The following is a 72,089-nucleotide window of genomic DNA, read 5'->3' as shown; positions in this document are numbered from 1 at the left end:
ACTGCAAAAATCCTTCTTCCTTCACCTTGTAGGCAAATGTCTCTGGTTTGCACTAGGTTGTGCATCCTTCGCCAGACTGGAAATGGCCTACTTGAATTTGTCACCAGGTGCTCTAGTATGTGCATAGTTTTTCCTTTATATCCTGTGTGACCATATACTACCATTTCCTTAAAAGTTCCTATAAAAATATAAAATCAATGGACAGCAAAAAGAGACAGTAGACTACTTCCTTTTCTGTTGTTGGCTATCTAGCACTTGGTATCCTAAGACAGTGTAAGAACTGCCCCATGCTCATTGAAAATGAACTACTGGATAACTTAATAAATGTAAACACATAGCTTCAAAGCAACTCTCTCAAAAACTCATGCATGCAGTGGGCATCTTGCTGTTTTACTCCAAACAACATGAAAGCAACATCCCTATACTGAAACCAATAAACTGCCATATACCAATGCTGTAATGTAAACTTTTCTAACAAAGCTTCCAAGAACTTTTAATAATAGGCAGCAATGAAACTGCCCATTACATCTTCAACATGTAGCCTTCATCAAAATGTCATTAATAAAATAACATCACTAAGTATCTCGTAAGAATAAATGAGCTTCTAAAAACACTCGAGTAACTGATGACTCAGTTGTTAGATACATTGACTCAATATGACTCAATGTTCACCATGAAGAACAAGGTCAGGGTTGCAGTTAGCCATCTCTTGGGAGTCAGGATTGTTGACATATCATGGGCCCTCAGAACTCTTCACCACTAGTAAGTATGAAAACCATGCATAAGGACTTGCTAGAGTTTGCAATGCATGCTTCAGTCAAGAAAAACAGTATGGTTTTAAGTGGTATTCTTCCCTCACCCACGATACCTAGATTCAAGGAAAATATAGTGGCATTAAACAAATATCATTCCAGGTGTTCAAGTATGCATTTATTTTATTTATTTATTTTTATTTATTATCAGTTGTTAACATACCTCTCAACCTGGAAACATCAAAGATCTGGACAAGGCCCATGAAAAACAGGTACAAATCTGTACGCTGATTAACATCTAATTTGCATACATAATTATGTAATCCCAACCACTCCAATGGAATTGTGGGATACCAACTTTCGAATTCAAACTGAAGAACAGACAACCAAAACATGGCACCAGAGTCCCCCTGCAGCCATTCAAATGTCCCGTTACCTGGCTATTTCGCCCCATTTACCATAAACACTAATGTATACATACTGCTTTACTTCTACAATGATTTGGATTTTATGTTTACATTTTACAGCACAACAATGCAGAAACACTAAAAGACATTGGGCCAGATTCAGGAAGGCTTACACGGAGTTCAAGAGTAGTGTAAGCCTCCGTGTAAGCCTCCCGATTCAGGTACAGCCCAAACCTCCATGTAAGAGACAGCTAACACGTCTCTTACACGGACTGGGCGTGGAAATGCTCAATACCTCATTTGCAGCTCCAAGATATGCAAATGAGGTATTTGAGCGATCCACGAAGCAGAAACCAGTCCGTGTAACGGACGTGTTAGCTGCAGAAATGTACTCAGCTGACAACTGAGTACATTTCTGCAAAATCAAAAACGGAGCTATGTCAGCTCCAAATAAAGGGTGCATATGTGTCATTAAGCATGCCAATGGCCAAATATGTGGCCATTGGCATGAAAAGTGTTGCAAAAATAAGTTATTTAACTTTTTTTTTTTCACGGATTTTTGTGTTTAACTGCAGCACACACGCATAACGGGTGCGCTACCTAAAACTGAAAACCGAAGCTTATAAGCCCACAATTGTGGGATTTATGTATTACATGGAATGTCAATGGAGGGACTTGCAGACTAAAAACAATATGGCCTCCGTTTAGTGGTTGTCAAGGTGGGGAAGCTCCGTGTAAGATATATAACTAAGCATTACTAGGCAATCCTATGTAAATGAGGGTTACAATACTGAATCACACTGCCACATAGGTAATGAGCACTTTCTGAGTAGTGTAAGAGTTAGAGAAGGGGAGGAACAGAGTAAGAGGTAGGTGACATCACGGAGGGGAAGGATAGAAAGAAATGTACCAGATTGGAGGGCAATGTAAGGTAACAGATGACAGACAGACATCAGGGAGGGAGGTGTGTCCCAACAGAACACTAGGAAAGTCAAGAAATTGAGGGTATACGCTATCCCTACACTCAAAGTTTCTTGATATACGTGTATGCGCGCATGTGCGCGCGTGTAAGGCAGGTTCAACATGTGGGAGCGTGTTGCAAACTGTTTACAATGGTTTGCGCGGGCGTGCACATGTGTAAGGCAGTGTGCGCGCATTTTAGCATGAATCAGCCTAGCTAACACCGTGTAAGGATGTGTGCGCGTGTAACACTGTGTAGGGATGTGTCTTGGCGTTTAAGTGACTGTGAGCGTGTTTAAGCTGGTGTGCACATTGCTCCCCCTCAGGAAACAGAGAGGAAACAGGAAACAACCAAAATACAGGGAAACTGCCAGGGAATACTGCTGGAGTTAATTGATGGAAACAATTACAAGCAGGCAATTACACAGGCAGACTAGAAGCCCAGCCCAGCACTTAAAACACAACAAAAAGCAGTGAAGGCTGTTTCTCACAAGAGATACTGCCAGAAACTAAGCTATCAGAATTGAAAACTGAAATAAAGCTGAACTCAGAGCAGAAATGCTAGGGGCTGCCATAGCTATTATAATCAGGCATAGGCGAATTGCTGAGGGTGGTGACAATGCAGATGCTGACAGACAACCCAGAGTGAGGAGAAGGAGAAGAGTATACAGGCCCAGGGTCACCTACCATGGGTTACATGAGCTGGAGATAGTAGAGCGCTATAGAGTGGACAGAGAGCTCCTGCAGCAGATTGTTGAGCTGTGCAGGCCACACCTCACACACAGAACCAACAGAGGGGAACCCATCCCAGTGGAAACCAAGGTATGTGTTGGCCTAAGAATACTAGCAACAGGTACCTTCCAGAGACCAACTGGTGATATGATGGGGATATCACAGGCATCAGCATCCAGGGTACTGCACCAGTTCCTGGATGCCATGTCACCACATGTCAGTGATCATATATATGTCCCTAATGACCGTGAGGTTGTGGCCAGCAATATGCGTCTCTTCCAGCAAATAGCGGGATACCCTGAGGTGCTGGGTGCAATAGACTGCACGCACATACGCATCAAAGCACCAGCCAGTGAGCGGGGTAGAGTCTACATTAACCGCAAGGGATACCCCTCCATCAACTGCCAGGTCGTGTGTGATGCCCAGGGCATAATAATGAATGTGTGTGCTGGCTGCCCTGGGAGCTACCACGATTCCCACATCTGGCATCTGACGCAGCTGTACCAATCATTTGCCAATGGGGACTTCCCACACGGACACCTAGTGGGGGATGCAGGTTATGCACTTGAGCTGTGGCTGATGACACCCATCAGAAATGCACACACACCTGAACAGGAACACCATAATGAGGCACACTCACAAACACGTAATATCATAGAGCGTGTGTTTGGGCTGCTCAAGTCACTGTTCCGGTGTCTGGACACATCTGGTGGAGCTTTGCAGTACACACCAACTACATGTACCCAAATGATCATGATATGTGCTATGCTACATAATATGATCCTGCGGAAACAGCTGCAGCAGGACCAGCACAGGGCTGGGCCAAACATCCCCCCACCATTGCCAAGGCCACCACAGGCAGGGGTTGACTCGGAGGAGGAACAACCTGACCTTGTCCCAGTAGGCAGAAGGAGGCATGCCCAGTATGCCCTGGCCTTGGCAAAGAGGCAACGCATAGCACATACGCTTGGTCAGTAGGAACACTGGGACTGATACCCGCTCTGACTCACTCATACAGTAACAGGGATGCCTAACATGATACATACCTGCTTCCAAATGTACAGGGAGTGTAGTATGTGTATCCGACAGAGGTGGCCCTGCAGCACCACCTGAGGCATGAATGCCATGTGTTAAGTAATGTAATATCATGTACAATATGCACACCTGAGGACCCCAACTAACATCCATATCCACGCATATGACCCTGTGGAAACAGCTGCACATCATACAGTGATGTACATGTGCAAAAACATGGAACAAGATACAAAATGAGGGTGTCTAGCAATAAATAGCATGGATAACCACACACCCATACTTGTACCACAACAAGAAGCAACATGGAATAGCCATGGTCAAAAAACAATGGCTAAAACTGACTACTACTATATAGCCTGCTGCAGACCACTGTCCTAATAGCAGGAACTGCCCCAGGCCTATGTCCATAGGTTCATACTAGGCTATCTACCCTAGGGCATTAATAAGCCTAGGCCAGAGTTTTGTGGTGTCTGCCACCCCTGCAAATTGATGGATAATATGCCCATTATTTTGCTGTGCCTCTGTCAAGCAGTGATACTGAGGTTATCCCTGGGGTATACCTGCAATCTCCCATCCATTGGTCAAGATCTCACTTGAACAAAGCCAGTGAGGTGCTCAGCCCCACATGTACCAGGAAGTTGTTCCACAGCATATGGACTCTCTGGGTGATGAATCTGTCCCTCCAGCACATCCTATTAATATCTGTGTTGAGGTTTAGGTCTCCTGCCCTTGTAGTTCTGATGGATGTAGAGGCCTTGAGGTGAAGCATGTTCATAAAGTCTGGGTTGGACATAGCCTTGTATGTCAGGCACAGATCACCTCTGAGCAGTCAGTAAGTGACTGAATACAGCTGGAATTCCTTCAGTCGGGCAGCATAAGAAATATGTTTGAGACCCTTTCACCTCCTGTCGAGGAATTTGTGGGCCCATCCAATCTGAATGGGGCAGTGTATGCAATCATTGGTGTGATGAGTACAGGGGAACGATGACCTCCCTTGATCTAGATGTGAATCACTGCATGATGAGGTGGCCAATGTAGAAGGCCTTCCAAACTACCCTGGCAATGTGAGTGTCAAGCAAAGGTCACTGTCAACCTGGGTGCCCAGGTCCCTGATAACCTACGTTGTGCTTAGAGGATTGCCACCTAGATGGGAAGTAGTGGTAACCTTGTTCTTCCTGAAGGGTATGGCTATGCATTGTTTAGTGTTTAATGTAAGGCCATGGCACCAGTTATCTGTGTCTATGAGACCCTTCTGAAGGATGTCTGTGTCAGATGGGTTTCCAGCTATGCTTCCCAGTTTGCAGTCATCTTCAAACTTTGTCAGCCATAATCCTCCTGTGTTTGCTCGTACTTCTGAAAAGTAGATACTGAACAAATGTGGGCCCAGGACTGAGCCCTGTGGGACACCACTTGTGACAGCTCTGGAGTGTGAACTGGCACCAGCAACTTTGACCCTGTGTGTTCCGTCACTTAGCCAGTTTGCAACCCATGCTGTGATGTATGGGTTCACAATTAAGCTGGTGATGTTTTCAATGATACCTGAGTGGGGTATTGTGTCGAAAGCCTTTGCCAGGTCAAGGTAAGCTGTGTGGACTGCCTTGCCCACGTCAATGGCCTGGGTGAGTGTTTTGAAAAAGTCAACCAAGTTTAAAAGGCATGATCTGCCCTTGACAAAGCCAAACTGGATTGGATCCAATGTCTGCAAGTCCCCTATGTCTTCATTTAGAATTCCCATTATGATCCTCTCCATAGCTTAGCAGAACAGGCTTGTCAAGCTGATGGGATGGTAGTTTCTGGGGTTGGTGGAGGCACCTCCTTTGTGAAGTGGGTCCACCATTGCTGTATGCCACTCCTTGGGAACATATCCTGAGGTGAGGCTAAGATTAAACAGCTGCCCAAACTGCGGGTGTAATTACTCATTGAGTTCATGGAGCACACAACTGGGGACACCATCTGGTCCCATGGATAAAGTGTTTTCTGCCTTGGATTGAGCAGTTCCCACCCTAGCAGTGGAGATGTTTGGGGGGCTACAATCCTCTGGTGTACATACCCCCCCAGTTGGGGGGGAGAAATCTGCACTGAACCTGTCAGTCAGTATGTTGCCAATGTCTGTAGGTGCAGTGATATCAACATTATTCTGAACTAAGTCTGAGCATATCTGGGAGTTTCCTCCCAGGTTTCAAACATAGGTAAAAAGGCCTCATGATTGTCCCTGGAGTCCTGAGTGGGTTTACTCTCAAAACATGCCTCGGATGATTGTATGGGGAAACCCAGTGTTTTACTCACAATGAGCAGGGGTGTCTTCCCCTATGGATTACGCTCTATCTTGTAGTAGCTCCTTCCTTGTGTTGTACAGCTTGTTTATGGCTAGGGTCCACCAGACTGGATGCTTGCCTGTGGTACAAAGAGTCATTATTATTTGGGATTGCCTGAACCATGCAGTCCTGGAGGTGCTGGTAGAAGGCATTTCTAAGTGATACAGTGGCTTGGGTAATGGTGTCTGCTGGCCTGGGGGCCTTGAAAGAGACCACACCAGTCCTCAGAAATGTGAAGTCGGCATTTGAGAAGGTCTTCACCGTTTCATTTCCCATCTGGGGTGTGGGTGGGATGTGGACTCCCACTGAGAATAGTCCATGATCTGATCTCACCAATGATGGGTATATGTCTGGTGATGAACAATGTGACCCCATGTTCGTGATGATGTGTTCTAGTATGTTGCCTCCACTTGAGGGGATTGGGATCAGTTGTTCCATGGCATTTCAGTGTCCATGCATTCCTGAATGTGTCCACAGAATGACTCTATACAGGTATCTGCAGTCTGGTCCATATTTTCAACAGGCCTTGGGCCTTTGAAGGTTTCCACATCATTTATGAGGGGTGTGCACTTGCTTGACATGAGCTGTTGACAGACGTGTCGCCCTCCAGACAGAGCAAGGGGAGGGTCACAGTCAGCTACCTGTTGGGACGTACCTCCCTGGACCACATGGAAAGAGACACAGAGGAGCTCTTACAGCACCCTCTCAAACTCAGGTCTCCCACACAGCCTTCATGCTGACACAGGAGAGTTTAGATTACTCTGCAAACACCATCATACTGGGTGATGCCAGCTACCCAAACATAGACTGTGAACATTACACAAGCCACAATACCCAAGCTCTAAGGTTCCCATTGATCGGACATTCTTTGGCTATGGAACAGGTAACCAACCTTTCCACAAGAGGGGCAGATATAGTAGAGCTGATCTTTACAAACATGAGTACAAACTGCTCACCACTGGGAGTATATCCCTCATTGTTGCAATCAAACCATATACTAATCACACTGGAGTTCTGGATCCCCCACATATGCAAACCACCAACACATCGATGTGTGTGTGTGGGAAATGTCCCTATTAGCAACCGTGACAGTATGGTACAGGATGCAGATCCCCCTTTTGAAACAGTGATGATGTCAGGACTGTATAACTATATCACCTGTAGTAAAGTCCTCAAATAATTTGCATAGCGCGCTCTGCTAATGCGTCTTTATTCAGTGTCATAACGTAGTTAGGTAGGGGTTTGAATCCTGCAAAGGGAATGTATGTGTGTTAATATGAGTGTTGTTTATGTGTGTGCACTATGCTGGGAGGGTTAACTGCCTTTTGCCAACTGGGAGAACACACTACAGGGTGCACATCCCTCCTCCTACACACAGATGATGTCAGCACCCTCTAAGTACAGCATTAGTAAGGATTTCTCCAACTACTGCAAATAGCGCACTCTGCTAATGTGTCTGTTTCTACTGTCATTGCACAGTTAGGTATGGGTTTGAATCTTGCAAATGGAAAGTATGTGTTTTACTGTTGGTGGGGTTAGTGTGTGTGCACAATGATGGGGTGGGATGTGGCTTTTGCCACATGGGGCTATGCACTGCAGGGTGGTCATTACCCTTAACAAGCAGTGATGTTGATAGCACCCTATACTAACAAAACTACAAAACAGAAGGTGGTGGTACTGATAACACATGTAAGGTAACACTTCTTCAAGTAATGTCCACAAAACGGAGTAGGATAATCAAACAATTATTTTATTCTATACAGACAACATGACAACAGACAACTAACTGCCAGTACTCAGTATAGTGTTACATGCTACTGTAACACGCACATGTACCCGAATATACCTAGATATTGTTCTGAAGCCTGAATGTGGCAAGTGTGTGGATGTGGGATGTGTCTGTGTGTGCATTTCCGTATGGGAAACATGTTTGCTGTGGCAATCAGGGTACTACAGTACCTGATGCACATTACATCTTCCAACTGATGAGGTTGCATGACCCTGTGAGTACAGGTAGAGAAGGGGATGCCAGTAGTAAACAACATAGTGCACTTCTGAAATGTGTACCTGTCATGTATCAACAGCTACTCATGTAGGGTGATAAATAATGGGAATGGCAGGTGAGTGTGTGCATGTGTGTGGGTAGCAGGGTGTGTATAAATGCATGTGTGACAGAACAGATACATGTAGCTGAATCTACATAACAGCACAAGATGCGCATTGCCATAGTCAATGTTAGCATGTGATGGTGTGCAGCTGGTACACTTTGTTAAGTAGTATGGGTGCAGATAACAATTGAGGACATTCATACAGTTACTGCAGCAGGACTGCTGGGATATACACACATTTATACTGCAACAGTCAACAGTTACCAACATGTTACTACTTATATGCATCTATGTAGTCACCCTGTGCATCAGCAACATGTTTACCTTTACCTGCACCGATGTTGTAGTATGCAGGAGGTGGCACAGTGTCATCATATGCAAAGGGTGTGGGTTAGGTATGCCCAAGCCGGCCACTGGTAACACCAATTGACATGTGTGTGTATGTGTGTTTGTGAGGGGCAGCAGTACAGGGTGGACCGTTGTTGGTGCAGTGTGTGTGTGTATGTGTTTGCCCTAGGTGTTAGGTTTCCAGGTTTCTGTATGTGTGTAAGCACGCACACAGTCCCACATAATGGCTGCCATGTACAGGGTTTTGTGGACAGCCACAGACTGCACCTGTCAGGTCATCCAGATCAGTGTCTGTGGGCACGGACACGGTACCTGTGCCTGGCAGGGGTGCTACGGGCCGTATCCGGTACTAACCCAGACTGGGTACTGTCATCGGAAGCAGGGGTGTGTTGACTGGACATAGTTCCCTGTTGGGACTGTCCAGAGCCACGTGCACGTGGTCTCCTGGGGCGTCTGGATGACAGCACAGACCCAGCATTGCTGGGGCTGGTGCTGGCACTTGAGGCGCGCGAGTGGGCCCATTGTCGTCCGCGGCCACTGCCAGCTGGTGCTCTTGCTGGCATACGGCCATGTCGACGTTGCAAACGCACACCATCGCCCTGGCCCATGGACATCTGGTTGTGGAGCAGCTGTTCTATGCCCCCACAACGTCTGTCAACGACATCTGTGAAGTTACGGATAGCATTCGCAACATCATGCATGCCGTCTGTCATGGCTATGCAACATGCTCTCAGCTCCCTCAGACCCTGTCTGGTGTACCTTTCCATACGTGCCTGTGCCTGCATGACAGTTCTAAACATAGTGGAGGTTGACATACCTCCTTGGGCACGTCGGCCAGAGGCAGTACGGCCACGGATGCCCCCACGAGAACCCATGGGCGACTGTCTGAGTGGTACCATTGGAGGCCTCTGCACATGGCTGCCTTGTGAGGATGCATGTACCACAGGTACCACATTACCCTGATCTATGCCCACTGCTGACTGTCCATCACCTAGGGACAATGGTGACAAAGGATGTAACGGCAGGATGACTGTGCGCATTGACGGGGTTGAAAGCTGTGTACTGTCAATTGGCTGACCAATGGCGGACCCAGACACACCTTCCTGCACCATTACAGACATTTCATCATCATCAGTACCTGGGGCACAAGATTCAGGTTCCCTGCTGCAGGTCACCAGAGCAGCACCAGAACCTACGGGAGGAAAACATGGAACACAGATTACAGTCTCAATACATATTTGAAAGAGATGCACTTCAATACTAATGCACACATTCAGAAATGGACACATGCACTCATGGACACTAACACACATGCACACTTGGGCACAGGCACACTTGCACACATGCACACCCACAGTAAACACACACATCAGTACCGTGTTACACTACTCAATTTACTACCTGTCAATTACAGTTATTGTGAACACAGTCACCAGCATGTCTACTACAGAGTTACACTACTCTTCCTAGTTTTATAAATTGTTTTACAGATAATTTTAAAACGACTCACTAGCATGTATGGCCTGCCTCATTGCTACATGGGAGGGACCTGGAAGTGTGAAGAGAGTAATGTCAGTGGGCACATGTGTGCCATTCATTTTGCACATGATACAGTACAGTAGTACACTAGTTCCCTTATACACATCAGCTGCACATCATGTCTGTATATATATCATGATGACAGATACATACCACATGCACACCTTATGCGTGCATGAAGTAACAGCGTACAGAACAGTCATATGTACATACCAGGAGTTAACTCTAATCTCACCCTTACCTCTCTTCAAACGTCAACTCAAACTGTACTTCCAAAACCACTGGCTTTGTTCTTCTTGGAGTCCAGGCTAACGTCCCTCTCCCTACCCTCTCTTCACCCTTAACCCCTCATTGTGCATAGAAACTAGCTTCTACCCTGTTTCTTTCACCTTGATGTCCTTCTATGCTCTGACCTACTTCTCCCATCCCTCCCACCTCCTCTTGACTGTCTTCCTTCTTTTCCTCACTTCCCTTCTTGACTCCTGCCTCTTCCATATCATTGTATCTGTCATACTCCTTCTACTTCTCTACCCTTCTGAGCCCTAACTATTATGTATATGGCTTTTGCCTTATTGCATAACCATTATGCTTTAGGTAGGATTGCTTTGAAACCAACGGTACATTGTGTATGAGTCTAAACTGTTTGACTTCCTTACATGTATGTTGATTTAATTAACAGGCTGGTGTACAATTCTATTATGTTGGCTGTCTGTAATGACAACTTGTCTGTCTGCCTTTATTACATTATGTGTGGAGCTTTTCTCCACAGGCCTCTACTGAAAATGAACTTATATCCAGCTAGACTATCTGGGTCAACAAATATAAAAGTAATAACAATAAATGAATATGGCATCTTACCTGCACGCTGTCTTGCTGCTGTGTGGATCCAACCTCCATCAGGATGCATGATGGTTGCTGTTGTTCTGGGGCTGGATCCACAACACTTAGCAGTAGCCCCTCCTGTCTGGTGAGGGGGGGATGTGTGGCCACCCCCGCACCTGTGGCAGCCTGTTGCCTGCGGATATCTGCAGCACGCTGGCGGACATTTCTTATCAAATCACTGCAGTGATGTCTCACCTGCTCATATGTCCTATCATGCATGCCAACATCATTTATCCTGCTAACAAGGTTTTGCCACAGTGCAGACCTCTCCTGCTGATTCTGGGTGGTGCGTGAGAACAGGATGGCATAGTCACGCACCAGGCTCTGGTGGATCACGTCATCCTCTGCAGCAGAGTAGGCAGGATTCCGTTTAGGTGCCATGTCTATCTGGAAAGGTACACAAACAGGTTATCAGCATAGTATCTCAACAATACATGGTACACATTCTATACAGGTAGTGTTAACTTCTACTTATTACTGATTGGTTAAAACCTGATTACAGTGTAGCTATCATTCTATGTCATTTGTACTAAGTACTTGGCCTTCAGACCAGTTGTTTTACATTAGGGAGGTTGGTGGCAAGCACTGTGGTGGCAGGACACATATCTTTCATCCATTGAAGTTGGGAACTGCTGATTGTGGGCCCAGTGTACAAGTGTATTACTTCTGGTATGGGCAGTTGGCCTTCAGGCCAGTTATTTAACATTAATGAGGTTTGTGGTCTGCACTCATGTGTGACAATAGGCTGTACTCTGCCATTCATAGCTGGGGACATCTGGTTTCAGGTTTATAGTGCCTGCATATCTGAGCTGTATCTTACTGACATTGCTACACCTTGTTTGTTGTAGCAAACACTACATCCAGGCCTCCTGCATCTACCTTTGTTTATATGCTTGTTATCTGTTAGCTTGTTATTTCACTGGTATGCTACTTCCACATAGTACACATCTTTGCAACACATGTGTGACTCACTACTGTTATCTGCATTGCTTACTGTACGTACTTCCATGTTACACACGACAGCAAGTGACTGCTTGTCATTGTTGCATTTACTTCATTGTGACACATTGCACTTAGGTTACCTGGCATTTGCTCACTGACGCTTTTATATCAGTCAGCAGTTGTAGGTAATGTCAGTACACCCTCACTCCCCACTGGACCTTGTTTTCAATCATTAGTGATTACAGAGTTCACAATAGTATTCTAGCATGTCCAGAGGTCAGTTGTCAGTTCCCTCCTCAGTCCAGCTGGTGAGTGTGGTACTCCAGAGACAATGTTAGAACAGATGCATGTACACAGACAACCCCCTCCTCCTAACAACAAATTCAAACTCATGTGAGTGATGCAACCATATACAAGACTGGAGGCTAGGCTCTGTCTACTCAATACTGCCATAACCAGTCACGTGGCAAAGGGGATAACTAATTACACTTCCAGTCTCACGTAGACCTACCACAACAGCGGACCTAACACATGATCACACATGATCATACTTGTAGGCTCAGACCACAGCTCTGCCTATGCAGCAGAGACCTCCTAAGCAGACATCCAGGCAACCACTACCACATAAACGAACATGTGCAACACATATCACACAAAGCCAATGTGCTGAACACTCACAGCCATTAACAGTTAACAACACACCTCATACACCTGTACTAGGTGCCTCTATCATCAGGCACACTCACATCACGTTCACCAGGCTTAACGAGGTGAGGGTCAAGGTGTGCAGCCTGTCAGGCACTATGAACTGCCACATAACACAAACAGTGAGGTAACCCCAAGGCAGGTACAGGTATGACTCAGTCAATGTCCATGCTGCTGTGAATGGCCTGACACATTCCTCCCTGGACTACATGACATGAGACATTACAGAGCTCTCTGAGCACGTAGCCTGAGACAGTTTGACCCTGACATTGAGTAGCATCCTACCCTCACCTAGAACAATGCCACAATATCAAGGCACGATGATCCCTTCCAACAACTGACTGACATACTGGTGTCATTCACAGGTGTGCCAATGCCTGCCATCTTGGGGTGGTATGCTTTGTTAGGGACAGCTTGCACCTGTCACCACAGTCCTATTGACATTTGGCGGAGCCTCCTGCTACACCCATAGTGCCTGTATTAGGCAAGGCTCATAAGGCAAACCCACATCCATTTGTATCACAAAGGATGAGGAAGTAAGAGTGATGCTACTCAACACTGGACGTCTAGACCCAAGGATGCACGCACCCAAAACCCTACCTAGCATTCTGGACATCGATATCTGTGCAGTAACATGAACCTGTTTCAGGTTTCACAGGAGCACACCAGTACTACCACGTTATAGCTGTTACCATTCTTGTCGGCCACAACACTTGAACAAGGGAGGGGGAGTATCAGTATTCAATGCAGATTCCCACGCCTCCACATTGGTGGCACAGTACAACATAGGTGTTAGGCCATTGAGTACAGAAGACGTAGTTGGGGACCTGGGGAAGAAACATGGTAGCGGTCTGTCATTTGTCTACCACATGGCCAACGTGGATTGACAGACATGTTATATAGCCCAGCTAATCATGACTGATTCACATGTATGGCAGGGAGGTCATTGTGCCTCTGTACTCATCCATCATCAGGCCTATAATTGCGTACAATGCACCTTTTGGGATGTACCTAACCAGACACCTACAGCAACTGGTACAGGACAACAGTACATCATCAAGGGGATGCAATGGCTCACACAGATGTCATATGCTGCCCAGGTAAAGTGAATCCAGCTGGACTCAGTGGCATACTGCCTGTTCAGAGGCAATCTGTGCATGCCATATACAGCCATGTCCTACCTAGCAGTAATGAACGTGATGCACCTCAGGCAATCAGAGTCCCATACAGCCACATGCTCAGGAGAGCTGGACCTCAGCACTGACATACATGGACATGCTGGAGGGGCATATTCCTAACCGAGAGGCTCCCTTCACTCTGTAATGAGCTCACACTACTGGTTAGGCAGAGTCCCTCATTGACTCTCTTCCATAGGAATCTGGATGAGTGGATGGAGATCATAGTTGTACCCCAGGTATCACTTCTATGTCGCTGTTAGACAGAGGCAAAGTATACTAAAGTCGGACAAGGGCATAGCAGCATAACTTGTGATTGGGTGGCAAAGACAAACACATTCTACTAGGCTTACCAATGCCCTAGGGCAAATAGCCTAGTATGAACCTATGAACTGTTCATTCTCAACTGTTCGAGCTCATTACAGAGTGAAGGGAGCCTCTCAGTTAGGAATTTGCCCTCCAGCATGTCCATGTATGTTCTATTCAGTCGCACGCTTGCTCAGAGGTGACCTTTGCCCAACATACAAGGCCATGTCAAACCCAGATTTGATGAATATGCTTCACCTAAAAACCTAGATCCATCAGAGCCACAAGGGCGGGAGACTTAAACCTCGACACGGCTATTAATAGGACATGCTGGAGGGATAGATTCATCACCCAAAGACTCCCTATGCTGTGGAACAAAATCACGGTATATGTGAGGCAGAGCACCTCGCTGGCCTTGTTCAAGAGAAATCTTGACCAATGGATGGGAGATCGCAGATATACCCCAGGGATTACCTCCGTGTCACTGCTCGACAGAGGCACACCAAAATAATGGGTATGGTTCCCCATACTAAAGGGGTGGCGTAAGCCACAAAACGATGGGCTAGGCTTGTAAATGCCCTTGGGCAGATAGCCTAGTATGAACCTATGAACATGTGTGTACTGCTATAGTACATCTGCCATATGTTGCATGTGTGTGTGTTGTGGGGGATGCACAGGTAATGGCCAGATACTTCTGCACAGGTGACACGTCTGACACATTCTGGGTGTTCATCCATACATACTGGATGTGTGCTGCCATCCAACCCTGTGATGTGGCACACATTACTCAGCCTGGATATACATATCTGAACAACACCACAAGCACAGTACACTACCTTGCTATGTATGCATGTTATTACACAGTTATTCAGTAGTTATGACAGTGATGCTATCCATGCAGCCCACTGGGCCAGTGGAAGCCACAACACACACCGCCAGCACCTTTGCATATGCTTACCACAGACATCCCACATACTGCATGTACTGTGCACACAGTTATCTAACCCAGAACAACTGCACACCACTTATTAATCCTGTCCAGTGGACTACAGATACTGGCATATTGTATAACAATAGTAGGAGGCTACTGCAGCACAGGGCAGATTCACATGACGGGAAGGCATCTGTTGTCTGCAGTGTTAAGATGCTTCACATTCACCAAATGCACAGATATTGCCAACATTGTTGCAGACAGTTTAGGTGCAGGTACCCCCATTGTCCTACACACGTGTTATTAGTTATCCCAGATGACTGTAACCTCCCTATCCTCTCACATGTCCAGGTGAGAGCCACCCTCATCATTGCAGAACACATATCATCACTGTTACGAAATGGTATCCCTGGATGTGTGCTACATTCACCCCTGGAGGACATAGCACCACATGACAGACTGATATTAATCCCTGGCCATACTACAGGATATGTACCTGAACAGTGCCATACATACACAGTGGTCCCACACCAATGAGGAGGAACCTCTACTGACCCTGGGAACTACTGCATCATATGCACAACTAGCCTTGTGTTCTAAGCTATGGAAGTGTTAGCTATGGCCCACATGTACAACAATATTACATATGTTTATATTTCATGACTATGTACACACAACCTATCTCATGGACATACCTATAGATAGTGAACTATGATACATTTGGAGGTGTCACAGTATACACAGGATTAACCTGCTACTTTGCATTACCTGTGTTTGTGGCAGCTGTTGGTGTGTCACTGGTGCTGCTTGAAGTTTGCTGCTGCTGCTGCTGCTGCTGCTGGTTTTGCTGCTGGCTGTCTTTATTTCTGTTTTGTTCTCTCTCTGTCTCTCTCTCTCTTTCTCTGTCAGTTTTGTGCAATGAATGTATTGCATGAGTGTAGTGTGGGTACTCATTGCTTTTGTAGGTATCTGCATAGGTCCATGTGATGGCCTCTGCACCAATTGTAAGGCAGCATTTGCTAATTGCATGCAGCTGGGTGTGTACTGATTGCATGTCTCACTGTGATTTCAGGACACTGCTATAAAAGGGTATGTGAGATAGGCGTTGCCCTTTCAGATTGTAGGGCGTGGACCATGCTGGTATGCTGTTGACAGTGTTTTGTGAGTGTGAAGGTTAGTACATCTACCATGCTTCATGCTGTGTTGTGGATTCAGGTTGCTGCATTTATCTTGCCTGTTCCCTATAGTGAGTGTGTATGCATACTGACACCTACAACTATATGTCATATGTATTGCTATATAAATATATATATATATCTGTGTACATATACATACTTTCATATATGTACATTAGTTGACATTATTGGGTACAAGCTAACAATTAGCAGGGCTGTTTCTGTTAACACTACACTAGTATGGGAACCCAGTAATTGGGACTATAAAAGTCTGCATGACATGCTTTGGGTAGTAGGCATACTAAATTGCCTTTATCTTCATTCCTACTATTACGTGTTCCACTTATTTAGCACTATATTCCTGTATGAGAGTCATGGCTTAGTGGTAGGTCATACAGACTAGTGTTACAATGGTCTTGTGGTAGGGCCTACTAGTATGCTCATATTCTGCTTTTGAGTTGAGTATAGGGCCTATCAATCAAAGTGCTGGAGGCACCTTTAAGCAGTTAAAGGGCTTAGTAGGTCTCACAGGAGCCAGGCTGTGTTGCAGATTCTGGTTGCTGCATATATCTTCACTGTTTCCTGTAGTGAGTGTGTATGGCTACTGAGACCTACAACTATATTTCATATGTATTAATATATATTTATATATATGTATGTGTAGATATACATACCTTCACGTATGTACATTACCTTACATTATTATGTACAAGCTAACAGGTAGCAGGGCTGTTTCTGTTCACACTGAACTAGTATGGGAATCCAGTAATTTGGCCATTAAAACTCTACCTGACATGCTTTGGATAGTACATCTCCTATATTGCCTTTATACTGATTCCTACTATTACATGTTATATTTATTTTAGCACTGTGTTCTTGCGAAGCAGGCGTGGCTTAGTGGTAGGTCATACAAACTAATGTTACCAAGGTCCTGGGTTCGAGACTGACAGTGGGAATTTTTTTTTACTTTGCAAACTTTCAAACTGAGTACAGGACTTGTCAATCAAAGTGCTGAGGCCACCTTTAAGCAGTTAGAAGGGTAAGTAGGTCACACAGGGGTCAGGCTGTGTTGCAGATTCAGGTTGCTGCAATTATGTTCACTGTTTCCTGTAGTGAGTGTGTATGGCTACTGAGACCTACGACTATATTTCATATGTATTAATATATATTTATATATATGTATGTGTAGATATACATACCTTCACATATGTACATTACCTTACATTATTATGTACAAGCTAACAGGTAGCAGGGCTGTTTCTGTTCACACTGAACTAGTATGGGAATCCAGTAATTTGGCCATTAAAACTCTACCTGACATGCTTTGGATAGTACATCTCCTATATTGCCTTTATACTGATTCCTACTATTACATGTTATATTTATTTTAGCAGGGTGTTCTTGTAAAGCAGGCATGGCTTAGTGGTAGGTCATACAGACTAATGTTACCAAGGTCCTGGGTTCGAGACTGACAGTGGGAATTTATTTTTCTTAGCAAACTTTCAAACTGAGTACAGCACCTGTCAATCAAAGTGCCATAAAGGCACTTTTAAGCACTTTAAACCAGGTCTGCGCTTGTTTGCGCGGAGCTCACGCATGCGCACTGGCAGTGAGCTCCGCTAACACAAGCGCACACCCGCGCTAATTTCTTTGAAAGAAAAGAAAAAGGGGTGACAGGAAAGTGGTGAAAAGGGGTCACAAAGAGGGTAAGACAGTAGGGAAACAAGCGTGGGATTTGCAGGAGGGATGTAGGTAAGGCCCATAGATGCCCATGTCTTTGGCAGCAACAGCTGTGCATTTCCATGTATTTTGGTGAGACATTAGAAACCTTTCACCCCTGAGAGAGGTGTCAGGACAACATTAATAGTTGTTGTAGAGCCAATTGTAATTAACTGTTTCAATGTCAAGCAGACATGTGTGCGACATGGACAGCTATGTATGGGGCGTAATTTTTTTGTGGGCACAGAGTGCCCTTTTTTTTTTTCAGGTGAGAGTGGTATGTCAGGTGAAGGAAGTCGGTATAGCTGGGGAGGTAGGTTGGGTAGGTTAACAGACAAGACAGACAAGATGCATACAGGGGCGGTGTATGACACACGTGGGGGGGGTTACACAATTGACGGGACGGAGGTTGGGATTTCCAAGATGCATGAGCCCACAGATGGCAACAGTGGAACTGATATCCCCACCCATAGGCAGTTGCCACTGTTCCTTCACAGCCCAGGACGGGCTGTGCTGGGGCTGTGTAGGCAGGGCAATGGCCGGGGCCGTTAGCTGTGCCACACGAGCCTCGAGCTGGCGAGGGGCCCAAGAACAGTGTCTTGGATCTCCTTCGCACCACAGACCGGACACCTTGGAGGGTGAGTGGGCGAACCCTTCCGGCCACACTTGCAGAGGGGGGGACGGGCCCCATCCCCTGCAGCGTTTCCACCCGAAGGTGGCACAGGGCCACCGGAGGGGGGTCCGGCCTGGGCACTAGTGCCAGATGCAGTCACCAGCTGAGGTGGGAGAGGTGGGTCCGCTGGGACCTGCCTTCCCAAGCGTTCTAGGTTTGTGAGTAGTTATGTTAGTTTGGGTTAGTGGCATTGTATTCCATTCAGATTAGTTGTAACAGCATGCATTGGTATTCCCATCAAACAAACACCCAGATATTAACACCATTGAACAAGGGGCATATCAATATCACATGCATTATTTGAACAGAAATACACAGTCAAACAACATGCAGGGTTGATTAATGGCAACAGGCCATCAGATTTGCAGGTATGAACAGGGCACATGCACGAACAGACATGCATATATTTTGAAACGGACAAATGTCCATGATTAATGAAATGTTCACATACCATTATTTAGTGGGTGTTGTTATATGGAATTATAGGGTTGGGCGGAGATAGAAAGTGATGACACATTCATATGTTACACATTGATTTACATTTATAATAGGTACACAATTAAGTTGAGGCTGATGTTTCAAAATAAATTTTATTTGACTGTCAAGCTACACCTGTTACAAATACATCACTATCCTACTTATTTTGAATTTGATCAGATACATCATCCTGCTACACTTTGATGTCAGGACAGGGGACAACTATGGCTGTTTAGTCTGTCAGATAATCATTCATTCTATCTGCAAATTGTTTACTGTGATCACCATATACAGCATTTGGCTAGACATTCCAGATTCTGACACACTGAAATCAGTTTGGTATATTAAGTTGTACTTCCCACATGCATTTAGTTCTGTAGAAACACACTGGGGCTAATATATTCCGGGGTTATTACTACTTTATTTATTCATACATGACCCTTTCTGTCAGTCTCACACTTCCTGCAAATTCACAGTTCAGGTTGCTACTTCTAGGCTTTGTTCACATGTTAGACTAGTGGTGATTCAAACACTTTCCAACAGCCTCACTTCTGTCATGATTCAGCATTTCAACAGGGATATATCTCACATGTGACTACCTCAGATTCTGAAGCTGTACTCTTGAGACTACTGCAGGTTACACTATATTTAATTAATGGTGGGACATCTGTATTACAGCACTGTTTAACTCTATCAATTATATTTCCAGTTACACTTGCATACTGATGAACTTGTTGCAGCCATACCTGCAGACTTTCAAATCTTGCTTGCACATTATATTACTTTTAATCAATACACTGCAGTGTTCTGATACATGCTACAGTATAATATTTATTTACAAGTACTGGGTGGGGTTACTAACCTGCACGGTGGCGCATCCGCACCAGCCTACAGGCATGCATCTCGTGATTCATAGAGCGGACACCTGCAGCTGTAATACAAAAGAAGTAATATTGGACTACACATCTCCATGGTATCAGCTAGTTGAAATCCTTACATACATAAGTAAAATGTAACTTACTCAGTAGTGGGGCGTTGGGCATATCCCGGGCCTCCTGGATCCATTCGGACAACTGGTCTTGCTTGCGTCGTTTCAAGTCCGCATGGTGGTGACGGACCTGCTCACCAGTGCGTGGAATGCCAGTAGCACTGGTCAGATCACGAGCCAACTGGTCCCATGCCTCTGCACTATATGCTCCCCATGAGACCTGGCCCTGCATGAGTTGGGCCTCGTGATGATGGACAAGGAGCCAGACCATGTATCTGGACTCCTCAACGCCCCAACGCTGTGCTCGAAAGCAACGTCCCTCACCTACTCCACTCATTCTGACTGCAGCTCTGATCTACAATCGTTTCTGCTGTGTATTCCCGCCTATGGGGCTTATATATGCCGATTTTCCCGCACATTTCTCTGATTGGCCGTTTTGGAATTGTATCTACTTCACTGAAAATGCTTTATCATGCTCCATTCTGGATTTTATCCCATATATATGCTATTTCTGCATTTCTAGGTATTGCTGTCATGGCTTAGTGGTTTAGTACCTTGACTCTAGTGCATGGTATCCTGGGTTCGAATCTGGCAACTGATTTTTGATTTTCCTGACAGAAATGAGTTGAGACCTGTCAATCAAACATGCCAAAAGCACTTTTAAGCACTTAAAACCAGGTCTGCGCGGAGCTAACGCATGCGCACTGGCAGTTAGCTTGTGGGAGCGCCGCGCAAATGGTGTGCGCTGGGATAAACCTTAATTGGCTAGTGACACACATGTTCAGCTAAGCACAGCTAGTTGCAAACAGTTTCACTCTGTTCAACCGATGCCTAGCAACAGGCACGCAGTTTGCAGCTTTTTAAACACTACTCAGCTACGGGCACTCCGTCTCACAGCAGCTTAGCTATCAGTACATTTCTGACTATTTTTGTTATTGTGTTACTTCAGAATATCTGCTCCGCTTCATTCCATTTTACAAAAGGGAATACATTTACATGTGTACAATACTGTCAGGGGGCTTTTTAGTGCTTATTTACAAAAAAAAAAAAAAAGGTTGTTGTGGGGGCTCGAACCCTGCCTGCCTACTCTTAGGCTGGCAACTCTACCGCTAAGCTATTACTTCTTGGCTTACTTTGCATATTTAGTTCTTATATCCTTTTCCACTGATTGCTAACTGTGATTGCGCTAGTAGCACACCCGTGCACACGGGCGCACACAGTAGCAAACATTTACGGGGTTTTAAAAAAAAAAAAAGGTTTTAATTTAATTTTATTACATCTCTTCACTTTATACAGTGATGGTCTATCGGGGCATGTGTTGTGTAGTGTGTTTATGCACATTTCCATGGCCTCTCTCGTGGCTGTTTACTTTCAGCCATTCTAGTCTTCCGGGGGCGTGTCCGCTTGCAGGGCTTAGCCTACTGACACGCCCCCTACTCTCTTACATGGACCGTGTAAGAGTTACTAGTGTGATTCAGCATGCCTCATGCACCTCATGCATATGCATGACATGCTGACATCACACAGTTTCACTGCAGCCTCCGTGTAAGAGTTATAACTCTTACACGGAGGCTTCCTGAATCTGGCCCATTATCTGGTAAACAAAGCAATACTGTCTCACAATGAAAACAGGCTTGACATTAAAACGTCTTTGCCCTTGAAACTCACATTCATTGAAACAGCTTTGAAACCCACACCACATCCAAAGAAAATGCATCTGACCAGTGGTGGATAAAAATTACCTTTGGGCTGTTTTCAAATCATTGGCCCCTTGCACACAAAACAAGAAACATACATGTGTTCTTTTCTTTATTCACCTTCCTGACTTTATTAAATTATATTTCTTGTATAATACAACACACATGTTAGAGCGCATTTTAAATTTGTTTGAACATTTTTACCAGTAATCTGTACTGTAGGCAATGAAACAAAACACATGAACCAATAATGACAAAACTGCCCAATTCAGAACTTTTCCATCATAAAAGTCTGCTTCCACACCCATAAAATAAATAGAATGACAGTAGTGTAAGCCATAGGCATCTTGCACAGCGTCTCGCACTTACTTTCAATTTTATTTTTTTTTGGGGGGGGGGCACAAAAGGTCAAAAACCAGGGACACATTTTAAACATTGCTTGTATAATTTTGTAAAGTTGCTAGAATAAAATGTTGTGTTACCATCATGCATTTCACTGGCAGGTTTTGAACCCAGGACTCTATGCACTACAGTCAGAACAACATACCACTATGCCAAATCAGCAGCTGCCTGAAAAATAGGAAGACTGAAACTTAATAGCCATCATTTAGTGAATTCATTTCTCACTTCTCAACATAGCTCTTAACCTTAACACAAAAAACATGGACAAACAACAAAGCCAATAATGGGGGAATACAAATTCAATTCTCAATTCTCATTCACCATATCTCTGAACTGTTAGCACAAAAATAATAATGGGGGAATACAAATTGTGTTCTCACTTCTTATCAAAGCTCTAAACTCTTAGCACACAAAAAAAATGTTCTTACTTTTCATCATAGCTCTCTCAACTCTTAGTACAAAAAATCTGGACAAAGCTCAGAGCATAACTTTCAACTGTTAGCAGGAAAACATGTTCTCACGTCTAATCATAGCTCTCAATTCCCTCAGAAATGGTGGTGGCTAGGGACAGTAGGCTCTTTTTACCCCGAATACCTCTAGCCACCAAGTGTATTATATGGGGCTTCCTTACCCTGAATAGTTGACATTCCTCTGTTGTTGCTGCCATTAATCCTTACTCGCAAACTCTGCACTGAGTAGTTCCCAGCTCGGCAAACTCTGCTGTTTCAGCTTCCTGACTTGCACACAAGTTCCTCTGCTGTTCTGTTCCCCATTCCTGCCGTTTCAGCTTCCTGGTCGCTCACAAGTTCCTCTGCTGTTCCCCATTCCCGCCAGCTTGGAATTCAATTCAGCCAGCCAGAAATGATGATGTGAGCTCCTTGAGCTCAATTCCAACTGGCTGGTAGCCTGATGGAGCTGACATCATTGTGCACATGATGATGTCAGCTCCGACAGCGTGAAAATTTAAAAAAAAAGCAAAAAAAAAAATCAGAAATGAAGGGGTGCCACTAGGGAATCGTGGAACTCCTTCATTTGGACCCCAAAACTCTGTAAAAACCGAGTAACTCGGAATGGTTGGGAGGTCTGGTTGTTAACTGGATTGGTCCAACTGAACCGAGGGCCAATTCTCACTCTAGACCCAGGGAGAAAAGCTCCAGATACAGTTACAGTTAATCAAAAAATAGCATTACAATAAGTACATTGACAAGAAGTATTACATACAGTTGAAATAAACAATAGAATACATTTGTGCTGAAAATAAGAACTCAGCAAAACAAGCTGGAGCTAGAAACTTAAAGAATTTAATATAGTAAGTGCTTTAAGTTTCTAGCTCCAGCTTGTTTTGTTGTGTTCTTATTTTCAGCAGTTTGTCGAGAGTATTGTTTGGCTTAATAGAATACATTTGTGCACTAGTTTAAAGAAATCAATCACAGTAAAAAAGCTGGGATACATCCTATACAGAAGCATTTACAAGAGACAAAATATATAGATGCATTAAAGCAGTAGTTATAGTGAGAGGAAGAAAGAGAAAGTGGATAAAATGAAAGATAGACGAGGAAGAAAAAAGAGTAAAGGTAAAAGGAATAAAGAAAAGAGGATATAAAGAAAGAGGGGGAAGAGACAGAGAAATTAGAAGAGAGGAAAAGAAAATTAGGATAATTAAAAGTGGAGTTAAGAAGAAAGTAATTATAAATCAGGTTGGGGGTTTGCATGGGCAAGACCAGGTCTTTTCTAGGTAGTATTTGAGTTTGAGTTTGAATTGGAGCTGATGGGGGATACTTCTGATTTTAAGTAGAAGGGAGTTCCAAGTATGGGCAACAGAGTATTTATATAGGGACTTAGCAGTATGTTTTGATGGTTTGTATATGTCCAGGAAATGCTTGTCAGATGTGTGAAGTTGACTTCAAGGGTTATATTGAGATACAATATTAGTGATGGAGGGACAGAAGGTGGGAGTATAGAGAACTGAGTGCGTAATATGCAGTTGTGACAGAAGTAGTTGTTTTGCAAATTTAGGCCATTGTAGAGAGTTAAGGGTGAGGCAGTGATGGGATTTGTAGGGGAGATTACAGGCAAATCTAATAAGTTTGCTCTAATTTGGAGATAAGTGATTACTGAAGGTTGGAGAGGGCTAGTGCTGCATGCAGAAGGCAAGGTAATAGAAGAGACAGAGCAAGTGAGGGTTTGGAGGAGGGTATAAGAAATTTGTGATTATGGTGTAGGAAACCAAGTTTCTGGTGTTTTTTTATTTATTTATTTTTTATGCATTGATGAATATGCATGTTGAATTTTAGTTTGTCATCAGTTGTGACACTAATAATTTAATATGGGGTTCTGGTTTGATAATGGTGTTGCTTAGAGAGGTGAAAGAGAAAGTGGATTTATATTGTGCAAGTTGTTTTGGAAGGAAAAGTAAAAGTTTAGTTTCTTTAGAGTTTAGTATACATTGATTATCATTGAGCCAGGTTTCTATAGAAGCAAATGTGTTTTGGGTAAGAGCGAGGAGTTCTGGAATACTATGGGCAGTGGTAATAAGAGTAGAGTCATCAGCATATAGTAACAGTGTGGAGAGGTTGGCAGCAGAGGACAACCTATTAGTAAAAATATTGAACAAGAGAGGACTCAAAATAGAGCCTTGGGAGAGACCTGTGTTGACAAGAAGAAAAGGGGAGGCAACATTTTGCCAGAAAATGGATTGTTTTTTATTAGATAAGTAGCTGGAGAACCAGTTTATATCTGTGGAGGAGAGATGGATGTCATGGAATTTAGTTATCACTTTAGAGTGAAAGACTGTAGAAAATGCTTTGCAGATGTCAAGGAATAAACAGGAGACAAGTAGGTTGTTGTCACGGGTTTCTGCTACTGCTTGTGTGAAAGAGTAGTGCTGTTGATGAGCTGTGGTGAGGTCTGAAGCCATGTTGGGTGGGAGTAAGAAGGTTATTATCAAGCAGGTGTTTAATTAGCTGAATGTGGACACACTTTTCTAGAATTTTGGGAAGGGAGGAATAGTATAGCAATGGGGCAATAGTTAGATGGACAGTAGAGTTTCCTTCTTTGTATAGAGGGATAGTGTAGAAGGATTTCCATAATTTTGGGACAAGAGATTCAGTAATAGAGTGATTTATGAGAATAGAGACAGGGTAAGCAATGGAATTAGCAGCAATTTTGAGAGTACAGAGGTAAATTATATTCAGAGGGAAAGCAGGGCTTACGTTTATTCAGTTGGAATTTCATGAAGGCAGTGGGAACGGGTTGGAGGGAGAATTTACTGGAGGAGGGAGGACTGGGATGTAAAGGTAGAGAAGAGGCAGTAGCATTTTGAGTTAGTTTTGGGTTGTTTCTATAAAGTAATTATTTAAAAGAGCTGCAGTGTCTGAGGCAGTGTTGAGGGGGAAAGGATTGGGGGTAGGTTGGTTTCCCGGGTGGAGGATTTTATTAACTGTAGACCAGTATTTTGTTTTTTTGTGTGGGTAACTTTGGTTGGAGGCAAAGAAAGTATTTTTTTATCTTTGATGACTATTTTTTTACACATTTCTAAGTTCTTTGTAACTCTGTAGTAAGGGAGGAGTTTTATTTTTGACCCAAGTTTTCAAGGCAGTATCTTTTTAATGCATGGTAAAGCATGTTTGCTTAGTTAACCTGGGGGAGCATTTTGATTTTACCCTGATTTTTCTGGAAGGTGCCATAGCATTTATCCTATCTAGGAATAACTTACTGAAAGTAGTTACAGGATCATTGAGGGGAAGGTTGTTTAAGAAAGATTGATTTATGTTGGACAAGGTGGAATTGAACTTATCTGGATTGAAGTGAGTCACATTGCGAGATTTCCTGTCAAAGGTGTTCTTTGGGACAGTGTTGGGAGTATCTATAGATATAGATAGGGGAATGGTCGCTTAGAAAGTTTGGGACAGTACCAGGGTTATGGTAGAGATTAGGATCTGAAGTAAGGATCCAATCTATTATGGATCCTGAGGTAGAGTTTTTATTGTTCCTGATAAGGGAGGATATTAGTTGGTGGAAGCCATACAAGTTGAGACTATGAAAACGGGATAAGGAAGAAAGTGAGGTCCAATCTAAATTAACATCACCAAGTATAATGTTTTATTGGGAATATTTAGGGTGAGCCGGGAAAGGAAGTTTTCAAGAATAAGGATGTTGTCACCTGGAGGGATGTATAGGGATACAATGGCAATTTTCTTACAGGGGTTGAGTTTACAGTTTTCAATTATATAACTGCAGGAGTAAAGCAAGGACTGGGGGGGGGTGAGAGTGGAGAGAGAGTAAGCTGGTTTGAGTAGAGGATGGCAACACCTCCACTTCTTTTATTTGTTCAGTCTGTATGGAAGATATTCTAGCCTGGGGGAAGTATTTCTGTGTTAGAGACATGGGGTTTTAACCAGGTTTCAGAGACAGTTAAGATATGGGGGGAGTGGTGTTGGATCCATGAGTTCTGTAATTTTATTCCCTATGCTTTGGAAATTTAGAGAGAAAAAAGTTAGAGATTTAGGTGACGGGCTGTGGACTTGGGGCTGTGTTGGAGAAGGTCTGGAAGGAGGTATATGATTGTGAGATGTAGAGATTGGTGGCCCAGGGATAGGCTGGATATCGCCATCCAGGAGCAGTGCATCAAAAAAGTGAGCAGCAAGGAGAGTAGGTTTAGAATAAAGGGAGTGTTGTGTTTTATACAAGTGGAAAGTGAATCACTAGGATATGTCTTTACTGAAAAAAGGTAGATGGTAGAGCTTAGAAATAGGTGAGGAGAGATAAGCAGTGTATGGGGTGTAGATATTTGGGTAGTGGTAGGTGGAGAGAGTAGGTGTTGGTGCTGTGTAATGTAGTGATATGTGGTAAGATGTTGACAGTGATAGGAGAAGAGGGGGGATCATGAGGTAGTAAATTGACATAGTAGTGGTGCAGCTGGGTAACTGTGTATTGATAGCAATAAGGAGTGTAAGGTCTGAGTAAGTAGTAGTTTAGTGGAAAAGGGACAAAGCAGATGAGGGGAGAGGGAGAAGTAAAGTGGAAGGAGTTGATGACAGATGGGAGGGGCGGGTGAAATTGGGTGGGTGAGGGGATTGGTCAGAAAGAGAATGAGAATGGGGTGGGAATGGGGGTAGGGTAGGGGAGCCGAATAAGTCTGAGCATAGCAAGGGTGAACAGAGCAGGTTTTCCCAGCAGGGAGAAGCACAAGAGGAAAGAAAAACAAACAATCAGTAAAGGTTAGTTAGTAAGCAGGTAAAACAGGAGAATCATATGCAGGCCGGTAGGAGGAAAAGCAGATGCAGCATAGGATAGTCAAGGTACAAAAGAAAAACTTATTTTGTAATGACAGATACTGTCTAGCATACAAGGCAAGAGCACTTCGTAAAGTCAGTTGTTGTGCCAGTAAAGGCAGTATAGGAATAAAATAAAATGTGTTACACTGGGAAGAGATGATTACAATCCTAATTGCTTTGGAAAGAATGGTCTACAGCTTTCATTTAAGGGCTTCATTATACTGGACCTATCATGCCATTTTTAGACAGATTTCATCTAATGAACATACCGGGCTAAGAAATTAGTTTATAAACTGGAGACCAGCAAGTTGGCCCTTTTCAATACCATGGATATTCACAATACAATTGCCATATCTGTTGACACAGCTGCATCTGGAGTGAGACCATGTTTGCTTACAGAAAGAGACATGGCTTAAGTGTAATGATAGCACCTCACTGATTTCAGGGTTCTGTGCCTGTAACACATCCAAGCCCAGTGGAGGTGTCTCAATGTTAATCAATGATTTTATCCCTTCTGAAGTGATAGTCTATGGGCCACCCTAATGAGCTCATTGAACTCCAGCTCACCCTAAGTACGTTCAAATTTCAATTTACAGCTCATTACCAATCAACTTTTGTGACTATATGATATCATGAAAACTTTCTCACCTTCCTTGAAAATATGAAAATATGCATATAAGAGATAGTTCTTTTACCCTCTGTGACTTCCACTACCTCTCTGTAGAATGAAGTGCTTATACTCCTCTTTCTTTTTTTCTTTTTCCTTATAAAATTGAGTTAAACTTTTTGTTTTAGAACTATTTTGTCACAGTTAACAATACACAAACTTAAAACATGGTTACATATTTTAAAAAGTACTTGGGAGGAAAAAGCACATTACAATCTTTTTTATACACAAAATGCTGTTCTATAATATTTTTTAAACAAAATGTATATAGATTCAGAAGATAGAACATGTTTAACCCCCTTTGCATAACAGTTGTTAAACTTTAGACCACAGATTGACAACACTTTGTTTTGAGATGTTTTTGTCTTTTTTGATTTCCAATTTGTTAATTAGTTCCTCTGGAAGTTGTAGAAATTTTTTTAAATGAGGAGATGCAGAATTCTTCCAATTTCCTGTAATATTTTTACTTGTAAGTACGAGAGTAGTCCATATGATATAACATTGATCACTTTTTACATTTGTGTAAAAAGAGCATTAAGAAAGATAAAATTCCCCAACATACAAAAATGATCATACCACAAAGCTTTTAAAGTTTCAAATGTGATTATTCATACACTATTGCCGGGATTCATTAAGGTGCTGCAATATGTACACCACTTTGCACATGTCACAGTTTCTTTTCCCAATTCAGCAAATGCTCTAATACAATACAGCATCATCCTCTGTCAAGAAGACATGTAGCACTGTGTAGTGCAGGGCCCATAGCTGTGCAGAATGCAAGACTTTCTGGGGAGAAATATGTTCTAATTAGCCATGTGGTCTCTCTCTCCCTGGAACCTACTCTAGGAAAGCATCTTCATGGCCAAGCAATTCAAGAAATCATTTGGCTATGTAGATCAGCATGTCTGGCACCACCATAGTCACAGTAGTGAACATGGCAAAAAGGCTGTGTTAAACAATCTTCTTCAACTCTGTTATGGGGATCAAGTGATGAGGGCCACAAGACACCAGTGAACACTCTTAAAAAGAAGTGCAGTAATGGCACTAACAACAGTAATGAGATCATGGGTAATGGGAAAAAAATAGATCACCAGGGATCATTCTTACATAGAAGTGCCATAAGGGCATTGACATAAAAATGGGGATTAGGACAGGGGTACACTAGACTACCAGGAATAACATATACTTAATTGCTCTAACAGCACTGACATCAAACAGGGATTTGGGGTGGATGGATAAACTGGACCATCAAGGTGCCACGTACTGATGTGCCATAAAAGCACCAACATTGCAATGGGGATTGGGGGTACCACTAGACACTAGGGTTAAATCAAGGATTAAACTGCCATAACAGAAGCAACAGCAGCATGGAGATTGGAGGGTGGGGAATAAACTAGACTACCAGGGAATAATAGATACATGCTGAATGGCACTTCAGCTATTATGATGGAAGAGAAACTATAGCAGGAATGATAGGTAAGGGACAGTGACTGAGGCTGTAGTGTGTGTTTGTGTGTGTGTGTGTGTGTGTGTGTGTGTGTGTGTGTGTGTGTGTGTGTGTGTGTGTGTGTGTGTGTGTGTGTGTGTGTGTGTGTGTGTGTGTGTGTGTGTGTGTATGTGTGTGTGTGTGTGCGTGTGTGTGTGTGTGTGAATGTGTGTGTGTGTGTGTGTGTGTGTGTGTGTGTGTGTGTGTGTGTGTGTGTGTGTGTGTGTGTGTGTGTGTGTATGTCTGTGTTTGTGTGAGATACTGTGACTGGAGGAATGCCACTGCCAATATGAGCAGCAGATTACTATCACAATATGCAGATCTGCAATGATCTGCACTCTGTGATAGCAAATGTAATTCAGAGTAATGTAAATTAGCAGATATTGAAGTCTTACCTTGTCATTGCTACTGTGTATGAATTGCAAATTAGCACATTGTGGGAGCATGGCCTTTCTAGCACAAGCAGTTCAGCATATGCAAGACCCTATAGTGAATCCCACTGGCTATGTCTCCAGATAACCTTTAATTCATATTTTTTTTAATTTTAGCAATCATGTCAGGTGTGAAGAAAGCATAATAGTGACAATCCTTGTAAAATTTTCCAGTATTCTGCTGATGATGACTTACTTAGTGAATTTAACATTTTTTGTCTTTATCTGACATATTTCCCCTCTCCTCCTGTAATATAAACTCCCAGAAATGCTCTTTTAGCTCATATTTATAAACTATTGACTTGTTGAATTAATCTAATATATTTTCATAAGATGTATTGTTGTATTCCAATCTGACATAAATATTCTAAGTTGAACTGCAACACAAAATTTATTGTTTGCATTTTTTCCAGTTCTTTTCTCCAAAACACACTCATCTGAGTTTAATCAAAATTCAAGAATAAAGAGTTGCAAATGTTTTTTTTTCCTAAAACTTGAAAACAATTATACCATACCTTGATTTTTGTGTTTGTTTTCTATGAGGCATTTTCAAAATGTTAGCACTTTCTAAGAATTCCTTAGCAATACCAAAGGGTGTTAATAAATGAAACCATTTGTTTTGTTTTTATATCCAATAAAATGATGTTGCTAAGTATTTTTATTATATTATTGATACATGAAGAAAATGTAGAGGAATATGTGTTGCCCTGAATGTAATTACACAGTATTATTCATATTCCGGTATGTTTAATTTCTACAGAAGTTTGAGTAACTTTTAGTTTCATTAAACTAAATAACATACCTTGCATTGTTTTCCAAATAGCAGTATAACCAACATCTAACCAGTGAGCTATTACTTTAATAGTTTCTATATCCAGTTTTTAGTAGTAGCCTTACCCCTTGACCTTATAAGGTGTTTTAATGCAAATCTAATTTGTTGGAATGCCATCAAAAGTTTAAAAAATGCTTTAACTTATTAATTTGTGCTTTACTTTCAGAAAGGGATGTTCATTTTAGGAATCATTATTAATTTTATAATTTGAAGTCTTTCTTCACATGTGTAGATTTATTTACAACATAATTATGATCTTCAATAAGTCAATTTTTCATTTTATTGAAATTTCTATTCTATATTTCTTCCCAATTATCAAATAAATTTATTCCAAGACACCATCTTCCATTTGTTACTTGTCATACATTAGAGTCCAGTAATGAACTAGAAGTTTGACTTTTATGTAAGACTAAAATTTAGATTAGTCATTATTGAAATGTAGCCCTGATACACACTCAAACTTGAAACTTGGGGAAGACCACTGGTGGCTAATCTCTTTGTGGACATAGCTTTGCTTGTTTGATCTCTTGCATTCTATCTGTGAGATAGTTGACAATTAAGTTGGTGATGTAGGGGTTTATTCCCATTTTATTTAGCTTTTTACCTATGCCTGAGCAGGGGACAGTGTCAGAAGCTTTGGCCAGGTCAAAGTGGTTGGTCTGTACTATTTTACCATCATCCTTTGCTTTGGGGACCATTTAAAAAAATGTCCACCAGGATGAAAAAGCATGGCTTGCCCTTGATAAATCCAAAATGAGGGAAGTCCATTGTTCAGAAGTTCCCTATGTCTTTTTTGATTACCTTAATGATAAGTCTTTCCATGACTTTGCATATAAGGTTGGTCAGACATATGCATCTTTAATTGCTTGATTCTGTGAAAGGCCCACTCTTATGCAGACAGATGACTGTAACATCTACATTCACTTGATACAGAGTTCATATGAAGGCTAAGGCTGAACAGTGTTAGGGATGTGGATAAATCATGATTCATGCTATTTAGGATACATCCAGGGATATTGTCAGAATCCACTGATTAAGTATGTTTACCTTTAAGACAGGGTTTTCTGAACTTGGCCTTGTGAGATAGGTGGATGTGAACTATTTTTAGGTATATCTTTTGGGACAGATGGATAGGAGAGAGTGTTAAAGTTAGAGATGATTTTATTGGCCAGTAGGTTTGCTATATCTTCAGCTTCAGTGTAGATAACATTGTTCACAATCAGCCCAGTGCATTGCTGTATTGTGCCTCCAAGATTTGCAACATAACTAAAAAAAAGGTCTTGTGATTGTCTTTGGCCTGAAAAATATATTTTAGCATCAAAGTTTTCTTTGGTGGATTTTATTAAGTTCCTGATATGTTTGTTTATTTCACTTACAAGGGCTCTATAATTTTCAGAAAATAATGATTTCCTTTTATTGTAAAGTTTGTTGATATTATGGATCAGTCATGTGAGTTTGTAACTGAAGTTTGCTGTGCACTTGTTTCTACAGGTCACAGCTCTATCTATGCAGCTGTTTATTTGTTATAGTGTAGTAGTGTACGGGTTTGTGGTTTGGTATGGATATGAAGCTTTACAGTGCAGTACCTTAGGAGTAGTTTGTCTTAAAAATTTTGTAAAGATAATTTGAGTGTAAGGGGTTTCTGCTTTCAGTTTTATTTCAAAGGCAAGTGACAAACTTATGCAAGGGATGGTGCAAGATGTCACATATTCATAAGGACAAAATCTAAGATATTGTTCCTCCTAATGGGTACTCTAATTAGGTGTTCACATCAACAAAGTTCAGTAATCTCTGTTCTTGTGCAACAATGGTAGTCTAGGTTTCACATTATATAGTTGGATAGTTTAGATCACCTAAGAAAATGGTGTTGAGTTCAATACTGAGGGATTAAATTTGCATATATCACAAGTGATAATTTAATAATGGTGTTTAAAAATACTGAGTGATTCAAGTTCCTGTAGCTAGGCACCGTGGCTTTCTTGGATCACACGAGGAGTCCTATAGTACATGTTTTTAATTTACTATATAAATTATTATTGAATCTGAACGACATTCCATTAGACTACCAGGGAATAATAGATACATGCTGAATGGCACTTCAGCTATTATGATGGAAGAGAAACTATAGCAGGAATGATAGGTAAAGGACAGTGACTGAGGCTGTAGTGTGTGTTTGTGTGTGTGTGTGTGTGTGTGTGTGTGTGTGTGTGTGTGTGTGTGTGTGTGTGTGTGTGTGTGTGTGTGTGTGTGTGTGTGTGTGTGTGCACACGTGCTTGTGCACATGTGCAAGTGTGTATGTGTGTGTGTGTGTGTGTGTGTGTGTGTGTGTGTGTGTGTGTGTGTGTGTGTGTGTGTGTGTGTGTGTGTGTGTGTGTGTGTGTGTCTGTGTTTGTGTGAGATACTGTGACTGGAGGAATGCCACTGCCAATATGAGCAGCAGATTACTATCACAATATGCAGATCTGCAATGATCTGCACTCTGTGATAGCAAATGTAATTCAGAGTAATGTAAATTAGCAGATATTGAAGTCTTACCTTGTCATTGCTACTGTGTATGAATTGCAAAATAGCACATTGTGGGAGCATGGCCTTTCTAGCACAAGCAGTTCAGCATATGCAAGACCCTATAGTGAATCCCACTGGCTATGTCTCCAGATAACCTTTAATTCATAATTACATTTTCAGCCAACCACATCACTGTCTTTTTTTAATTTTAGCAATCGTGTCAGGTGTGAAGAAAGCATAATAGTAACAATCCTTGTAAATTTTTCCAGTATTCTGCCGATGATGACTTACTTAGTGAATTTAACATTTTTTGTCTTTATCTGACATATTTCCCCTCTCCTCTTGTAATATAAACTCCCAGAAATGCTCTTTTAGCTCATATTTATAAACTATTGACTTGTTGAATTAATCTAATATATTTTCATAAGATGTATTGTTGTATTCCAATCTGACATAAATATTCTAAGTTGAACTGTAACACAAAATTTATTGTTTGCATTTTTTCCAGTTCTTTTCTCCAAAACACACTCATCTGAGTTTAATCAAAATTCAAGAATAAAGAGTTGCAAATGTTTTTTTTTTCCTAAAACTTGAAAACAATTATACCATACATTGATTTTTGTGTTTGTTTTCTATGAGGCATTTTCAAAATGTTAGCACTTTCTAAGAGTTCTTAGCAATACCAAAGGGTGTTAATAAATGAAAACATTTTTTTTGTTTTATAACCAATAAAATTATATTGATAAGTATTTTTATTATATTATTGATACATGAAGAAAATGTAGAGGAATATGTGTTGCCCTGAATGTAATTACACAGTATTATTCAAATTCCGGTATGTTTAATTTCTACAGAAGTTTGAGTAACTTTTAGTTTCATTAAACTAAATAACATACCTTGCATTGTTTTCAAAATAGCAGTATAACCAACATCTAACCAGTGAGCTATTACTTTAATAGTTTCTATATCCAGTTTTTAATAGTAGCCTTACCCCTTGACTTTATAAGGTGTTTTAATGCAAATCTAATTTGTTGGAATGCCATCAAAAGTTTAAAAAATGATTTAACTTATTAATTTGTGCTTTACTTTCAGAAAGGGATGTTCACTTTAGGAATCATTATTAATTTTATAATTTGAAGTCTTGTTTCACGTGTAGATTTATTTACAACATAATTATGATCTTCAATAAGTCAATTTTTCATTTTATTGAAATTTCTGTTCTATATTTCTTCCCAATTATCAAATAAATTTATTCCAAGACACCATCTTCCATTTGTTACTTGTCATACATTAAAGTCCAGTAATGAACTTGAAGTTTGACTTTTATGTAAGACTAAAATTTAGATTAGTCATTATTGAAATGTAGCCATGATACACACTCAAACTTGAAACTTGGGGAAGACCACTGGTGGCTAATCTCTTTGTGGACATAGCTTTGCTTGTTTGATCTCTTGCATTCTATCTGTGAGATAGTTGACAATTAAGTTGGTGATGTAGGGGTTTATTCCCATTTTATTTAGCTTTTTACCTATGCCTGAGCAGGGGACAGTGTCAGAAGCTTTGGCCAGGTCAAAGTGGTTGGTCTGTACTATTTTACCATCATCCTTTGCTTTGGTGACCATTTAAAAAAATTGTCCACCAGGATGAAAAAGCATGGCTTGCCCTTGATAAATCCAAAATGAGGGAAGTCCATTGTTCAGAAGTTCCCTATGTCTTTTTTGATTACCTTAATGATAAGTCTTTCCATGACTTTGCATATAAGGTTGGTCAGACATATGCATCTTTAATTGCTTGATTCTGTGAAAGGCCCACTCTTATGCAAACAGATGACTGTAACATCTACATTCACTTGATACAGAGTTCATATGAAGGCTAAGGCTGAACAGTGTTAGGGATGTGGATAAATCATGATTTATGCTATTTAGGATACATCCAGGGATATTGTCAGAATCCACTGATTAAGTATGTTTACCTTTAAGACAGGGTTTTTTGAACTTGGCCTTGTGAGATAGGTGGATGTAAACTATTTTTAGGTATATCTTTTGGGACAGATGGATAGGAGAGAGTGTTAAAGTTAGAGATGATTTTATTGGCCAGTAGGTTTGCTATATCTTCAGCTTCAGTGTAGATAACATTGTTCACAATCAGCCCAGTGCATTGCTGTATTGTGCCTCCAAGATTTGCAACATAACTAAAAAAAAAGGTCTTGTGATTGTCTTTGGCCTGAAAAATATATTTTAGCATCAAAGTTTTCTTTGGTGGATTTTATTAAGTTCCTGATATGTTTGTTTATTTCACTTACAAGGGCTCTATCATTTTCAGAAAATAATGATTTCCTTTTATTGTAACGTTTGTTGATATTATGGATCAGTCATGTGAGTTTGTAACTGAAGTTTACTGTGCACTTGTTTCTACAGATCACAACTCTATCTATGCAGCTGTTTATTTGTTATAGTGTAGTAGTGTAAGGGTTTGTGGTTTGGTATGGATATGAAGCTTTACAGTGCAGTACCTTAGGAGTAGTTTGTCTTAAAAATTTTGTAAAGATAATTTGAGTGTAAGGGGTTTCTGCTTTCAGTTTTATTTCAAAGGCAAGTGACAAACTTATGCAAGGGATGGTGCAAGATGTCACATATTCATAAGGACAAAATCTAAGATATTGTTCCTCCTAATGGGTACTCTAATTAGGTGTTCACATCAACAAAGTTCAGTAATCTCTGTTCTTGTGCAACAGTGGTAGTCTAGGTTTCACATTATATAGTTGGATAGTTTAGATCACCTAAGAAAATGGTGTTGAGTTCAATACTGAGGGATTAAATTTGCATATATCACAAGTGATAATTTAATAAACGTGTTTAAAAATACAGATTGATTCAAGTTCCTGTAGCTAGGCACCGTGGCTTTCTTGGATCACACGAGGAGTCCTATAGCACATGTTTTTAATTTATTATATAAATTCTTATTGAATCTGAACGACATTCCATTCCAAATTTTAAAGAAAAAGCTCCAATTAACAGTATCAAATATTCATTATATCTATCAAAGTTAAAGTTATTTTAATGTTGGCCTGAGTCTGTCTGTCACTTATTTATGAAAACTGTTTGATCATTATTTATCAAACTATTCGCAATATTTTTTCTTTCAATTTCATTAAAATAAACAAAAAATGTATTTCACATTTATTAATTGTTTTTTATTTAGGACAATTTTATGGGTCTTTATTTTCTTTTGAAATAGGAGAATTAATGAATACTGCCACAACTGTGGTATAATTTGATGTGACAGAATGCTTGTTAAGACATTTGAGAATAGAAGTAATACATTCATTGATAAAGTTTTGTATAATACTGGTATAACACAATCTTTGCTAGGAGTTTTATTATTTGTGATTTCTTTGTTTGTTTGTTTGATTTAATTGAATTTAGCATCATTAAGAACTTTGTTTTTAGATAATGTAATTTGTGAAATGATCAAACCAGTAACAAATTCAATAATGCAAGAGTTAGTTTTATCAGTATATTCTATGTTATTATACAGTTTACTGTAATAACCTCTAAATTCTGAAAAATCTTTTCCTAATTTCCATTTTCAATTTCTTATCCTTAGTACTTTTAATTACTTGAATATAAGTGGAAATTGCTAAAATTTATTTTGCTAACATTGCATAATAGTTGCATCTCAATCTTTGAAGAGACAGTTCAGTTTTATGAGATAGTACATTTTGATATTTATTTATTTGATGTATTTGTTCATAGGTTTATAGGAGGTTGCAAGGCTGATGGCCCTAGGGGCTTTAGAAGACTAGCCATTTAATATCTGTATTCCCAAATTGACTATTGTTAGATGATTTAATTGTCTGCAGAGCACATCTATGATCAGCACCAGGTGTCCCTGTCCATGAGGACACAGGTGCCACCCCATGGGTGAATTTACAGTCTCCCATCCAGTTGTCCATGTTGCACTTAAATAGGGTCATTGAGGAGCTCTGCTTAATGTGAATTGGGAGTTTATTTCAGAGTGACAATAATTTCTAGGAGACATATCTGTCTCTCCATGTTTTGCTTAAGCCACAGGCTAGATTGAGATCTCTGGAGCTAGTGACTCTTGTCCTATTTGATTTGTGGACATGCAGGATTTCCATTAGGGCAGGGTCAGGACTGCTATATTGGCCAGGCACAGGTTGTCTGTCAGCAGCCTGTAGGACACAGAGTACAGTGACAGGGCTTTTAGTCTTTCCATGTAGGTCATATTTTAGAGTCCCTGAATTCTTTTGGTCAGGAACCTCTGTGGTCTCTCCAGCTGCTGCAGGTGTCTGGTGGGATACATGCAAAAGGGAGCACTTTACTGTATTAGTGGTCTAGGGTGTTATACAGAAAAGTTATAACATCCTTGGTCTTGAATGTGATGCCCTTATTATGAAGTATGAAACATAAAAGGCTTTGCGTACCACTGTGGACACATGGTGATCAAAGTTTAGACTGCTATGAATTTGTGTTCCCATGTCATGCATTTCTGGGTTCAAGCTTACGGGGTACTGCCTATATTGTAATTTGCAGGGGCTACCTCTCTGCCAACAGGGACAAAGATGCACACGTTTGCATTTAGTGTTAGACTATGGCTTTGCCACCAATCATTTGTCTGCGTTAATCCCTCCTATAATATGCTAATATCTTTAGGGGTCTCAGTGATTGTTCCCAGTTTGCAATTGTCTGCAAACTTGGTAAGCCACAGGCTGTCTACTTTTACCTGCACTTCCAAAAAATAGATTCCAAATAGTACATGGCTCAGCAGAGAACCTTGTGGTGACTCACTGGTAACTGTTCTATACTGGTGGAGGTGGAATGCCCGACTTTGACATCATGAGTTCTGTCAGTGAACCAGTTAGCTACCCGTGTAGTGAGAAATGGGTTAATCCCCAGCTGGTAAAGTTTCTTGATGATACCTGAGTGGGGAATTGTGTCAAAAGCCTTGAACAAGTCAAGATAGGTACTATGTACTGCTTTGCCTTCATCCAGGTTTTGGTGACATTCTATCTACCTATAACAAAGTCAAACTGGGTCAGGTAGAGAGTTTGAAGGTTGCATATATCAATGTTGATAAGTTCCACAATGATTCTTTCCATATCATTGAAGATCAGGCTGGTAAGGCTTATGGATCTATAGTTTCCAGGTTTGGTTGATGGACCCCCTTTGTATAAGGGGATTACAGTTACTGTTCTCCACTTTGCTGGAGCAAAGCCAGTGCTCAGGATATGGTTAAAGAGTTCCAAGTGGATCCACTAGGACATGTTTCAGGTTGTTTAGTAAGTGGCCTGGGATTTTATCTGGCCCCATAGAGGCTATATTTTTGGCCTTGGAGAGTGTGGATATGACCTGCTAATTAGAGATACTTAGGAGAGAACAGGTGTAAGGTATGCTTTGGGGTGTGGCTGGTGGCAAAAGGGGGTGAGGTTTGTGCCAATCTGTCTGCTTGCATGTTGGCAATTTCCTCAAGTTCCATGTGAGTGATACCATCCACTATACATTTGGCACATAGCTGGGTATTTCCTTTTGGATTGGACATAGCTAAAGAATCCCTTATGATTGTCTTTAGCTAGGGAAGATAATGTAGCCTCATAACTAGCTTTAGAGGACTTTACCAGATATCTGATTTTCTTGTTCAAGCTGTGGAGGGTATTCTTTGTCTGCTAAGTTTCTTCTTGTTCTTGGATATCAGTTTCTTCCTTTTCAGATTTATAGTAAGGGTGGGCAACTCAAAAGCCACCAAGTCAAAATCAAATGTAAAGATCAGCAATAGTCAGGCAGAAAACAGCAAGCAAGCCAACCAAGCACTCCAGCACAATAAAGATGCAGCCTAATCCATCTATCCACAACTCCTTTTTCCCCATTATTGCAGATGGGGTCAAGGTGTCACTTCAATACTGACAATCATCTAGAGCCAATGTTTACACCACTGGGTGGCTAGCCCTCCAAATATTGCCAGTTAAATAAGGAATGTCATTTCTTAAATACTCCCACTAATTAGATGGATTTTACTCACTGTCAGCAAGGGAATTCTTTTTGAACTTTTCTAACTGAACCTTGCCAACACCCCTTAAAACTCCAAAAGAACAAAAAACTTAAAACAAAACAAATGTAATATAAGAAAAAGATAAAAAAAACTAGAATTAACCAAACTTTAAGTGAAAAATTTCAATTCAAAATCAAATGCAGACAGATCAGCAATAGTCAAGCAGAGAACAGCAAGCAAGCCATATAAGCAGTCCAGCACAATACGGATGCTTCCAGATATTAATAATTAAATTAGGAATCCTATTCCTCAGCTCCTCTCACTAATTATCTGGACGCTATGTATTGTCTGTAAAGGAATTCTTTTCTAAAGTTTCTAACCAAGCAAAGTCATGTCTCCATTTTGGAAATCCTTTTTATTTATTTTTGAAATTCATTTTGAATTTACAATAATTAATTTTCCCATAGTTTGAATTTTCTCTTTCTACCAATTAAAAACTTTCCCCAAACATATATGCTTGGAATGAATCCTAAAGTATCTTACATATGTTTTCTTTATCATTACATTTCATGATTATGTTTATTTTTATGACAAATCAAGATTTCAATTTTTCTTGTTTAAGGAGGAAGGAATTTATTTATTTATTGTTTTTAGTTCACCAGGAAAGTCTGACATGTTTAAATTTTAAGTTGAGGTCTAGGGAGTAAAGCTACAGTGCAATATGACTGAACATTGACAGTGGCATCGACCATTGGCACTATACACTTAAGCATAGGAAGTTGCAGTTTTATACAATATATACAAAAACACAGAGCAAGAAATGAGCAGTAGAATTATATGCAAACAGACGCACTTATAATTTATAAGTCATTCATTGCATTATTAATACAGTATTCAGACATATTATAGGTTGTAATTTTATGCAGTTATTCTTTGTTTGGGAAGGGCTGAAGAGTTTGGTATGGAGAGTTGCTAAATGAGAGAAGAATGGTGTTATCAAGTGGGGTGATTCTGCGGCACCATGAGTTGAGTAGATGTGTTTTTAGATGAAGCTTGAAATACTTTGGTGATGGTCTAACAAACTGTTAGGGGATGGAGTTCCAGGTTTCATATACTATGTGAGAGTTTATGGGGAAGCCAGATGAGCTGTTGGGTTTGGTTATAAATAGAAGGGATTTGTCAGAAGATCACTGAGTCTAACAGAAATACTTTCAATAATATTAAAATAACGTTAGCATTAATTGATTATTCCTAAAGAAAGAAAAAAGATCTGACTAATAAGTTTGGACATAAATTCATGTTTTCATTCAATAAATTGGGACTATTTGTTCATTTTGCTTGAATGTCAAAACTTCTCAAAAAACTTTATAGATTTATTAGGTTTATTAGAACACCTATATAAAGGGTATTTAGGATATATTAAAATTGTCTCATCCATATCAACTAATATACCTGTTGTAAAAGGAAGCAAACAAGGTTGCCCACTTTCTCCTTTACTATTTATTCTAATTATGGAACCCTGGGCTAATAACATAAGGAAAAACAAAAGTACAGAGGGACTAGAAATTAATACGGAAACATCCCCTAAAATTCAGCTTTCTGCTGATGATGTGCTTATAAAAGGAAATGATTCCTCGCTAACTTCATTATTTGATCTCATTAATGTATTTCAGAAAATGTCAGGCTTATCATTTAATAATAGCAAAACCAAGATCTTGCCCATATACTCAATCAAAAATAAAATAAATACAAAAGATAATAAACATAAACCCAACACTGATCAAATTAGGTGTTTAGGAATCACTCTGGCTGAAGACATTAAGACAATAATACAATTAAACTAAAATAAATGTTATGAAAACATTCAAATACTTTTACTGAAATGGAATACAATTTATTTTACAACTGAAGAAAGACAACACTTATAAAAATGATAATCCTTCAAGATTATTTATGTTATTCAGTCTATTCTGCTATTACCTACCAAAACTCTTACTAAAAAGTAAACCCAATGTTGTTAAATTCTTTTGGTCCCCCAAGAAATCAAGAATAGCCTTTAAATATCACTTAAGAAGTTGGAAAAAGGGGGAATAGCTTTTCCAGATCTAAATTTATATTCATTCTCCTCCATAATCAGAACTGTGAAAATTGTGGAAGATGGGTGAAGGCTGCCAGCCTAGTCAGACAGAATTTGATACATAATTCTATAATTTGTAAATATAAATTTAAAATACAGGCTTGATTTTTAAATGAAAGAAAACACTGTAAAATGTGAACATCAAGATTGTAGCAACATTGCCGTCTGCTGTAAGGAAAACTAAGCCAAGCATTTCACATCTGTTCTTTTGCAGTTAAAATTATGTCTTGTATACCCTTTGATCTAGATAGTGATGCCGAAGAGGCTAGCTGAACACATTATTTCTATTGTTTTAACTTAAGGAATACTTACTAGAATGTACATGTGAAATATCTTTTATTATTGTAGTTTCCTGAGCAGGTGTTAGCTTGCTAAGTAATGCAGTCTGTTGGCCTGGGAACTCCAGACTAAGTGTCAAAATGATGTAATGTGTATACTGGGAAAACCTAAGTTCCAAAATGATTAATCTGGGAGGGCCCAGCAGAGATGTTTGTAAGTCATTTTAAACTATTGCTGAGAGACTGTAAGCATTTTGATCTTGATATCCAACTCTCAGCACTGCCTTATGCTTGCTCTATGAAAGTAAGTTACTTTATAAGTATGTTTTCTTGTAGAAATAGCTTGGACTATAAAGATTAGACTTAAGTGTTTTTCTGTTATATCCAAACTTTCCTTCTAATTTGTTTTAAGTTTCTGTGTGATCTCTGAACTTTTGGATAGCACTGTGGTGTAGAAGTATTGTCTTGTGTTTTAATTATTTATTATTAAATATTTTAAAACCTTTTACCTGTGGCTGGTTTGTGTAGAGTTAAGTTAAGCTCTAGAGTACAGTGCATATTTATAGAGTTTATTGTACAAAGCCACTGTAATAAGCCTTAGACTGATTAGTCACACTTGTCAATTGGATAATAATATTACACAATAATAATTGGACACCCTTTTATGGGCCTTTGGGTAGCTGATAAGTAATAGCTGGTGGTGGCAGTAATTACTACTGTATAGTCTGGGTAAAGGGGCACAGCTGGAGAATCTGTGTCAGCATTTCCCAGGAGTGTCTGTGAAGTTGTATAAATACTTATCTCAAAGTATGCGTGGTGTGTCAGCTACCTGGGCAGGGACATGAAGCACTGGTGAGACAGAGAGGGTACTGGAGATTAGCTTGCCAGCTAGGCTGAGATCTGAACCCTATAGCTGTGCCAGTGGGGAGTCTCAATGGGGACCTGGGGAGCAAGGGATCAACCAGCCCCAGACTGACTATGATCTCTGTGTGCGCTTAAGGAAAATTGTACTTTACTGTGTATATTTGTTATCCTTTCCTCTTATATGAGATACCCTCCCTGGTGCTAGTGGTAAGGATTGAGGCTCCTTGATTGCTGGGCCAGGGCACTGCCATCACAAGTACATTATTGCAACTACTAAATAGATCCTATTCAGCCAAAAGGAAAACATACTGGGAATTAATAAGCATGGAACTAATAAAACCACAATCATATAAAATGGATTTATTAAATAATTCAATGTTATGGATTTAAAAAAACTATTTTACTACACATATTATACCAAACAATTCAACAAATTATACCTTTGATAGTCTACCAACCTTTAGAAACTTTATATATAACCACCTTATTTACAAAGAATGGATTTTTTTTAATTTCCTATTGCTTTTACCCAAGCTATTTTAATAACATCTGATCTAAATAATTTTTTTTTACTTAAGCAGAAAGATATATAATACAAGAATTTGAATTAGACAAATCTCTATGGCTGGGCATACAAACTCAGACTATTCTTAATCAATAAACTAGACTTTATTTCCCCTGAAATTAAGCAACATTCTCATATTTTAATACTTTTTTTAATTAACCTTGCAACATAAATCCTGTTACACAGGCAAACTTTCCTATATATATATATATATATATATATATATATATATATATATATATATATATATATATATATATATATTATATATATATATATATATATATATATATATATATATATATATATAAAATCAGAGATGGAACATATACCCCCAGATTCAGCAAGCTCTGCACAGCATGTAGGAATAGTGCAGGAGCTGCTGGAGGCAATATGGCTGATGTGCGATCCAGAAATAAGCTCCAGGGATGTGCACGAGTGCTCCTGCACTATTCCTGCATGAACACAGCTCCTGTATGTAAATGACCCCATTTGCAGGTGAAAACCATGCAAATGAGGTGAATTTGAAATCCAGAAAGCTGTCAGTCGGCCGTGCAGGACTAGTGTAGTGTGCAGAAATGTATTCGGTTAGTAACCGAGTACATTTCTGCAAACTACAAAACGGAAACATGACAGCTCCAAATAAAGGGTGTATAGTACATGTAAAGCATGCCAATGGCAAAATATATGGCCTCTGGCATGGAAAACAGTTGGCAAAAAAAACTTTTTTTAGCCAATTTCGGCTGTTTAAGTGTAGGGCAGTGGCACGCAAATGGGATCAAGCAGAAAATTAAAAAAAACTGAAATAAGCATTGTATCCAAAATCACTATTTTGCCATTATACTCAATGGCAGGCAGAAGAAAACATATCCAGTGAATAGTGGTTGCTAAGGGGGAAGGCTCAGTGTGAGACATGTACTTATGCATTAGCAAGCAATCCTATGCAAATGAGAGGAATGATACTGAATCCCGGATTTCCCCTCAGTGGTAGCCAGCACCCAACAGTGTAAGTGCAGAAATACCATGGTGCAAGCCTAAGAGTTAGCTTAGGGGTGTGTGTCAGGCATACTGTAAGCTTATTGGAGCCCTTTGGCTCGGGTTTGCCCTTAGCTTAGCAGAGCAAAATAAGGGTGTGTGTCTGAGACTGCCTTTCACTCTTTACATTGCCTAAATGGGTGTGCACATCGCACACCATGTATTTAAGGAAAAAAAGGTAAACCAGGAAATAGCAGCTCCGTGCACATCTGAGCACTGTGTTTGCGTGGCGTGCCCCTGGGCTTAAACAGTAAGGCAATGGGAAGGGAAAACTGCAGTAGGAAGGTAATCTAGGAGCACTAGCATAGCTGTCAGGTGAAATGCATCAGAATCAGCCAATGACACAGGCAGCAGCCAAGCCCAGCACACCACTATAAACTATGCAAACACCTTTCCTTCTGGTTTTTCCCACAAACTCTACACCATTGGTATACAAAAGTAGGCAAATTTTAACAAACAAAACCAACAAAATGATAGGGGCTGCAATAGCTATCGTACACCAACATGTGGAAGAGGCTGTGGGTGGTGAGGATAAGAATGCTGTCGAACAAACCACAGTGAGGAGAAGGAGAAGAGTGTACAGACCCAGGGTAACCTACCAGTGGACCACGATAGGGTGGACAGGGACCTCCTACAGCAAATTGTTGAGCTGTGCTGGCCACACCTCACACACAGAACTAACAGAGGGAAACCCATCCCAGTGGATACCAAGGTATGTGTGGGCCTAAGAATACTAGCCACAGGTACCTTCCAAAGGCCAACTGGGGATACCATGGGGATCTCACAGGCATCAGCATCCAGGGTACTCCATCAGTTACTGGATGCCAGGTCAGCACATGCCGGTGAGCATGTATATTTCCCCAACTCCCGTGAGGCACTGACCAGCAGAATACCCTGAGGTAATGGGTGCTATAGACTGCATGCACATATGCATCAAAACACCACCCAGTGAATGGGGTAAGGTATACATCAACCACAAGGGTTTCCACTCCATCAATTGCCAGGTTGTGTGTGATGCCCAGGTCATTATAATGAATGCATGTGCTGGCTGCCCTAGAAGCTATCACAACTCCCACATCTGACATCTGATGTAGCTGTACCAGAGATTTGCCAATGGGGACAGCCCTTACGGTCACCTAGTGGGGGATGCTGGTTATGCACTGGAGCCGTGGCTGATGACACCCATCAGAAATGCACACACACCTGAACAAGAACTCCACAATGAGGCACACTCACAGACCATAATCATAACAGACTGTGTGTTTGGGATGCTCAAGTCATGGTTCTGTTGCATGGACACATCTGGTGGAGCCTTGAAGTACTCATCAGCTATATGTACCCAAATTGTCATCGTATATGCCATGTTACACAATATGATCCTGCAGAAACAGCTGCAGCAGGAACAGCATGGGGCAGGGCCACACAGCCTCCCACCATTGCCAAGGCTTGCACAGGCACAGAGTGACTCAGTGGACAACAACCTGATACTGCCCCAGTAAGCCGATGTAGGCGTGCCCAGTATGCCCAGGCCTTGGCAAAGAGGCAATGCATAGCACATACACTGACATGGTAGGGACCCAGGAAATGACACCTATCTCTGACTCGCACATACAGTAAAAGGGATGCCAAACATGACAGCACCTGTGCTTAACCATGTATAGGGAGTGTACTGTGTGTCAGCCCTCCAGCACCATCCTCAATAGGCACAGCCACAAGGTAAGTCACTCTCCCTACCAATTGCAGGATGGAGTAGTATGTTTTGTTACTTGTATCTATGGTATGAAAGTGAGCATGCAAGGGATGTGAGCATGCAATGGAATCGGGTGGTTGAATGGGATGCCAGCAGATAGTAGACAACTACAGTGGCAGCATGAGATCTGTAACAAATACTGGTGTCACCATAGTAGCTAGTACTAGACAGGGTGACAAAACTCACTGCAGGAAATGTGCTGGGTCACATGTGTTTCCATAGGAAACACACATGCCAGTCAGAGGTACACAACAACAGTCTCAACCAGCAGGACAGGTGTAAACAAACATAAACAAAGGCTGTGCTAAGGCCTCAGATTGACTGCTATGAGCAACACCTACCCAGACCTACACAGACAAGACTACAACAGGTCAGGCAGTGGGATGTTAGTTCTGAAGGGTAAGAAGCCAGAAACTGAAATATAGGTCAATCAAACCTAAGACCTGTAGTACACTGATATGCCTCTAGTCAGCATGATAGGTTAAAATACAGAATGAAATAGAGTACCTAAAATATCAGTACAATCATAGCAAATGTGTACAAGTGTCAGGTGTGTCCCCACCAATCCTATATAGAAATGTAGTAACAGTCAGGTGTGCCCACCCAATCCTATGTAGAACTGTAGTAACAGTCACGTGTGCCCCCCCAATCCTATGTAGAACTGTAGTAACAGTCACGTGTGCCCCCCCATCCTATGTGGACGTGTAGAAACAGTCAGGTGTGCCCCTCCAATCCTATGTAAAAACGTAGTAACAGTCAAGCGTGTCCCCCATTCCTATGTAGAAATGTGGTAACAGTCAGGCGTGCCCCTCCAATCCTATGTAGAAATGTAGAAAAAGTCAGGTGTGCCCCCCAATCCTAAGTAGAACTGTAGTAACAGTAAGGTGTGCCTCCCCAATCCTATTTAGACATGTAATAACAGTCAGGTGTGCCCCCGCAATGCTATGTAGAAATGTAGTAACATATATGTGTAGGTATAATAACAGTGGAGCACAGATTACCTGAGCTGGCCAAGGTAGCAGGATAGATTGTGGCATGTGTACAACATGCAGGTCTGTGTGTGTTAGGTTGGTGTGTGTTGTATATTGTGTGAGAGTGGTCAGTATGTATGCATAGTGAGGTTTGTCCTGGTGGCCATTGCCCAGTACTGCCAATGACAGAGTAAAGTTCTCTCAACTGCAGTGCCAAACACAATGCTTCCCAGCAAAACACATTCCAGCAGTAAGCCACCATAAATGTTTGGAAGTAATACAAGTCACCATCTGAAAGATGGACATGGCATGAATGCCGGCCCAGATATACAAGCAGTACACAGGGGGAAGTACCCCAGACAGGCAGTGTATAATATGTAACTGTCAAATGGACACATCCTTTGAATTGTACATACAAGCTTGCAGCACATTATTTGGGCATGTAGTAGGGAATACCTATGTCATCTGACCAAACACTGGCAGACCACAAAGATCATAGGAATGAAGTATTGAGAAACAGCTAATGTCCCTGCACAAACCAGCATAGGTGGAATGCCTGATGCATATCTGTGAGTAAGATGCAAGTAGTGTCCATAGCACACATGCACCCAGCTCACCCCACCACCACCCACAGGGACCTCTCCGGTCTTATCACCGCTGTTGGGAATGTGTACAATATGATCCCCACCTGTGTATGGCAATAGTGAAAGAATGCAGCATGCAGAGCAGGTGTCCCATGCAGGTGTGTCCCTAGCTGTAAGCAGCACCCTGCCGGTATCCACACCACTGGATCAATACTGACAGAAAGTATTGGCATGAACACCTTGCACATCTACCCTGTTACCCCAGGAGAATATAGTGTATTGTAGTCTGGGACTGCAGGAGTGACAGAATTCAAAAGCCTGCTACAGATGGCTTGCATCACTACCAAATGGCCTGCAGTCCTCTGCCAATGGCCTGTGTTTCACCCATACTGCCAATGCATGTTATGTCATGAACTCCTAAACAACAACATAACACAGTCCACAGAACCCAAATGCAAGGCCATGTGGACAAATCACAAGTAACATGTCCACCATGTCCTACTGCATGAACTGTGGACCAACACCAAATTACTGCTGGGATGAGGTGATAACTATGGGGAACATATCAGATAGTGTTTACATAATGTATGGAAGAGGATAGAATAATAGAGGGGGGGTGGGAGCATGGGTGGCATGCAGTGTGTGAACTCTGAAACTCAGCCATATGCACATACTATCCCTGGCTACAAACACAGGAATGGGTGGCTACAAACCTGCTCATAAGCCACAGGTTGAACGGGTAATGTCCAGAATTATGACTCCTGCAGCTGGGTAACCTGTGTGAATCTGTACAGCTGTGAGGTATGGCCACAGCAGGATATGGCCATACTGTCACGTCGATGGATGTATAAGCCTAGGATCCTCTGCCACCAGTGTACCAAGGTGCTGAACCATTTACACAGACCCAGCAGCAAATGTCTGCAGCTTCCCCTCCAGAATGGCATGATCGTGCAAGAATATGTAGGCTGCTGACCACAATACTGGACAAAGCTGCATTCACCCTGTGTTCCCCAGGACATCACTGCAAGCAAATATGTATAACTAACAGTACTTGATGACATAAAACATCAGTGTACAACAGTACATATGCCTGAATATCTCTGCAAAAACCAGGACCATGTAGCAGAAGCAGGACAGGCACAATTACCTACAGTAACCCACTATTCTTTGCCCATTTTGACCCCATATTTTCAACTGATCTACAGATATCATGCATAAACAGTTTGCTAGCTGTAGGTATATAACACAAAAGCCTGCACTGGAGTACAATCTACCTGGATTGGATTCACACATTCAATACAGAAGGTCATACTGGGCATGCTCCCACACTTAGAGAAATGAAGCCCATGTCTGGCAACAACAGTGGACCATACATATCTGGCAGTCACGGATGTTAGTGCATACACTCCTCAGTACACACCAATCATGCTTTGCACACACACACTGGATAGGAATACACACATATAACCAAGGACAACACACTATAATAGGCCAAAATTACACATACATAGATGTGTGGAAGAGTGACAGTGACAAAGAGCCTCCCATCATGAGGCCTATCCCACCCTGCACACATCCATTTTGCTAAAAACCACATGATGTGCAAATGTCAATCACCATAGATGTTTTCCTCTGGTATCCCTCAGCACTATAGTGTCTGTGGTTCTTGTGTTAACTGTGTAACATGACTGTACAAGTCAGTAGTCATCTAGCAGTTATATACACGTACCTGTGGAATATAAACCTGTGTGTGCCTGAGTGTTGTGTGTCTGCATCTAGATGAATGGGTTATGGCCCATGCACACACACTGCACTCCCCATTGCCCTACTATGGCAAGCCTGCTGATATCTTCATCTTGAAATAGACCATTTGGGAAGTAGTAGCCCAGTAATTGCCGTGGCACATCCTATAACTGCGTAATGCTGTAGTGTGATAAACTAATTAGATAGGAGTTATATTCCCATATGTGGCACCTGTGTGTGTGTGTGTGTGTGTGGGAGAAATTGTTTTGAGGCCATGCGCAGTCACTAAAACCTTCATTGCCCTTCTTTGGCATGTCTGCTGATGTCATTCACTTTGAAATACAGCTTTGGGGAAGGAGTAGTCCAGTAATCTCCCTGGCGCATCCTATAACTGTGTAATGCTGTAGTGTGCTAAACTAGTTAGGTAGGAGTTATATTCCAGACATGGCATGTGTTTGTGCATGTGTCATTTGTATCCTGTGTGGAGGTGGCTGTGAATGTGTAACAACTGGACTTATTGTGGAGCGGATTTTTCAATTTCTTATATGGTGGGTCTATTATACATCACAATGTCCACCTTACAAGGATAAAAGATGTCAAACAGCAGGGAGGCTGGGGTTGACAATCCATACTCCTACATGTGACATCAAGGCCTAGCGAACAATTTAGGCAACCCTTGTATTACCCAGAGAACACTCTCTACCCATGTCTCATACACAAGTACACTCAACTAGGCAACAACCACTATGTTAGTAGTTCCCTGCATATTGCCCACAGATAGTAACCATGGTGTGATTGCAGTAGACAACAGAGAGCATGGCACCCTGTCCCATCACTACAATAGGCACAAAATTACATACAGTGCTCCTTCACTATGTTCCACACTGGACGCCTGTAACAACTGTAGTGCCAGCAAATGTAACCCACAAAGGACATACCATGCCTTATACATGTGCCCTGTATGGACAGATGTCACTGACACCAGGGAATACCTGTATCATGCTGTTAATGTAGGTGCAGGGTCAACCTGGTGTCCATTGGCAGTTCCCACCACATGAGGCCAGGAATGGCACATCTGATGATAATCTGTGCACACAACATGTCCCAGACACCCTAGGTAGACATCCACATGTCACAGAACATGCATGTGGGATGTGTGCACATCCCAGACACCGTCCATGTCATGGACTATAGAACACATACATGGCAAGCATTGCACAGCACTGGCCACCCACAATAGTAACCCAGATGACCTGGATGGTGAATACAATACCAACCTGTGTGGGCCAATCCAGACACTACACCCCTGAGACATATTGCAGACCATTTTCATGTGACCTGATGCCAAGGTATACCCTTTACCTAGCCTTGTAAAGCCTTCTGGCACAGCCAACCACTACACACCTGTGAAGGAATGCACTCATGCATGTCAGTACTGGCAACCTGTGTGTGTGTGTGTGTGTGTGTGTGTGTGTGTGTGTGTGTGTGTGTGTGTGTGTGTGTGTGTGTGTGTGTGTGTGTGTATGTGTGGAGTATAATGATTTCAACACCATTCACACTCACTGAAGCATGGCTTCTGATGTCAGACATGTTCACATACCCTTTGCCCATATATCATCCTGATAACCCCTGTGGTGCATGTGATACCTGCTTATTACTGTATTGTGGTAAACTAGTTAATTAGGAAGTCAAATCCTGATCCTGCCAACTGTGATAATGTATGTGAGTCCCTGAGAGAGTGTGGCTGTGTCGACATTGACACCTGTTCATGTGGACAGGCACGTGTATTACACCGACCTTATCCCTCCTTTATCACTGTTTCAGATGTCACTCACCATCAGATATACCTTTGGACAACTCTCCAACACGTAAGCTCTGTGGAGCATGCAATAACTGCATAGACATGTAATAGCAATACATAGTCAGGCAGGGGCCTAAATCCCCGTACTGGTAAGTGTGTGACACAAACATGCTTAGGTTTTACTCTCCCACCCCCTCCCGGTCTTACTTTGTCTGTCTCTTCCTCTCTCTCTCTGGTGGATGTGGAGAAGTACACCTGCTTTGCTTACGCAGCAGCTTGTGTTTTGTAAGTGATACTCATGATCAGCTGATGGCCTCTGCATGAATTTCAGTCCTCCACTAGCTGATTGCATGTGGAACAGCTGTGGTAACATTCCCATAGCCAATTGCATGGAAATAGACTGCTATACCTAGGAACATCATGTGGGTGTTGGGCCTTTTCATTCACTGTGAGCAGGACCTCATGTCAGTGTTTGGCAAGCAGCATCACAGATGGTATTGGGATATACCTCTAACAGCATATACTGTGGAGACAGGCCAACAAACAGAAAGGAGATGTTCCAGACATGACTACAGTATGTTAGTGTTGCTCTTCTGCATTTGGAGTAATGTTGGTTTAACAGGGTGTGTGGATATGGCTGGTCTACATAGATTCATAGGTTCATAGGTTCATACTAGGCTATCTGCCCAAGGGCATTTATAAGCCTAGCCCAGAGTTTTGTGGCTTTCACCACCCCTTTAGTTTGGAGGATACTATGCCCATTATTTTGCTGTGCCTCTGTCAAGCAGTGACACTGAGATAATCCCTGGGGTATATCTGCGATCTCCCATCCATTGGTCAAGATTTCTCTTGAACAAAGCCAGCAAGGTGCTCTGCCTCACATGTACCAGGATTTTGTTCCACAGCATAGGGAGTCTCTGGGTGATGAATCTGTCCCTCCAGCACGTCCTATTAATAACCGTGTCAAGGTTTAAGTCTCCCGCCTTTGTAGTTTTGAGGGATCTAGATTTTTTGAGGTGAAGCATGTTCATCAATTCTGGGTTAGACATGGCCTTGTATGTCAGGCACAGGTCACCTCTAAGCAGACGGTAAGCGACTGAATAGAGCTGGAGTTCCTTCAGTGGGGCAGCATAGGACATATTTTTGAGACCCTTTATCCTTTTGGTGAGGAACTTTTGGGGCCTTTCCAGTTGCTGCAGGTGTCGTGTCAGATACATTCCAAATGGGGCATTGTACTCAATCATTGGTCTGATGAGTGATGAGTACAGGGGGACGATGACTTCCCTTGATCTAGATGTGAATCCCTTCATGATCAGGTGGGCAATGTAGAAGGTCTTTCTAACTACTTTGGCAACATGAGTGTCAAATGAAAGGTTACTGTCAACCTGGGTCCCCAGATCCCTGATAACCTCTTCTGTGCTTAGTGGGTTGCTGCCTATATGGTAGCTAGGGGTAACCTTGTTTTTCCCGAAGGGTATGACTATGCATTTTTTGGCGTTTAACTTTAGGCCATGGCTATGGCAACAGTTATCCGTTTCTATAAGACCCTTCTGAAGGATATCTGTGTCAGATGTGTTCTCAACTATGGCGCCCGGTTTGCAGTCATCTGCAAATTTTGTCAGCCATAATCCTCCTGTGTTTGCTTGTACTTCTGAAAAGTAGATGCCGAACAGGAGAGGGCCCAGGACTGAGCCCTGTGGGACACCACTTGTGACAGGCTTTGAGTCTGACATGGTGCCAGCAACTCTGACCCTGTGGGTTCTGTCACTTAGCCAGTTTGCAACCCATCTTGTGACGTATGGGTTTACATTTAAGCTGATGAGTTTTTCAATGATACCTGAGTGGGGTATTGTGTCGAAAGCCTTTGCCAGGTCGAGGTAGGCTGTGTGGACTGCCTTTCCCTCATCAATGGCCTTGGTGACTGTTTCAAAAAAGTCAACCAAGTTTAAAAGGCATGATCTGCCTTTGACAAAGCCAAACTGGGTCGGATCCAAAGTCTGCAAGTCTCCTATGTCTTTATTTATGAGTTCCATTATGATCCTCTCCATAGCTTTGCAGATCAAGCTTGTCAAGCTGATGGGATGGTAATTTCCAGGGTCGGTGGAGGCACCGCCTTTGTGAAGTGGGACCACAGTTGCCGTACGCCACTCCTTAGGCATGTATCCTGAGGTGAGGCTAAGATTAAACAGCTGCCCTAACTGCGGGTTTAATTCCTCATTGAGTTCGTGGAGCACACATCCGGGGACACCATCTGGTCCCATGGATGCTGTGTTTTTTGCCTTGGAGAGAGCAGTTCTCACCTGAGCGTTAGAGATGTTTGGGGGACTATAATTCTCTGGTATAGATATCTCACCTTTTGGGGGGGGGGAGTTTGCACTGAACCTGTCAGCCAGTATGTTGGCAATGTCTGTAGGTTCAGTAATTTTTACATCATTTTGAACTAATTCTGAGCATATCTGAGAGTTTCCTCCCAGGTTTCTAACATAGCTAAAGAAGGCCTTATGATTGTCTTTTGAGTCCTTAGTGACTTTTCTCTCAAAATTTGCCTTGGATGATTTTATGAGAGATCTTAGTTTTTTACTTATAATGATCAAGGGTGTTTTCCCTTTTAAGGATTTTGCTCTATCTTGTAGTAGCTTCCTCCTTTTTTGTAGAGCTTGTTTATGGCTGGGGTCCACCAGACTGGATGCTTGCCTTTGGTACAAAGAGTCTTTGTTTTGTTTGGGATTGCCTGATCCATGCAGTCCTGTAGGTGCTGGTAGAAGGCATTTGTAAGTGATTCAGCGGCTTGAGTAATGGTTTCCAGGCTCGGGGCCTTAAAAGAGACCACACCAGTCTTTAGAAGTATGAAGTCGGCTTTTGAGAAGTTCTTCACTGTGGTCTTTTTTTATCTCAGGTGGGGGCGGGATGTGGACTTCCAGTGAGATTAGTTTATGGTCTGATCTCACCTGTGAGGGTATACTTCGGTGTTGAACATTGTGACCCCATGTTCGTGATGATGAGATCTAGTATGTTTTCTCCTCTTGTGGGGATGGTGACTAGTTGTTCCATGGCATTTGAGTTTATGAACTCTAGGAACCTTTGGGCTAGAGTGTTGGGGCTTGAGTAGTGATCCCAGTCTATATTCGGGTAGTTGAAATCACCTAGTATGATGGTGTTTGGAGATACATTTGTCCCCTCCAGTGTTTTCAGGAAAGCTATGTGAGGTTTCTGAGATTGAGAGGGTGGCCTGTAACATGCTACAAATTGCAGAGCAGTCTTGCCTATGGTTAATTGCACCTGGATGGTCTCCGATGCATCGTGCATTGCCACCAACCTTGAGGTGTGGGTGTCCTTGATGAATATAGACACCCCCCTCCTTTCTTGGTGTTGTCCGGATTTTGGGGCCGGAACGCATGATATGAGGTAAAACCTGATAGTGCTGGGGTGCTCTCGGGAGCCTTGAACCAGGTTTCAGTCACAGCACAGACATCGATGTTCTCCATACATGATTTAATATCTGTCATAACAGTGTTATGTGTTTGAGGAAACTCCTACCTTTAAGTTTATCTGCAGACTGGGCAGAGTTTAGAGTCTTATGTTTCTTGTGTTGCTCACAGATCACCTATCTTAGAACTGCAGAAGTATAGTCTGAGGATTGCAGTCAGTACATGGTGGCAGCCATGACAGTTACTGACTTCATATCCCTCATAGGACATATGTCACAACAAACCCTATTACAACAGTAAATGTAGAAGGGTATCACAGCAATATGCCAATATTGGCCCAGTGTTTGTGGCTACAGCCACAAGTCTGTCAACCTTTGACATATGTCATGCAGTAAGAGGTGCATATGTTCTGTACACCATTATTTATTGACATCATATGTGATAACAGGCCAGTCATATATATCAGACTGCTAGACATGTTATGTATAGAAGGGGTTATTTCTGAGGACATTCTGTGGTTGTGTGTACAGTAGTGAAGTCTGTATACTTACAGTGATTGTTGATGGGATGTGTATTGTGAATACGTACCTTGGCCTGTGTACAGACCTGTGGTAGATGTTATTGTTCTTGGTCCTGTTCTATCTGATGTTACATGCTGCTCCAGTGTATGGTACCCTATCGGCTCACATGTTTGTAGGGCCAAACACACACGAGTCCCATACCACAGACAGGCATTTTACCACACTGTGTCATGACCCAGTATATGTAGGGTTAGGGTGTGAGTGGCACATATGAGAATGGTGCTGATCAGACAGTCCATATAGTGTAATATTAAGCTTGCATACCACATGTGGCTGTGGCTGTGCTCACATTGGTTGTGGGTATGGACTTTCACACAAGTGTCTGTTACTCTGTGATGTGACATGCCTTTAGAGCCTGCTATATTTGCAGGTTCATGTGTATTCCCCCATTCAAAATGTAGGCCAGTGTTGTGGCAACCTGCCTGTAGTTTGCACAGTGCTTTGTTACATGCCTAGCAGCTTAGAGTAATTACCCAGTGCGATGTTATGTCCAGATAACTGCAAGATGTACTGCTGCTGGGCCACCATAACTATTGCGTATTTCTGACAAAGCAGTGGGATTCTGTACATATGTATGAAACTAACTACTGGGTAGCATGTGGCCTTGTAACCTCTGCACCACCAGTTATTGTGTGTCAGGACAGACAGGAGCCTGTGAATGTATAAACTGTGTGGGAATATGTAGTCCAATATTTACGCGACATACCCATGTACATGGCTGTTCCACATTGTCAGGCTTGGTCCACATATCTCGCATGAAGGGGATCTGTGTATACCTCTGGACTGAGACAGAGTGCCAGACTGTCCTCATATATTGGTCATATCTCTGCTGTAGTCCACAGGATCATTACTGTGCTATCAGTGGTACTGTACTATGATGTCCTTAGGATGTCTGTCAGTACAGATGGCGTGCATGTCAATAGCAGATGTGACCTCCCACACAACATGTCTGTTAAAACAACCCCTGTTACATTAGCAACAGTCTGCATATATACCTGCAATACATACATGACATCCCCTTGCACTAAGAGGTTGAGACTATTGGTGCTGATTTAGGACTCCACTCCATGTTCTGGACATATGGCAAACACACACACATATATATATATATATATATATATATATATATATATATATATATATATATATATATATATGTATATATATATATGTACACACATGTACAAACATATATACATATACACATCTATATATACCTACACATATACAGATATATAGATATATATGCACATATAGTTATAGGCATCTACATATATTTCAACATAAATATATATATATATATATATATATATCTGTACATATATATGTATATACATATATATATATATATATATATATATATATATATATATATATATATATATACATACACACACACACACACACACACACACACACACACATACAGAAAGATCTATAAATGGCCATATATATGATGCACTATACAGATGTGTAAATACACATATATATATGAATATATATGTGCATGTATATATATATATATATATATATATATATATATATATATATATATAGATATATATATATATATATATATATATATATATATATATATATATATATATATATATATATATCCTTGTCATGTGTAAACATTACCGTTGTGTATACCTTCCCAGATGTATCACACTGTATGTTTCTATGTGTATATTTAGATACAACAACATATGTGATGCAACAGTAATATCACTAACAAGTACTACACAATTGTAGAAGTCACAGCAATTGTTCAATACTATTCAATATGTCTACTGACAGATATATTGGAAAAACAACAACTGTCTTCACAGCTGTCATGGTCTAGTGGTTAACTATTGTGACTATAGTGTACAATGTCCTGAGTTCAAGCCTTGCAAGGGTTGCTTATTTTGTTGCTTGGCAGAACAAGGGCTGTTGGATACAGAGTGGTTAAGGCAGTTTTGAGCAGCTTTAAGCACGTGTGTGCAGGTTTGCATGAAGCTAAACGGTGCTAAGATATGGTTAAATGTATATGTGCTTACACTGTGTAGGCTTTGCTTACAAGTGCATGTGCTTAGCTCTAATACTGCAGCAGTGTTGATACCTTCTAAGCATGGCTCAGTCCTGGCAGCCAGTGCTCATGTCCCAGTATGATAACATAGCAGGATTATGACTAATGCCATGTACATAACATGCATCTATGTGCTGTCATTACAGTAGCAAGGGATGTGAGTCTCCTATCTGGGGCACTTGAGTATTTAAAACCTGTACAACAATCTTATCCATGTGAATGTGTTATATACAAGGGTGGTATCCCAAGTTGTATGCTGTCACACTGGCTTATAGTGTATCATGCCATTACTACTGTTGACAGTGCTTTCCCAAGCAAGAGTATATTGCTAATTGTAGTACTGGCAACAACTAACCCTGCAGGCATAAATGGACTCTCAGTCCTCACTGTGGTGTTCCTGGTGAGTGAGCTGTGTCACATTATTTATCCCGTACTGGATAATGATTTGACAAGTGGGAATTAACTGTAGACTACTGTATGTATAGCACAAGTCAGTGAGGGCTGCCAACATGTAGTAATGGTGTACAAGTGTCTATCTGCAAACACATTCATCCTACTGTATAGCTAGTTGGCAAGCTGATGTCTGTCAGTCCCTATATAGATATGCAGATGGCAGGTATCCAGTTTGGATACGTACAGGCAACCTATGCTTGACTGACACTGACATATCTTCCCAGTTTTGTTATAACTGGCACAGATAGGACACAACACACTGTATGCAACACATGCCATGGGTACCTCCACTACACTACCACAGTCAACAGAACATGCTTTGGTACAGGTCTCCAACACAGACACTAACCATGTTTTGTAATATATGTTGCATACATGTCAACTGGATCACTTCATGGGCAATTTGCAGGAGGGGCCCAGAGGATTGACTGATGCATGTCACTCTCACCCTGAGGGTCAATGCAGTGGTATCTGTAGATAGATTGCCTGCTGGCACATAGCAGGTGGCGTGATACCACTGCACACACATCCTCTACACTTCCCATCTCTTCATGGACAACAGCCAGGTACACACCTATGACCACCTGCAACTATGCACCCTAGTACTGACAAATGTGTATGTGTGCATCAATGAGGATATCAATGTCTGTGTGTTAGTACACCTGTAGTTGGGAATACCATGAGGGCCTTCACACCCACTGCAACACCCATTGCCATAATTAGATGTGGCTGCTGCTGTACTGGACATTACATGCACCCTGTTAAGCTCCTCTCCCTAAAAGCTACATGAGCCTTGCAGTACCAGTACAACATTGTTGTACAAATGGGTTGATAGGCATGGGATACCCACTGAGTTCTGCAAGTGTGTGTATGTGTGCATGTGTGTATATCTGTAGGGTACAGCATTCCGAGTCCACATACTAATATTACAATACACATTGCCACACAGTATTATGGATAGTGATGTTGCTGTCCATAGAAGAGGCATGACAATGCATCACCCTACTATGCCTCTGGCATGTGCAGTAGATGCATATCCTTCTAGTACCACTGTTGGGATCGACAATGGGTTGTATCGCAGTCCTGGTCAATGTGTGATGGTGGGTATGTCGGAGTGTCATGATGGGTTCCAGTGTGTAGAATATCCACAGTGGGGTGTGGGTGCTGTGGACACTGTCATTACCACATGGTACCCCCGGTACATGTCCCATGTACCACTGTATGGTGATCACTGTCACATCAACCATACAGGTAACTGATACCACACTCCAGCCCAGTTATGCATGTGCTGTGTGCAGCCTACCTGTAACACATTGGACACACTGACAAGTTAGTACTGATAGGCCCAGGTCTCTCGGATGTGTTTCTGCCTGTTATGTGTCTGTTAGTGTAACATACCATCATATACACATTATGTATTGTCCATATACAACCATTACATCCCACATTACTATACTATACATGCCTGGGGATGTTCTGCATGTAACATGTAACCTGGAACACACCTCATCCTAAATGCTGTGTGGTGTGTGCAATTAAATCCACACACATCAGTAACACTACAATGCTAGGTAGGGGTCTAGTCCCAGTGTTGCCAAGTAAGAGTGTATGTTTGTGTATGTGGAGGGATCTACTTCAGGTTGCTTATTATACATGTGACACAAGCAGTAAATGTTACAGAGAACTGTGATGTGTTCAATTGTACCCAGGATATGGCACAGCCATGGTGTCACCACAGTTACCATACCCATTGTGAGAAATGACAGCAGACCATCCTCCTGCTGACACATGTATACCTACAACACAAATGGATGACATTATAGAGACCACAATCACTCAGTGTTACTAACAGCTATAATGCATCATGGATAGACAGCTACACTACCTGACATGTAAGCATTAAACATTACTGCGGTACATTGGTACACTGTAGTACAGTCACCATGTGCATCAGAACCATATTAGCCTGTCAATGCTTCGATGTTATGGATGACAGGGTTGTGGCACAGGTATCATCATATGCACAGGGTATGTTGTTGGTTTGTCAGAGACCTAGGGTGGGCCATACCTTTGACACCATGTGTGTGGATGAGGGGTGTAATTTGCTGATTTTGGGTGTGATGATGTGGTGTGTGTAGGTATGTGTTTGCCCTAAGTGTGTTTGTATAGTGTGTGGGTATGCATGCACAGAGTTCTGCCATGTTGGAGCCCTATACAAGTGTTTCTTGGACAGCTGCAGACCATACCTGGCAGTATGTGTAGCTCACCACCTCTGGCCATGGACACGTGGATTGTGCCTGCCAGGGGTTCCATGGGCACAACCAGGTACAGGCCAAGGAACCCCTGGCAGGCACAGTCAGGGGTTCCATGGCCTGTACCTGGATGTGCCCATGGAACCCCTGGCAGGCACAGTCCATGTGCCAGGGGTTCCATGGGCACATCCAGCTACAGGCCTCAATGTGCTATTCTCCCCTGATGATGACATATGTCCGCTAGAACCAGGTCCCTCCTGGGACTGGACTGGCCAGGGTCATGTCCATGTGGCCTGCTGTGGTGTGGTGTGATGTGGACAGCATCCACCCTGCAGTGCTGGTACTGCCACTATGGGAGCAGCTTGGTGTCTTTGCACGTCCATGTTGACCACCAGAAGTTGGTGTTGGCCTACGTCCACGTGGCTATTGCCTCACTCCCACCACATCTTCTAGCACTGACAACCTTTGGTCGATGAGGCCCACCATCTCACTTAACCATTTTTCCATGACCTCAGTATAATCATGGAGGGCACCTGCAAGTTCATGGATGTTGTCACTTACAGATGAGAAAGCAGCCCTCTGCAGCCTCATACCCTGTGTGGTGTACGGTTCCATATGTGCCTGCACCCCCCCCGACAGTCTGAAACATACGTCTGGTGGTACCAGTTGTGGCACTTATGCCAGGGGCATGATGACCAATGGCCCTCCTATGAGCACCCTGGTACATCTACCTATGTGGTGCCCTGCCAGACATATGGCTACACTTGCTGTGTCCAGACACAGCAGGCATAGATACCACACTCTCCTGTGCACTGCCACCAACCACCAACTGTCCCTCTGATATGGCTACTGGTGATGGGTTATCTATAGGCACTGTGATTGTGTGTGGGGTTGGGGTGAATAACAGGGGAATGTCAAACAATGGTGCAGTTTTAGCCTCTGATAACCCCGCCTGTACCTCAAAAGACCTATCATCATTTTCGATGTCTGTATGGACTCCAACCTCAGATTGCATGCAGGAGGGACCCTGACCCACCTTGCCACCTGTGTGGGAAAAGCAAGAAACACACTTTAAGACCTGTACTGCATTGTGTAACAGTACACACATATATGCACACACACACACACACACACACACACACACACACACACACACACACACACACACACACACACACACACACACACAGAAATTTCACTATAATACCTACCTGCCCCTGAGTTTACAGACAGTCCCAAGTTTAGTCACATAAGTTCCGCATCCTGCATCTCAACTGGTAACATGCACTCATTAATATCACTCATTAACATATCATTCTTCTAAATGCATAGACAAGTGAGCACAACACATGACCTGTTACTCCATTACCTCTGACTTGATTGGAGTAGGTTTTACAAGGCCACACTGCTGTCATCCAGTGTTCACCCTGGGTATGTCCGGACATCATGAGCATGGCCCCCATATGTTAGGGGCTACTACGTTCACTCAATAATGTCATGCACTGGAGTGTCATACATAATTATTGCTCAGTAGTTGCAAGATCTGCTGCTCAATCAACTCATTATGTGGACAACAGTAATATATGGTTACACTCCCTGGTGTTGTCTAGTAATTCCCCAATGCATCTGTTGTGCTGCATATGTGGCTAGTCATTCACTGTTCTGCTGACTGCAATTTTAACAGTATACATTTTGTCAAGTTTCCCTCCTAATGCATGTTCCATGCTACAGACCTTATTATACTATCAGCTGTCCTGAGATTACATATCAGACAAGTATTCCTGGTATCTCATGTGTTGGTCCATGCCCATGCACTGCACAATTCCAAAGGGAAGTACTGACATATAAACAACCTCACAATCACACATGTGCATACATGGACACCCACACAAACACACACATGCACACACACAATCTACATGCATCAACCCCCTCCACTTTACCACCAGATGGCACTAACAGACAAAATACCCCCCCCACACACACACACACAGCACCTACTGGTGAGGCTGCACAAAGATAGTACACACAGACCTCCCATTACTCATCTGTCAACATGCATAACATATGGTACTCAACAGCATGCTGTGCACTATAGTAAATTCATGCTAGCAACAGTATACATTTGTGTGATGCATGGGCTGTGTTAGTAGGTGATGCCTCTTCCTCTGGAAAACACTGCACCCATGTACACAGTATTGCTGTGCACCTGTTCTGCACCCTGTCATGTACTGTGCACCACACCAGCCATTCTGCCTGCAGTAGGAAGCTACAACCTCACAAGTGCAGACACCATGCTGAATGTGTATTACTGTGTCGGTTATGTCTGCTCTAATTCTCACAGCCCCTATGTGTTTGCCTGACACATACCTGGGATGGTATGTGGACGGATGTCATTTGTGAATGCCTGATGTCTGATTTACAGATCTCAACATCAGCGGTGCATGCATGACCAGTGCAATACTAATACTATGGAAACCATCAAACCTTACTGTGGCTATGGGGGCTTACACACCCTTATTGATATGAACCCCTCTTCCTTGATATGCCATGGGTCCACATCACTGCATATGTTATCATTACATGAGCCTGACATATGACATATGTCCTGTACTTTCAAATGCAGTGTCTAACAAATGTGTTAGTTGTGCTGATGCTGACCGTGATGCATACACTTCGTGGGTGCATATGTGTGCACACCCTTATCATGACGGTTTGTATAGGCCATCTGCATTTGCCAGTATATGGTCAGTCTGACCTACACATGTCCCGCAACTCTGCATGATTGCAAAGTCAACTCATGTGCACATCCCTTGGAGGTCACACACTGCCATCACTATTGCTGTGGAGTCAGTGTTACGTCTGCCATAGTTCCTGAACCATACTGTGTGCAGATACAGCCATTCATAGCATCCTTAGGATCCCTGCTGCAGTGCACTGGTGTGTCATGATGACACCCCCCCACCTTCAGCCATTTTGCAGATGCTTCACAACTATTGCCTACACGTGTCAGTTTGCAGTGCCCAAACACTGAACACCATGTGTAACAGCCTAGTCCCAGCTAATGAATGGCAAACATACAGGTGTACACTGGCACCGGCACAGTACAGATGGGGATGGTGGTCCTGACGTGGGGTGAGACATTGGTTGTGCAGCACATGTATCTTACATTATACTGTCTGTAGGTTTCCAATGTGGTCATGGTACACCAGTACACATTACAATGCATGACTTTTGGGGACCTCTTTTGTTATGCATACACTACCTGTAGAGAGGCCTGGCTGATGTTTCCTGTGGTTCAACTGTTCCATCTGATTACCCTAACCCATAGGCCACACACTTGCAGATTCCAAGCAATTACTGACATGGGTACTGCATAGCCAGTACTTGCTAGACATTCCTGCAACCCCCTCAGTGTTGTGGCATGCTACTAGGCAGCCAACATGGGCTTGCTAGTTTGCAGTCGGCTCATCTGCAGCTGTCAGAGAAATGCAGTGATATTTATCCATAACTATCCATAGGATACACAAGCTAGGCAATTATTTACTACTTAGTATAATGAGTACTTACTCAGTCCTGGGGCATTGGGCATCTGCCAAGACTCCTGGATCCACTGTTCCAATACATCCCCCCTCTGCTGCTTCAGGTAAGCATGGTGGTGCCTGATCTGCTCACCAGTCTGGGGGAAACCTGTGACACTGGTGAGGTCATGGGCAAGACTGTCCCAGGCCTCTGTTTTATACTGCGAGCCCTGGTACTGGCTCTGCAGTAGTCTCTGATCATACTGTTTTACTAGGAGCCATACCATGATTTTTAACTCCTGGATGCCCCAGCGCTGCGCTCTAAATTGAGTGCCTTCACCCACACCAGCCATTCTGCCTGCAGTAGACAGCTACAACCAGTTATGGGTAGTATTCCTCCCTGTGGGGTTTACATGCAGCCATTTTCCCGCACTTCCCCATGATTGGCCAGTTTTGAAAAGGCTAAGCTATGGGCAGACCTGCTTATATGAGGTTGGCACTGCTTAAAGAGGTATACCACTAGGCGGATTGAATTGGCTCCCGTACACATTGCTTACACGTACTAACTTGAGCTGTGCTGTGGTTAGCATTGCTTAATAGTTAATTAGCACTATATTTGCCATCTGGCATTGATTTATTCTTCATTACAGGTTATATATGTGTCTGGTATCCATGATTCCTGTGCATACACTGTATGGGGACCTGGGGGCTTCTACACTTTATTACAATAACACCTCAAATCTATGCTTACTGCAGTACTCCACTTCACATACTTATGTTCTGTGGCAGGTTATCCAACATCGCACTGTACATAGATTTAGTTCACTTTTGGTTTGATTTTCCTGTGATGAGAATTTGTTTGCTGATACTTCATGCATATGTATTGCTATGATGGCTTAGTGGTTAACTCGTGTGACTATATTGTACAGGGTCCTGAATTTGAGCCTTACAGAGGCAGTTTATTTTGTTGCTGGGCAGAACATGGGCCATTGGATCCAGAGTGATTAAGGCACTTTAAAGCAGTTGCAAGCGGGTATGCATGGGTTTGCATGATGGTAAGCACTGCTAACCTCCAGTTACAGTTTCATACACTCAGTTAGCTTCTACTTTGCTTAATCTGTGTAGGTAATGCTTATCCCCATGCAAATGCACTTAGACATGCTTACTACTGCTTATTTATTCTTAAGCCTGCTTACTAGTGCCTTATTCATTATGACACTGACACTTCACATGTGCATTTCATGCAGTACTCCAGTTCACATTTAAAGTTATTATGTAGGTTATATAGCAAAAAGATGTTAAAATATGTTTATATACAGTTTTCACATGGTAAATGATATGTGCTGCAGTGGGACTCGAATTGGGAATGCCTGTTCATTAGGAGTATTCTCTAACCACTACACTATTGCTGTGCTGCTTCATTTGCATATATATTCCTTGTTATCCTCTTCAGCCTTTTCAACTGCTTTAACTGTAGCTAAGCGATGGGCAAACCCATGCACCTATGGTTAGCTGTACCCGGGGTCTTAACAACAATACATACAAGGGTTTCTTCATTTTATTTCAATGCTGTTGCTGTTGAACACATGGGGTCTGTTGGTGGGGATATGCGGACACCTATGAGCAGTCTTTCTCATTTATTTACACTTACTTCTGTTCTACTTTGCAGGGGCATATTTATTCTGAGAACTCTGCTCTCAGACATGCCCCCTGCACTCGTCCACACTCAGTGTAGGATTTGGAGCTCAGGCAGCGTACCTTCATTAATATGTATGGTGCGCTGCTGTCCTCCTCTTAAACTGCTGCTTATGTGCAGGACTAGTTTAGTCATGCACAGCAGATTAATAAATCCGGGGGACTGTCTTCAATGCAAGATTGAAATACGTAAAGGTTACAGCCCCTTGCTGTGACATGAAGCTTAAGTCCCACACAATCCTTCCATCACATGCTGTAAAATAAGGTCCACAGTTTGGTGTGTTTTCCTTTCAGCTCCAGAAAAAAAAATCCTCATATTAACTTTTATGATACTACTTTCTCAATAGTTTCTGAATGAATCAGGAATAAAAAAGCTTTCTCAGAACCCTTGCTCTAAATCATGACAAAGTGAAGACTAAGTTAATAACCTCTTGCCTTTCTGTTTTTATCTTGTCACCATTATACAGAATTAATTGACAAATTAATTGGGAAATCATTATTTTGTCTCATGCAGTAAAGGCTTTATTATTTTAATTATTTGAAGATACTATACATGTTTACAGGCATATCCCACCTTTTTCCAAACAGGATATCTACCTGTCTCGCTCTCACTTTATAAACTCTGTCACATATACACATTTATAATAAAAATGCATATATGTAAAACACACACACACACACACACACACACACACACACACACACACACACACACACACACACACACACACACACACACACACACACACACACACACACACACACACACACACACACACACACAGAAAATCCAGAAAAGAGCATGAGTAAAATCCAACATTTTAACTGCAGGAAAATTGGCACAGATAGACAGCTTCCTCATACTGATTATATCTGATATCCTGTGCATCATAGAGGCGTAGTGTGTGTGTGTGTGTGTGTGTGTGTGTGTGTGTGTGTGTGTGTGTGTGTGTGTGTGTGTGTGTGTGTGTGTGTGTGTGTGTGTGTGTGTGTGTGTGTGTGTGTGTGTGTGTGTGTGTGTGTGTGTGTGTGTGTGTGTGTGTGTGTGTGTGTCTGTGGTCCAGTAAGTCACTGCATTCATATGATAAACATATTCTCTCTACTGGAAATGCACTCTAACTGCTTTGCTAGATCCTAAAACTTAGTTCCCCTTGCCCTGAGGTCCATAACTAACCTCCGCACATAATCTACACTAAAAAAAAAAAAAATCTAGTTGAATCTTATTCCTTCTATCTACCTAGTTAAACACTTTCTATAGTGTCTTCTTAGCTTCACCAACTAACTTCCTAAACAAAAACTCTAAGCTCTCGTTTTATATTACTCAAATCCACTGGAGCACCATTTGCTCATAATATGTATATATTACTAGACCCCACTCTTACCAACCACTCCTTAATGAATTAAATTTAATTTATCTATCATTTCCTTATCAGTTCATTGTCTACACTCTCTTTTTTCTGTATAATTTTCTATAACTTTCTATCCACATATCGTAATATTCTGTCTTCTCTAAGCCTACTCCACTTGTGTTTTCTTTCTCCCTCCTTTCTTCATCATCTACTATCTTATTTAATATAGCCTATATGTGACCTGCTACATCAATATTATAATGTATTTGTCAGTTATTCATTCTCTTTGTGTTTTTCCTACAACAACTTTGTTATTTTGTTTACATGTCTTTGACAGTAAATCAGTTGCTCTCAATGTAAGTCTGTCCTAATTTCAAAAGACCCTCTCTCAATGTAAGTGATTTATTTTAGTGTAAGGCCCACCTATCAAGAGGTTTACAATAGGGACCAGATTCCAAAACACCTGCTCTAAGCTTGCTGTCAGTGTAAGCAGTCACGTAAACTAAGAGCAAGTCTTTTGGAATCAAGGCCATTGTCTTTAGTTTCATAAAGCAACTAAAGTAAATGGTTTGTTTTACTTATTCATCTTACATGTTACTTATTTCTGAGATTATCTAAATTTATTTATTTAGTTATTAACATTTGATTACCAGGAAAGTCAGGTTGTGCAGAAGTCCATTTTCAGTGGAGGCTGGAGGAGACAAGCTCCAAATTATTACAAAACATTTTTAGAACAATAATTTTACAATGTTCAAAAATAAAACAAAACATCTGCAGTTTAAATAATTAGAACAAGTTAGAGATAATTAACAACATTGGTTAAAAATCAATACAAGTTATATGACAATCATTTAATATTTATAGAAATTTTAGACAGTTTGTAGAGAAATTAAAGGAATGTTAGTTTAATAGAAACAGGAATTACAATATGAAGTCAGAGAGAACAGGGTTATGCTATAATTAGAGAGAAAGTCAGGGAAGAGAATTTGAAAGAAGTAAGGAAGTACACGAAGAAGGGGTAATGAGGAGTTATAAGTAATGAAAAGGTACTTGTTCACATTTAGGGATATAGTTTATTCTGTTTTTGAGCAAGAACAAAAACAAACTTAGTTGAGAAGTTTTACAGAATAGTCTTGAAAGATGGGAGGGTATTGTCCTGATGGGTACTGGTAATGAGTTCCAGGCCTTAGCAACCTTGAACAAGTACAAAGAATGCCCAGACAATTTGATAGGTTTGTAGACAAACAGGAGTTTTTGGTCACTGGATAGCGATGACTGACTAGAAATATAGTTGTGTAGAATGTTTCTTAGTTCTGGACAGGCAGATGGATGCCAGATAATTTTATAAGTGATAAGAAGCTGTGTATTTGTTAGTTTTTGGGGACATCTACTAGCATTAACTTTATTGGAGATCTTATCCCTGGGCCTACAATACAGTGGGTACCATTGCCCAGTCTGGCTTTCATGGTAAACAAATGCCAGTAAGCAAATCAATATTATACTTTAATTATTGCAAATTAACGAAAGAGGCCCCTAACTATTTTCCTTCTACTGAAACGGTACATTTAATATGCTTGATTACAGCTCTATGACAAAGGCAAATTCAACAGTTCTTGTAGGGAGTAAGAGATTAGTGTAAAAATACTGTCAACAAGGCTGTGAGCTGAAATGCCTAATAGTTAAAGGTCAACACTGTTATTGTAACTTTTGCAAATCTTTGACATCTGTTCTAGTATACAGCATTTAAAACAAACTAAATATTTGTTTTGCTTGTTTATCTACAATAGTACACTCTTAGGGCAAGGCTTCCTTGCAGCTCTAAGTGCATGTGATTCAGATTAACAGCTAGCTACTTCTGTTAATGGCAAGCATTCTTTTGCAAAAACTAACTTTTATAAAAATTTAGGGTGACCCACAGCTACCCAATTTCTTAAGTTAGTGGGGATTGCTTTTATAATGTACCAACTTTTCTTGGATAATTTACAGCAGGTTATAATTCCAGCTGCAAAATATTTATTTATTTTATTTATTTATCTTACATTTGTTTACCGGGATGGTCTGACTGGATATATGCCCACTTTTAGCAGAGGCCTGGGGAGAAAAGCTCCAAGTTAGTAGATTACATTATATTAGTAACATTTACAAATTAACATAGTTTACTGTCTTCAGTAAAGTTACAAACATTTATAGAACATGGTAGGCAACTGAGAGTTTCACACAGATAAGGACTTTATCCCGTAACAAGCTCTAGATATGCCACAAAGCAAAGTCATATACATTTTAGAGTCAAATGACAGATTTAATTAGGCAAGATATCCAATACCAGGGGGTGGGTGTTACTCAGGCTTTGAACAGGGACATTGTCAGCCAGTGCATTTGAAAGTGTAGTTTGAGGCTTTTTTGAACTGGGTTAGAGAGGGCTGGAGAGTAAGTTCAGCAGGTAGAGAGTTCCAAGTTTTGCCTACAGAGCTGGCAAATAGTCACCAGCCACATTTATGCTTTTGGTTGTTTGAACCAACAGTTTGCCAGCAGAGTGCAGTGACCTCATGTTGCTGTAGGGATTAATGATCTTGTTTAGTGCTGGTGTCTTATCGGGGTGGTTTAGAACTTTGTGGGCTATTATAACTTGGTTGTATTGGAGAAGACTAGTCCATTGAAGCCAACCTAGTTGAGTTAAGTTGATACAGTGGTGGGTCCTAAAGGTTGTACCTGTAGCAAATCAAGCAATATGGTTGTAACAGCTTACGAGTTTGCTAAGAGTGGTTTTATGGGGGGAGGCATAGAGAAGGGTAGACAGTAAGTGGGGGCGAGCAATAGAAGTTCTTGCAAATGGAGTGAGGAAAGGTTTGATCCTATATAGGGAGCCCAGTTTTTTTTGACAGTTTTGATGGTTTGATTGACACGGGAATCATATTTTAGGGTACTGTCAACTGTAACCTCTAGGAGTTTGGTGTGAACATCTGGGGATATAAGTGTGCCAGTATTGGATGTTATGCTAAAGAATGGTTAAGAGGACTTACAGGTGGGGGGGGGGATTAGCAGCTTAGTTTTGTTGGGGTTTAAAATAAGCTGATGGTTGATTTACCATTTTTAAACATCATTCAAAGTATTCTGGGTTAGAGTCATCAGCTCAGTTGAGGAGGAGGCTGCACAGATTAAAGTGGAGTCATCCGTATATTGGATGCAGGTGGCCTTGGGAGTGATAGTGGGTAGGTCATTGATAAAGACTGAGAAGAGAAGTGGTCCTATTATGGAGCCTTGGAGGATTCCTAGTGTGATGGGTAGATGAGTGGATAGTGTATTCTGCCATAATACTGCTTGTTGTCTGCCAGACAGATAAGATTGGAACCATTTAATCACACAGTTATTTAGTGACAGTTTCTTCAGGGTATGGATAAGTAGTTGGTGGTTGACCATATCAAAGGCCTTAGAGAGATCTAGGAAGAGAGCTGAGGTAAGTTTGTTATTGTTTTGATTGAGGTTAATGGAGTTAGAGAAGGATAGGAGGGCTGAGGTGGTGCTGTGGCTTGGCCTAAAGCCATGCTGAGAGTCGGCCAGTAGTTTATTCTGGCTGAGATAGTGCATTGATTGGTTATGGACACATTTTTCCATTATTTTGGCCAGTGGTGATAGTATGGTTATTGGTCTGTAGTTTTAGAGATTTAAAGAGTTCCCTCCTTTATGGAGAGAAATAACATGGGAAACCTTCCAGATAGATGGAATGGTGGCTTCGGACAAGGTTTGGTTTATAATAGTAGAAATAGGGTATGCAATGGCATCTGCAGCTTTCTGTAGATATTCTGGTGGGAGGAGATTAGCTGCTAGGGTGGTGGGTTTTAGTGGTTGATGTAGATACAGGCTGGAAGTTAAAGGAGAGTGGGGTAGTGGTCGAGGAGAAATCTTGATGGGGGCCACTGGGAGCCAGTTGGCTAGCTAGTGATTGGATGGTCTTAGTGAAGAAACAGTTAAAGACATTTGCAGTTTCCTCTGGAGATTTTAGGTTACAAGCTGATGGGGTGGGAGTGGTGGATTGTCTGGGGTGGAGCAGTTTGTTTACTCCTGCCCAAAACTTTTGAGGTTCGTTCTGATGTTTTTGTTGATGGTGTTGATAAAAGTTTTTTTTGTCTAACAATATGGCTTTCTTAGTATCATTCATTAGCTGCTGGAATTTAATATGCTCAAGTGGGTCTTTTGAGGTATGCCATTTGTCCCATGCTTTATGTCTTGCTATGATTTTGGTTTTGGTTACTTTAGAGAGCCAGGGGGCAGTTTTTGTTTTGGCTCTAAGGGTGCGGACAGGATTGTGGTAATCTAGAATGGTAAGGAAATTAGAATTAAAATGGGCTACAGCATCATCCAGTGGAAGATCTTTTAGGATGGCCCAATTGCAAGCTTTGAGTTAATTCTGAATATCAGTGGTGGTGAAGTTCTTGTTATTTATAATAGATTTGTAGAGAATTTGGTGGTGGTTATCTACTTTATGCTTGATGATGTAAGTGAGTAAGTGGTCAGTTACTTCATCTGTGAGGGTACCAGTGTTGTACAGGTCTGGGAGATTGTTGATAAGAATCCAGTCGAGGATACTACCTTTGTTGTAGGGATTATTTATTCTGCTGGGTGAGGATATGAATTGTGTATAGCAATGAAGGTTTACATGAGATGTGGGAGATTCAGAGGAACAGTTGTTCCAATCAATATTAAGGTTTCCTAACACCATAGTTTCATGGGGGTACATGTTGGATAGCCATTGATGGAAGTACTCTAGCGTATTTGTATTATTGCCTGGGGGGATATAAATGCAGGCAATGAATATATATTTAATTTTGTTAAGCTGTAGTCTGATAATGAGAGTTTCAGCATTATTGAACAAAGGAGGTTGTTGTGGGGCTAATGTGACATCTAGTGTATTTTTAAAGAGTACTGCTACTCCCCCACCTTTTCTAGACTTATGGTTTAGTCTGAGTATGTTGTACCCTGGTGGGATATCTTCATTGTCTTTAGTTTCTGGTTTTAGCCAGGTTTCTGTGAGACATAGCACATCAAGTGAGTAGGCTGCTAAGAGGGCATGGAGATTATGGACCTTGTTGTTTATGCTCCTGATATTTAGGTGACAGGTCAGGAGAGAGTTAGGGGCCCTTGTAGTTGGCCAAATGTTAGAAGGGTTAATGAGCTGGGAGCCAGAGCTTGTGGGAGGGGTAGGAGCAGGGTTTGGGTGGATGTCTCCATCCCTTATCAGAGTGTATTGTACAGTAATTATTAGTTTCAGGGCTTTGCTAATTATTTTATGATAATATCTGGTTTTGGGGGAGATAGACCATAGTCTGGTTAGTTGGTGGTTCTTAAAAGTGGAAAAGTCAGGAAGTCAGGTTTGTAGAGAGCTATGAGTTGATCTGTTTTATTTAAAGTAGGAGTAGTGTTGGTTTGGGATAACGGGTGGTGAAAGCCAAGGTAGGGCTGATTTTCATAGGCAGAGAGGAGATATGGAATGAGCATTGTTAAATAAATTCGTTAGAGTCAGACTGTAAAAATCATTGAGT

The sequence above is a fragment of the Protopterus annectens genome, chromosome 5.part0, assembly GCF_019279795.1.
Source record: "Protopterus annectens isolate FY-2018-M chromosome 5.part0, PAN1.0, whole genome shotgun sequence".
In the NCBI taxonomy this organism is placed as follows: Eukaryota; Metazoa; Chordata; order Ceratodontiformes; family Protopteridae; genus Protopterus; species Protopterus annectens.
Note: the sequence above shows the minus strand (reverse complement) of the source record.